Source organism: Electrophorus electricus, unplaced genomic scaffold (assembly GCF_041902795.1).
Source record: "Electrophorus electricus isolate QZ-2024a unplaced genomic scaffold, ASM4190279v1 Scaffold32, whole genome shotgun sequence".
NCBI classification, from domain to species: domain Eukaryota; kingdom Metazoa; phylum Chordata; class Actinopteri; order Gymnotiformes; family Gymnotidae; genus Electrophorus; species Electrophorus electricus.
The window spans coordinates 2,372,671-2,444,759 of record NW_027658605.1 but is presented as its reverse complement, the minus strand read 5'-3'; the positions used below and the strand labels follow the sequence as shown (position 1 = coordinate 2,444,759).

The following is a 72,089-nucleotide window of genomic DNA, read 5'->3' as shown; positions in this document are numbered from 1 at the left end:
TGCATATATAAATTTACTACTGACATTGCCATTTATATCTGGCCATTTACAGTGCACTCTTGCTCAATGCAGCACTTGAAGCTGATTTTCCATTGTGTAGTTATTATGTTCAAGGGATGTTTGACCCGGTCAGGTTGACACACTTTAGTGAGGGCAGAAGTATCCTAGAGGACACTACAGACAGTGACGAAGACATCTCAGAGCGCGAGGTGAGAGGTTGAGTTTTTTGTTACTCTTTCTACGACATACTTTTCATGCCAGGTACTATTGTCCAGTTCAGCCAAATTTAATTTACTGCCTTGTATTATCATATATAAATTGCTGAACATCTTATCACTCAGTTTCAAACATCCCCTCAGCTGTTTTAAGCCATTTCGGTTATTCAGAAGTACTGCTAAATGGATGTGGTGGGAAAATGAGAGCACATCAAACACAGACAGCTTTATGCATTGAGTAATAAAGAGTAAAAGTTTATTGAGTTCTGTCCCCTGTATAACAGAGTAAGAGGACTGACCCGCAGTACGGTCCCCCTCCCCTTATACACAGAACAGAAGAAAGAGAAAAAAAGAAAAACGACTCCTACAGAGTATCTGCTAATTCATGTTTTGGTTAGCCTGAGCGCTGAAGGCTTCTTCTATCTCTATGGTTAGAACGGTATGTGAGCAGCTGGAGTCCCTGACTCACACGCTTATCTGCAGACTGTTATGCTGTGACTATAGAAACATAAAGCAAAGTAAAATAAAGCAAAGTAAATTTCCACAAAATGAAGCAAAGTAAATTTCCACAACATTTCCCCCTTTTATTCTATATCACACATTATCACACATTTATTCAGCAAATAGCACTACGATGTCTTCATGTGGATCACCGGCACCGCCCATCTTGGGGAGCGGAATGTCTTCACAGAGCTGGGGTTGGTCATTGGCATGACTGCTGAGCGCTGGCATGGTGAACACACTAGAAAGACGTCTGACACGCAATGACAAAAAAGGAGGTAAACACAGAAGAAGAAGAAGAATGGGTAGCAGAATGGGCAACGCTACAGCTGCTAGGTTCGCTGCCCAACTGCCCAACCAGGCCGTCAGCCAGTCCCAGAATCCACCTGGAACTGTAGGCTGCGGAGTGAAGGCAGATAACACATGATTCATATAATCAGCAATATTAGCGCTGAGATCTGGAATGTAAAAACAGCAGGAAGTGTTAATCATTTTGCACACTCCTCCTTCCTTCATGGTTAGGAGATCTAATACCAATCTATGTTGAAGCACTGCTGCCCTTATCACTTGTTGTTCTATCTTTAAGGCACCTATTGCTGCTAAGGTGTCATTAACTACTTGCAGTAACTGATAAGCTAAGCCATTGATCTTTTGCAGGGCTGCTACTGTGCCACCGCCCAGGAAAAGGGACCAACCAATGGTTTCACCCGGAGTGGTCCATGGGTCCCTCAGAATTCTACCACAATAGTCTGTGCTGGTTATGTCTCTCCTCACCCTGTGCTGCTTGGCATGGGGAAGTGTATACACCTGTGTCCTTGGGCGCACTACAGCTGGATAACAACAACCAATCCGGTTCTGTGGCAATTCACCATAGGCCACCGAACCACAGACCCACATTACATTCCAATACCCCTGCAGGGTTGTCATGGAACAATTCCAGAGGGAACTGCTATTGGAGTCACTGCAAGTGCCGTTGCTGTGCACCTGCACATAGTCGACGCATCTGGACCAGGCTTCCGGCACCTGCTGCTTCATCTGCTATACAAATATCTCACCCTTACTAGCTGCCACATGCAGCATCATTTTCGGTGGTGCAGGGTTAGTGGGACTGGGACAGTTTGAGGTCTGGTTAATAACCTGGCACATAGAGATTGTCATATTCACTTCTCCTACGTCTGCGTTTTTCAGAGGGATTACAGTCCATGGAACACTGGTATGCTGGCACACCAGGCACTCTTGCTCGATATGTTGGGCATGCACAATGACTGACATACACGCTGTATTTTGCTGGCATTTAGCTGCTAATCGTTCTGCCTCAGTGGCGTTGGGACCCTGAAATGGTAACAAGTCTTCTGATAAGTGGTGGGATTCTTCATCCATGTTAATATGCAGTCTATGTTCTGACTGTGTTAGCTGTGTCTGATTTTCTCTATGTGTCAGTGCTACATGTGTCAGTGGCACACAAATGTCAGCCCCCACCCTTTCTATACAGCACAGATAGCTACCATTGGGATTGTTCCAGTTTCCTCGTAACTTTACCTGAATGGCATTTCCATCCCCGGGCGCACTGGCAATAGTAAGATTGACTGTTTAACTTCACTATCAGTTCTGATGTCCCATACATATTTTCTGTTTGCAGAATAATCATAAGAACCAGACGGAACCCTAATGATTTGACTCTGCTTTGTGGTGTTTTCTCTTAGGTGACCTGTAATTGTCTGCTGCACTGGCTTATTGAAGGCTTGATACCATGGGATTTGTTCCTTGTTAGAGGTGCTAAAATAGCCGTTGTTTAACCTGGTCCAATAAGCGGAGGAGGAGGTATCCCAGGTTATACGTTCGGATGTACTCAAGTGGACACTATGCCAGACCCCAAGTATCACAAGCACCAACACACCCATCTTATGGGTTTCTTGACGGTTCCGAGTGTCGAAAGGGTAGGCCTTGCCTTTAACACCCTACTCAACACAGTTCCAACTCAACCAGTACTTTAATATGCTGTCCACGATTCCCCCTTTGCTCACATGGCTACGCCCATGAGCAATTCTGATTAGGCCCTGCACGTATGATTTGGGTAGGCAAGGTTTGCCCGTAGGTGTGTGTGTCCAAGCACCATTGTACACTGTGCAGTCTAGTTATCTCCACCTGGTGCGCTCGGTGGCGGTAGCCCCTGACTGAATCTCCCGTAATGTGGCCTGCGGGGTAGCAGCGGTTTCCTGTATTGCTTGCACAGCGGTTTTAGTTGCAGCTGCCTTTGCTACTCTATCTGCAAAATTATTCCCCTTGCTGATTTGGTCTTCTGTAGTCTTGTGAGCTGCACACTTAACAACTGCAATTGTCTTTGGCAGCAAAATGGCTTCTAGCAAGATGGCGATGTCTAATATATTTACCCGAGCTTGTCAGGAATTGCCTATGTTTCCATATGGCTCCAAAATCATTAACAGTTTTGTCTGCAGCTAGTTTGCATGCTTCCGTCAGTGCTATTAGTTCAGCAGCCTGCGCTGAATAGGAGGATGGTAATACTTCTGTTTTAAGTATTTCATGATCTGTTACTACCGCGTATGCTTCCCTATTGACCCCTGTGTCGTCCCTGCTGGCTGACCCATCCACATAGAGGCATAGGTCTGGGTTACTTATGGCTTCTTCAAAGAGATCAACCCGCGGTATATATACTTCAGCTAAGATTGCTGTGCAGTCTTGTGGATCTCCATCCTCCTCCGTAGGAAGGAGTGTAGCTGGGTTCAGTGTTATACACCTTTTGACAGTTATATTAGGCATATCTAAGAGGGTGGTGTGGTATCTCAGCTACCACTGGGCTGAGAAGTGTGACAATCTTTGGTCCTGCAGTATTCGGTGTACTGCGTGTGGGACTAAAACCTAATGGTTTAGGTAGCGAAATTATGGCTTGTGGTCGGTTTTGAGACAGCTTGTGTGTATTTCCCTTAATGATATGCCCCAAGAACGTCACTTCCTCCTTAAAATTCTGTAATTTTGCTCTACTAGGTCAGTTACATGTATGTTACATCTGAAATATTTCCATGAGCTTTTACGCAACATACTAAACAAAGGTTAGGAACAGGCTAAATCAAATCAGGCTAACTCTCAGCAGGTCAAAAGTACTTCAGACTGCAAACTATGATCTTGTATTTTATCAAATTTTATCATAATTGTAACGCAGGGAGGATTGGCAGGATACAAAAGAGGAGCCATGATGCATACAACGATGTTTATTTAGAGACATGGAAGACAACGTAGCAATAAGGCTATCGTGGGATCAAACACTGACAACGTTAACGTTTACACAAAGGACTTATATACGCAAACAATAACAACATAACGAAGGGCAGGCGTGAAACACAAGGGAGCGTGGCCACACGGATGAACACACACACACACACACACAAGCAAACGCACACGGGGAGACTTTTGGGGGGAGGGGCCGTACCGTGACAAGAATATGTTCACACATGCTCTCTCTCTCTCTCTCTCTCTCTCTCTCTCTCTCTCTCTCTCTCTCTCTCTCTCTGTCTCTCTCTCTCTCTCTCTCTCTCTCTCTCTCTCTCTCTCTCTCTCTCTCTCTCTCTCTCTCTCTCTCTCCCCATCCTTTCAGCCTTTGGGTTTCAATAATACCCCCAGGGCAGACAGAGCCACTATTCAAGCAATGTAATATTCTGCTCTGGCTCCTCCTACCTCTGCAATGACATCCTCAGCTTTTATTTCAGTGGGTGTTGCATAGCCACTCATAAATATAAGTATGCCCCTGCCTGAGCTCCTGAAATTACTACAGCCTATTAAAAAAAAAACCTAATGAGTAAGCTTTTACGTAACATACTAAACAAAGGTTAAGAACAAGCTAAATCAAATCAGGCTAACTCTCAGCAGGTCAGAAGTGCTTCAGACTGCAAACCATGACCTAGTATTTTGTCAAACATGTTTGTTATTACATTATCAGTGACTTAGCCTTGTTAAAGTAGATGAGGGCTTGTGGTCGTGAGAGAGTGACAATAAGCAGCAGCATAACCTTGTAGAGCAGCACCTGCTCCGAGTTACGCATACGCACCAACGGGTCCGTGCATCTCTGACTACAGGTGAACAAACCGGTACAGTGCGCTGGCGTAAGTGCCATTAACCACTCTAAACTGGAGTTTTCAGTGTATATACGTGGAGGAAGGACAAGTAGTTAAAGAGCATTTCGTCTCCACATGTGTTGTGGTTGCTGGCGGTACTGGTCAGCGCAGGGCGCGTGTGTCAAAGCTGGACATACTCCTGTCCATTGATCTGGCAATGCAAAACAGAGAGACTGAGCTGCAACAGAGTTCCAGAGTTTTAACAAGAATTTTGACTTATTGACAACTCGCATATAAGAACAAAGTGAAAGATTTAAGATCATGCTTTTATGCTTTCAGAAGATTAACTCACCTGCCTTTCAGAGACGTGCAGAGCGGAACTTTCAAAAAGCTTATCAACGTGACGAGAATGCGAGGTTTAGGTTCATCTATAGTGTTACAGTAACAATGTGAAATATGGATATTGAGGTCAGCATCACTTAAGAGTGTATGTGTGAAACATCCTTGTCACCATAAATGTTGTGTTGTTACAAAATTAAGCAGTCCATCCAGTTTCATTTACCTGATTTATTAGCAGCCTGTGCCCACGGTCTGACTCAAGTATTTTTATTTTAATTTCCTCCATGTTGTTTATAATAGGCCTACAGTAAGAAATCCTTTTAAAGGTGATCGCCATTTCTCCCATTGTATACTGTTGAAGCATACGAGTTTTTATTCACTGAGAGATATGTCATTTATGGGGATTAGGTACAGCGCGTTTTATTCAGGACATTCACGACGATATATGGGCTAAATGGGATTGTAAAATAACTAGCTAGCTAGCCATGTATTTAAACAGAACCTGAATTGTGTTACATGGGGATTTTTATCCCATGTTTTTAAGGCTGCGTTATGTACAGCCTAGCATAAATAAATATGCAAGAATGCAGAGCACAAATAGTCCATAGTTTATTTTCCCTTCTATATAAGCCCGCAGGTTCATAGGTGACTAGCTTTTATAATTTCATTTGTAATTTGAGCATAATGGTGGAAACTTCAAAGAACAATATGGAAAAAAAGGAGGGTTGTTTACATAATTGCCCTTGAAAAAGTTTATAAGAATTAAACTCTTGTGTACCCCTCCGACATTCTCCGGAGGGTCCCTCAAAAGCATGTTTATATTTAAGTTGCAATAAAGGACGGGACCAGAAATTCTCTTCAACTAATTCTGATATCAAGTGGAAACAAGTTGTCAGGTTCTGGTCCGCACCGAACCAGGAACGCAGACACAGACACGTACACACATATCCGCACAAATCACCCACGACGACCACTGCTCGGTTCACAATCACACACTTATCAACCATCACGATCACCTGCTTCTAATTAACTCTCTCCCTATTTAAACCCCTCATGTACCATCCTCCAGTGTTTCCCATTTAGCATACTGTGGACTAAAGCTGAGCCTGTCTTCATGAGCTTCCACACATCTGTTTTTAAAACTTTTTGGCAGTGCTTTGTGTGACTAATATCCTGCCTTTTTATCCCTCACTCATGTCTTGCTCAGGTGTCAATATGTCACATAACTAAATTAGTGTTCTATTATTTTCTTAGTTTGTACAAGAAGTACAAATATGTAGCTATCTAACATTTATAATGTGTATTGTTTCTTATTTTGTTAACATTAAAATGTAAAACCAAGTGAAAACATTTAAATGTAAAAACAGGTTTGACACTGCTTTGGATCTAGTGAAAATACTAGAAGCTGTCAACACCATGACCTGAGCAGTCTGCATTTAACACAGAGAGAGCCAGAGACGATGTACGACAACAACCAAAGGTATTCAGATCTTAAGGGAATCCTTTTACTTAGTCTTCAATTATGCACTCCATAGATGTCATGAGGGACAGCCTCACAAGAAAGGAGGCCTGGTGCATGGCATGCAGTGGTGCCTATCATGCGAACACAGAGAGAGACAGAGACAAGGTAGCAGACAACAACCAATGGTGTTCAACTGCTGTCAGGTCTTTCTCAGTAAACTTCAGAGAATGAAGTACAGGGCAAGCACTTGAACATGCACATGTTCTTCCCTGGATACAGACACTTTGCCTCAAAGACAGTTGCCTCACAGGTTTGTTCCAAAATGACTTCCCTTGTCACTTATTCCCTTATGCAACAGGAATCGAAAAGAAAGGTGTGAGCAAGTACACCCTCCACTGACAAGCTCCTGTTGTTTAAGTGTAAATGGATTTTGTGACTTGAACAAGTCTGCTCCTTCTCTCATCCAATATAGAAATTGCTCACCGAACTACAATGAGTGAACAAGGTCTAATGAACTTGCTGTGAGAATGATCTCAGTAATTAACTCAAAAAGGATAGGCTCAGAAGTGATGACTTTTTTTTAAAGTAGGAAGGATTTTGATATTTCAAGCTTGCCAGCAGAACTAGCTAGCCTAACCTGGGATGACAGCCAATGCACAGCATCACAGCTGGGGGAAACGGATGTGAAATGTCAGTTTAATCGGCAAGGCTCAAGGCAACAGGGTCCTGTCCCTTGACTTAGGTTGATCTAGAGGTATTTCAAGAAACTTCTCAAGCGCACTTTAGTGGCAAAGAACAATATTTTCACTTGAACAGGGACCACAGATTAAAAGTCTGATGCTGTACTGACTGAGCTATTCAGGAGAGAAGCAATATCAGAAACATTACAAGTGCAATGTACATGTATGCAAAGAAAATTGAGTTCATGTGTATCGCATTAAGATGTCAATCTGCCTATGGAACATAACACCTCTTACGAGGCTCGATTTTTGCTCTCAAGCTGCTATGGTTTTGTCATGTTGTCTAAGAGAAGAGGCTTTGGTTGGTGGAGTGAGTCTTTGATAACTAAGATTGTAACTAAGATTGAAACTGCTCACCGCACTACATCGAGTACACAAGGTGTAATGAACTTGCTATGAGAATGATCTCAGTAAATAACTCCAAAAGGATAGGCTCATCATGATGCATTAGCTAACAGTCGGCACTCATACACAAGTGTGAATGTTCAACATTCATTCAAGCATCTCGAGGTCACAGTCTGTAGTGTGTACAAAAGGAATCTAAAGAAAAGGCTCATATTATTTTGCCCCCACTTACGCAGAACTTGATTGTTGGAAGAATAGAACAGGGGAACTTTCAGTTGTACTTCACATGACTGACACTGTGTAGACTTTAACTAATGTACAGTTGTGTAGCTTTAGAGTTGTGTACAATTAGAGCAAGTGACCTAAGCAACATGTATTGCATACACAGTTTGCCTTAACAAATCTATCACTTCATCATGGTCAGAATATTTGTTATAGATACATGTAATGCTTCAGCATTGCTACTAGTTCTAATACACTCAAACTAGTGCACCAGAGTGGGTGATGGTAATGGTACTGTTAGAAGCAAACCTATATGACTGCGGTTGGGCTTCCACACACTGTCCCTTTCTCCCAATTCACAGAGCGGAAACGACTCGTTTTCAGCCTGTCATTTTTTTTTTTTACAGAACCAATTTCCAACCTCTGTATATATATATCGCTTGGAATTCAACAGGCACCTGTTGCTACTGCACCTTTAAGACGGATGTAAGATAAATGAGCTCCTTTATGATTGGCTGCCCTGTATTGTGCTTCATTCAAAAGGTACTCAGAGCTGAAATGCCTGAGAAAGGCAATTTAAGTGGGTGTGCTAAACCTCTATAGGCTGAATAGGCAGAGATAGGTAAATAAAGTGTTCTTGTGAAATTAGAAATACAAATTTCAAAAGAGGCATTTTTGGCAGCTTAACTGACATAGTTAAGAATTTTAACATTTAAAATATATATATTAAAAGGAGAATGTTACTTATTTCACTCTGACTGTAAAACAGTGCATATTGTGTTAAATGGGATTTCCATCCCATGTTTTTAAGGCTGCCTTATGTATAAATAAATATGCAAGAATGCAGAGCATGAATAGGTCGGTCTTCCATTCTGTATCACATACCTACCCTTGATAACACCGTGGTAACTGGAAAAAAAACCAACCCTTTTTACTCAGTTGTCACTACTTCCAATAGACTTCACGCTAATCTCATAGAAGTCCACCCCTTTCCGTGTCCTCCGGAAACAGCACTTCCGTTGTGTTGTGACAGGATTTGTTCCTGAAGTTGTATGCGTTTTCTAAATTTGCACCGCATTTCTAAAGTGTGTTACCACTTTGATGAATATGCTTTGTGTATTTGCAGCACGATGGGTTTTCCAGGACACCGTAATTTATGCATGTTTAATTCCATCTTTTATTCACGTACTAAGCCCAACTCTATAGGCTAATATTTATAAAACCGAGATAACCATAGAAACGTCTTCATCTGTGCTTGATACTTTCACGGAAAAACGGAACTGCTGCTTGTCAAGCTTGTTTCATCAGGTTTTATATCATCGTCATGACGTGTTTGAATTGATCCCAGGCATATGCAGTCCTCATCAAAATCCATTCAAGTCCTAGGCTGTGAGTAAGGTAGCTAGCTATGTTCTCTCTCTGGTCACAGTTGGCAAATAAATTGTGCATATAGATTGTGGGGAAAACACTTTAGCACGTGTTCTCCAAAGAAGTGTCTTAATATGAGCTATCTAGGTAGTTCCAATGTCAACTGTAATCATAACACTGGGTTTCTCTCTGTGCTCAGGTGTCTTATTCGCAGTAACATGTTAGCGATATTGCAGTAGTGTGAATTTATATGTTGCCCGTGATGAAAGGTGACAGCGAATAAATATCCAAACATTTTTTTTGTTCAGGTCTTTTTAACGGTCATAACCGACACATATTTATCTAACAAAAAAATCAGGTTCCTCTAAATGTGTGGAAGAACTACTGTGTATATTTTTGTTTCCAGTGGCCTGAGTACCTAAAATATGTCACCATTTTAGGAAGCAGGAAAGCAGGGCTGCTTACAAACATGACATTAGTAAATTATTTTTGGGATATTTTCATTTATGATTTTCCCCTTTTTGTTGTTTGTTTGCTTTTTTACTTTCATTTTTTGTAGGGACTGTGATATATATTTTGTTATTTGAATGCATAATATAGCTTTGGGGCTCCCACAGACACTTGTGTATATAAACATATTAGGGGAGATTTTTTCATTGATTTGTATATGTTTGTGAAGGAATGCACATAGTTCTCATGTTTGACCCACTTTAAAGATATTTTTTGACTTGTATCAGAAAGGAATACAAGCATTTATTCATATCAACATTTTCCTTGCAGAGTCATTTCAAAGATGATGCAACAGAATAGTTTTGCTTATCTATTCTGTACTTTGTTTATTGACAGGTAATTCCACCCTCAACTTTTTAGGGTGCCTCCCTATAATTGCTCAGCTCTTCTGTGTAATAAAAGCAGGATTGGTTTGTATATCACATTGGTGTAGGTTGTTTTCACCTGTTATATAAAGAACATTCTAATGGCTTTGGGCGAGACGAACCAAATGAGTCCTTTATAATTGTAATTATATATTACTTTGCTTCATTAGAAGTTTGTGATTATTCCTGTTATTCATCAAGTTAGGTACCGTGATTTACTGGGGTAGGTCAAATTAAAAGATAATTGCCTGCTTATATTAGGTAAGCAAAGTTTTTTATGTCATAGTTTTCACTTACTATGATTGGCACAATACATATTTTACATGAGGATGGATTTTATCAAAGCTTATATGGATCTGTATGCCATGCATAGGACGCTTATGCTTTATTTAGTTCACTAAATACAAGCAGTTCATTTTTGTTTTAAATGTTGATGTTCCACTTGCTCCATCAGACCCTCTGCTTTGACACTATGTCCACCTGGTGTACATCAGTAAGCACAGCCTATAACAAGGTATGTCTTAGCCACTTGTAATCTTCTAAGCATTAACTTTCACAACATTTTTATGACAATGTTAGTCTTTATAGTTTCCATAACTAGGTGCTTAACTGAAATCAGCTCCAGTGTTTCATGTTGATGTCTTTCATTTTTCATACATATTTATGTATATATTTGTGACATGCTACATTTGTTACTGTTTTCACTTGAACAAGGAAAATCATACTCAAAACAGATATATAAGTGGACAGTCAGGGTGAAATAAGTAACATTCTCCTTTTAATGTTACATTTTAAAAAAATATTAAAGGTCTTAAGTATGTCAGTGTTTTAGTTAGTCTTTTGGCCAATGTTTTTTTTTAAAAGAGATAAGGAGATACCAGAACAAAATAGAAAAGCAAATAATAGAGGAAGATGGAGGGATGGAGGGATGATAAAAGACAGGGGTAGTAACAGATAATTTATTCTATTCTCTCAGCTATTCTCTTTAACTAATTCTGAAGTCTGTATCTTTATTTTCTATTTGAATGTTAACTTTACGACTAGCTGATTGGGGATTTAGGAACGACACTAGCGTTGATTTTGATTCTAGCCACAGTTCTAGTAATAAGCAGTGTTACAACTCTACATGCAAAGTCACTGAACAGTTGACTGTTAATTCTGTAGTAAGCATAATGCAAAAAATACAACAACATATTTTGTTGTGATTGAAAAAATTACGTCCTAAATACATGCGTTGTAAATACATTGACATTAGTATTTTTAATTAATTTCTAACATTCAGAGACATTCAGAGGTGTTTCTATTAGGCCCAGAGTCAGCTAGGTCTCCACTCTCTAATTACTCAATGAACCTCAATGGTTTCCCAATCACATCTTCTCTAACAGTTAAAGATCTTGGAGTTATGGATCCCAGTCTCTCGTTCGAAGCTCATGTAAATAAATAATGTTTCTAGGACCCCCTTTCTCCACCTTAGAAACGTTTCAAAGATTAGGAACATGCTCTCCACACATAATGCAGAAAAGGTAGTCCATGCATTTATTACTTCAATATTGGACTACTGTAATCCCTTACTATCTAGCTGTGCTATTAAGTGCCTAAAGTGCCTAGCGAGTTCAAAATGCAGCAGCCATAGTTCTTAATAGAGCTAGAAAATTTGATCACATCAATCATATCTTAGCTACTTTACTTTGGCTCCCAGTAAAATTTCGTATTGATTATAAACTACTTTTAATAATTCCAAATGTGCATTAGACTTTACAGTAACCTAAGACAACCCTTTTGCATGAAGGGAACTGGTAACTATGCTCACACTCCATAATGTGCAAAAGATATTTAAAGTGTAGGACAGTCGAAGCATTATGTGTGCGTGATGTTATTAACGTGACAGTAAAAGCTTACCATTTTTAAATGGGGGCTGATCGACTTTCCACTTATACAAGACTTATGTCAAGAGTACATGTCAAAAATTAGAGACGAAATGAGGTGCTAAATGCCGCAATTAGGCATACAGCAGTCAAAGGCAATTTGGAAACACACTTAGAAAACAAAGATCATGATCTTTGATCATGATCAAACTTTCAAAAAGCTTCTCAACGTGACGAGAATGTGAGGTTTAGGTTCATCTATAGTGTTACAGTATCAATGTGAAATATGGATATCGAGGTCAGCATCACGTAAGAATGTATATGTCTGAAACATCTTCGTCGCCATAAATGTTGTGTTGTTACATAATTAAGCAGTCCATCCAGTTTCATTTACTTGATTTATTAGCAACCTGTGTCCACTGTCTAACTCAAGTATTTTTATTTTTATTTCCTCCATGTTGTTTATAATAGGCCTACTGTTTTCACTTGAACAAGGAAAATCATACTCAAAACAGATATATAAGTGGACAGTCAGGGTGAAATAAGTAACATTCTCCTTTTAATGTTATATTTAAAAAAAATATTAAAGGTCTTAAGTATGTCAGTGTTTTAGTTAGTCTTTTGGCCAATGTTTTTTTTTAAAAAGAGATAAGCAGATACCAGAACAAAATAGAAAAGCAAATAATAGAGGGAGATGGCATGGGATGGAGGGATGATAAAAGACAGGGGTAGTAACGGATAATTTATTCTATTCTCTCAGCTATTCTCTTTAACTAATTCTGAAGTCTGCATCTTTATTTTCTATTTGAATGTTAACTTTACGACTAGCTGATTGGGGTTTAGGAACGACACTAGCGTTGATTTTGATTCTCGCCACAGTTCTAGTAATAAGCAGTGTTACAACTCTACATGCAAAGTCACTGAACAGTTGACTGTTAATTCTGTAGTAAGCATAATGCAAAAAATACAACAACATATTTTGTTGTGATTGAAAAAATTACGTCCTAAATACATGCGTTGTAAATACATTGACATTAGTATTTTTAATTAATTTCTAACATTCAGAGACATTCAGAGGTGTTTCTATTAGGCCCAGAGTCAGCTAGGTCTCCACTCTCTAATTACTCAATGAACCTCAATGGTTTCCCAATCACATCTTCTCTAACAGTTAAAGATCTTGGAGTTATGGATCCCAGTCTCTCGTTCGAAGCTCACGTAAATAAATAATGTTTCTAGGACCCCCTTTCTCCACCTTAGAAACATTTCAAAGATTAGGAACATGCTCTCCACACATAATGCAGAAAAGGTAGTCCATGCATTTATTACTTCAATATTGGACTACTGTAATCCCTTACTATCTAGCTGTGCTATTAAGTGCCTAAAGTGCCTAGCGAGTTCAAAATGCAGCAGCCATAGTTCTTAATAGAGCTAGAAAATTTGATCACATCAATCATATCTTAGCTACTTTACTTTGGCTCCCAGTAAAATTTCGTATTGATTATAAACTACTTTTAATAATTCCAAATGTGCATTAGACTTTACAGTAACCTAAGACAACCCTTTTGCATGAAGGGAACTGGTAACTATGCTCACACTCCATAATGTGCAAAAGATATTTAAAGTGTAGGACAGTCGAAGCATTATGTGTGCGTGATGTTATTAACGTGACAGTAAAAGCTTACCATTTTTAAATGGGGGCTGATCGACTTTCCACTTATACAAGACTTATGTCAAGAGTACATGTCAAAAATTAGAGACGAAATGAGGTGCTAAATGCCGCAATTAGGCATACAGCAGTCAAAGGCAATTTGGAAACACACTTAGAAAACAAAGATCATGATCTTTGATCATGATCAAACTTTCAAAAAGCTTCTCAACGTGACGAGAATGTGAGGTTTAGGTTCATCTATAGTGTTACAGTATCAATGTGAAATATGGATATCGAGGTCAGCATCACGTAAGAATGTATATGTCTGAAACATCTTCGTCGCCATAAATGTTGTGTTGTTACATAATTAAGCAGTCCATCCAGTTTCATTTACTTGATTTATTAGCAACCTGTGTCCACTGTCTAACTCAAGTATTTTTATTTTTATTTCCTCCATGTTGTTTATAATAGGCCTACTGTTTTCACTTGAACAAGGAAAATCATACTCAAAACAAATATATAAGTGGACAGTCAGGGTGAAATAAGTAACATTCTCCTTTTAATGTTATATTTAAAAAAAATATTAAAGGTCTTAAGTATGTCAGTGTTTTAGTTAGTCTTTTGGCCAATGTTTTTTTTAAAAAGAGATAAGGAGATACCAGAACAAAATAGGAAAGCAAATAATAGAGGGAGATGGCATGGGATGGAGGGATGATAAAAGACAGGGGTAGTAACGGATAATTTATTCTATTCTCTCAGCTATTCTCTTTAACTAATTCTGAAGTCTGCATCTTTATTTTCTATTTGAATGTTAACTTTACGACTAGCTGATTGGGGTTTAGGAACGACACTAGCGTTGATTTTGATTCTCGCCACAGTTCTAGTAATAAGCAGTGTTACAACTCTACATGCAAAGTCACTGAACAGTTGACTGTTAATTCTGTAGTAAGCATAATGCAAAAAATACAACAACATATTTTGTTGTGATTGAAAAAATTACGTCCTAAATACATGCGTTGTAAATACATTGACATTAGTATTTTTAATTAATTTCTAACATTCAGAGACATTCAGAGGTGTTTCTATTAGGCCCAGAGTCAGCTAGGTCTCCACTCTCTAATTACTCAATGAACCTCAATGGTTTCCCAATCACATCTTCTCTAACAGTTAAAGATCTTGGAGTTATGGATCCCAGTCTCTCGTTCGAAGCTCACGTAAATAAATAATGTTTCTAGGACCCCCTTTCTCCACCTTAGAAACATTTCAAAGATTAGGAACATGCTCTCCACACATAATGCAGAAAAGGTAGTCCATGCATTTATTACTTCAATATTGGACTACTGTAATCCCTTACTATCTAGCTGTGCTATTAAGTGCCTAAAGTGCCTAGCGAGTTCAAAATGCAGCAGCCATAGTTCTTAATAGAGCTAGAAAATTTGATCACATCAATCATATCTTAGCTACTTTACTTTGGCTCCCAGTAAAATTTCGTATTGATTATAAACTACTTTTAATAATTCCAAATGTGCATTAGACTTTACAGTAACCTAAGACAACCCTTTTGCATGAAGGGAACTGGTAACTATGCTCACACTCCATAATGTGCAAAAGATATTTAAAGTGTAGGACAGTCGAAGCATTATGTGTGCGTGTGCGTGATGTTATTAACGTGACAGTAAAAGCTTACCATTTTTAAATGGGGGCTGATCGACTTTCCACTTATGCAAGACTTATGTCAAGAGTACATGTCAAAAATTAGAGACGAAATGAGGTGCTAAATGCCGCAATTAGGCATACAGCAGTCAAAGGCAATTTGGAAACACACTTAGAAAACAAAGATCATGATCTTTGATCATGATCAAACTTTCAAAAAGCTTCTCAACGTGACGAGAATGTGAGGTTTAGGTTCATCTATAGTGTTACAGTATCAATGTGAAATATGGATATCGAGGTCAGCATCACGTAAGAATGTATATGTCTGAAACATCTTCGTCGCCATAAATGTTGTGTTGTTACATAATTAAGCAGTCCATCCAGTTTCATTTACTTGATTTATTAGCAACCTGTGTCCACTGTCTAACTCAAGTATTTTTATTTTTATTTCCTCCATGTTGTTTATAATAGGCCTACTGTTTTCACTTGAACAAGGAAAATCATACTCAAAACAGATATATAAGTGGACAGTCAGGGTGAAATAAGTAACATTCTCCTTTTAATGTTATATTTAAAAAAAATATTAAAGGTCTTAAGTATGTCAGTGTTTTAGTTAGTCTTTTGGCCAATGTTTTTTTTTAAAAAGAGATAAGCAGATACCAGAACAAAATAGAAAAGCAAATAATAGAGGGAGATGGCATGGGATGGAGGGATGATAAAAGACAGGGGTAGTAACGGATAATTTATTCTATTCTCTCAGCTATTCTCTTTAACTAATTCTGAAGTCTGCATCTTTATTTTCTATTTGAATGTTAACTTTACGACTAGCTGATTGGGGTTTAGGAACGACACTAGCGTTGATTTTGATTCTCGCCACAGTTCTAGTAATAAGCAGTGTTACAACTCTACATGCAAAGTCACTGAACAGTTGACTGTTAATTCTGTAGTAAGCATAATGCAAAAAATACAACAACATATTTTGTTGTGATTGAAAAAATTACGTCCTAAATACATGCGTTGTAAATACATTGACATTAGTATTTTTAATTAATTTCTAACATTCAGAGACATTCAGAGGTGTTTCTATTAGGCCCAGAGTCAGCTAGGTCTCCACTCTCTAATTACTCAATGAACCTCAATGGTTTCCCAATCACATCTTCTCTAACAGTTAAAGATCTTGGAGTTATGGATCCCAGTCTCTCGTTCGAAGCTCACGTAAATAAATAATGTTTCTAGGACCCCCTTTCTCCACCTTAGAAACATTTCAAAGATTAGGAACATGCTCTCCACACATAATGCAGAAAAGGTAGTCCATGCATTTATTACTTCAATATTGGACTACTGTAATCCCTTACTATCTAGCTGTGCTATTAAGTGCCTAAAGTGCCTAGCGAGTTCAAAATGCAGCAGCCATAGTTCTTAATAGAGCTAGAAAATTTGATCACATCAATCATATCTTAGCTACTTTACTTTGGCTCCCAGTAAAATTTCGTATTGATTATAAACTACTTTTAATAATTCCAAATGTGCATTAGACTTTACAGTAACCTAAGACAACCCTTTTGCATGAAGGGAACTGGTAACTATGCTCACACTCCATAATGTGCAAAAGATATTTAAAGTGTAGGACAGTCGAAGCATTATGTGTGCGTGTGCGTGATGTTATTAACGTGACAGTAAAAGCTTACCATTTTTAAATGGGGGCTGATCGACTTTCCACTTATGCAAGACTTATGTCAAGAGTACATGTCAAAAATTAGAGACGAAATGAGGTGCTAAATGCCGCAATTAGGCATACAGCAGTCAAAGGCAATTTGGAAACACACTTAGAAAACAAAGATCATGATCTTTGATCATGATCAAACTTTCAAAAAGCTTCTCAACGTGACGAGAATGTGAGGTTTAGGTTCATCTATAGTGTTACAGTATCAATGTGAAATATGGATATCGAGGTCAGCATCACGTAAGAATGTATATGTCTGAAACATCTTCGTCGCCATAAATGTTGTGTTGTTACATAATTAAGCAGTCCATCCAGTTTCATTTACTTGATTTATTAGCAACCTGTGTCCACTGTCTAACTCAAGTATTTTTATTTTTATTTCCTCCATGTTGTTTATAATAGGCCTACTGTTTTCACTTGAACAAGGAAAATCATACTCAAAACAGATATATAAGTGGACAGTCAGGGTGAAATAAGTAACATTCTCCTTTTAATGTTATATTTAAAAAAAATATTAAAGGTCTTAAGTATGTCAGTGTTTTAGTTAGTCTTTTGGCCAATGTTTTTTTTTAAAAAGAGATAAGCAGATACCAGAACAAAATAGAAAAGCAAATAATAGAGGGAGATGGCATGGGATGGAGGGATGATAAAAGACAGGGGTAGTAACGGATAATTTATTCTATTCTCTCAGCTATTCTCTTTAACTAATTCTGAAGTCTGCATCTTTATTTTCTATTTGAATGTTAACTTTACGACTAGCTGATTGGGGTTTAGGAACGACACTAGCGTTGATTTTGATTCTCGCCACAGTTCTAGTAATAAGCAGTGTTACAACTCTACATGCAAAGTCACTGAACAGTTGACTGTTAATTCTGTAGTAAGCATAATGCAAAAAATACAACAACATATTTTGTTGTGATTGAAAAAATTACGTCCTAAATACATGCGTTGTAAATACATTGACATTAGTATTTTTAATTAATTTCTAACATTCAGAGACATTCAGAGGTGTTTCTATTAGGCCCAGAGTCAGCTAGGTCTCCACTCTCTAATTACTCAATGAACCTCAATGGTTTCCCAATCACATCTTCTCTAACAGTTAAAGATCTTGGAGTTATGGATCCCAGTCTCTCGTTCGAAGCTCACGTAAATAAATAATGTTTCTAGGACCCCCTTTCTCCACCTTAGAAACATTTCAAAGATTAGGAACATGCTCTCCACACATAATGCAGAAAAGGTAGTCCATGCATTTATTACTTCAATATTGGACTACTGTAATCCCTTACTATCTAGCTGTGCTATTAAGTGCCTAAAGTGCCTAGCGAGTTCAAAATGCAGCAGCCATAGTTCTTAATAGAGCTAGAAAATTTGATCACATCAATCATATCTTAGCTACTTTACTTTGGCTCCCAGTAAAATTTCGTATTGATTATAAACTACTTTTAATAATTCCAAATGTGCATTAGACTTTACAGTAACCTAAGACAACCCTTTTGCATGAAGGGAACTGGTAACTATGCTCACACTCCATAATGTGCAAAAGATATTTAAAGTGTAGGACAGTCGAAGCATTATGTGTGCGTGTGCGTGATGTTATTAACGTGACAGTAAAAGCTTACCATTTTTAAATGGGGGCTGATCGACTTTCCACTTATGCAAGACTTATGTCAAGAGTACATGTCAAAAATTAGAGACGAAATGAGGTGCTAAATGCCGCAATTAGGCATACAGCAGTCAAAGGCAATTTGGAAACACACTTAGAAAACAAAGATCATGATCTTTGATCATGATCAAACTTTCAAAAAGCTTATCAACGTGACGAGAATGTGAGGTTTAGGTTCATCTATAGTGTTACAGTATCAATGTGAAATATGGATATCGAGGTCAGCATCACGTAAGAATGTATATGTCTGAAACATCTTCGTCGCCATAAATGTTGTGTTGTTACATAATTAAGCAGTCCATCCAGTTTCATTTACTTGATTTATTAGCAACCTGTGTCCACTGTCTAACTCAAGTATTTTTATTTTTATTTCCTCCATGTTGTTTATAATAGGCCTACTGTTTTCACTTGAACAAGGAAAATCATACTCAAAACAGATATATAAGTGGACAGTCAGGGTGAAATAAGTAACATTCTCCTTTTAATGTTATATTTAAAAAAAATATTAAAGGTCTTAAGTATGTCAGTGTTTTAGTTAGTCTTTTGGCCAATGTTTTTTTTAAAAAGAGATAAGAAGATACCAGAACAAAATAGAAAAGCAAATAATAGAGGGAGATGGCATGGGATAGAGGGATGGAGGGATGATAAAAGACAGGGGTAGTAACGGATAATTTATTCTATTCTCTCAGCTATTCTCTTTAACTAATTCTGAAGTCTGCATCTTTATTTTCTATTTGAATGTTAACTTTACGACTAGCTGATTGGGGTTTAGGAACGACACTAGCGTTGATTTTGATTCTCGCCACAGTTCTAGTAATAAGCAGTGTTACAACTCTACATGCAAAGTCACTGAACAGTTGACTGTTAATTCTGTAGTAAGCATAATGCAAAAAATACAACAACATATTTTGTTGTGATTGAAAAAATTACGTCCTAAATACATGCGTTGTAAATACATTGACATTAGTATTTTTAATTAATTTCTAACATTCAGAGACATTCAGAGGTGTTTCTATTAGGCCCAGAGTCAGCTAGGTCTCCACTCTCTAATTACTCAATGAACCTCAATGGTTTCCCAATCACATCTTCTCTAACAGTTAAAGATCTTGGAGTTATGGATCCCAGTCTCTCGTTCGAAGCTCACGTAAATAAATAATGTTTCTAGGACCCCCTTTCTCCACCTTAGAAACATTTCAAAGATTAGGAACATGCTCTCCACACATAATGCAGAAAAGGTAGTCCATGCATTTATTACTTCAATATTGGACTACTGTAATCCCTTACTATCTAGCTGTGCTATTAAGTGCCTAAAGTGCCTAGCGAGTTCAAAATGCAGCAGCCATAGTTCTTAATAGAGCTAGAAAATTTGATCACATCAATCATATCTTAGCTACTTTACTTTGGCTCCCAGTAAAATTTCGTATTGATTATAAACTACTTTTAATAATTCCAAATGTGCATTAGACTTTACAGTAACCTAAGACAACCCTTTTGCATGAAGGGAACTGGTAACTATGCTCACACTCCATAATGTGCAAAAGATATTTAAAGTGTAGGACAGTCGAAGCATTATGTGTGCGTGTGCGTGATGTTATTAACGTGACAGTAAAAGCTTACCATTTTTAAATGGGGGCTGATCGACTTTCCACTTATGCAAGACTTATGTCAAGAGTACATGTCAAAAATTAGAGACGAAATGAGGTGCTAAATGCCGCAATTAGGCATACAGCAGTCAAAGGCAATTTGGAAACACACTTAGAAAACAAAGATCATGATCTTTGATCATGATCAAACTTTCAAAAAGCTTATCAACGTGACGAGAATGTGAGGTTTAGGTTCATCTATAGTGTTACAGTATCAATGTGAAATATGGATATCGAGGTCAGCATCACGTAAGAATGTATATGTCTGAAACATCTTCGTCGCCATAAATGTTGTGTTGTTACATAATTAAGCAGTCCATCCAGTTTCATTTACTTGATTTATTAGCAACCTGTGTCCACTGTCTAACTCAAGTATTTTTATTTTTATTTCCTCCATGTTGTTTATAATAGGCCTACTGTTTTCACTTGAACAAGGAAAATCATACTCAAAACAGATATATAAGTGGACAGTCAGGGTGAAATAAGTAACATTCTCCTTTTAATGTTATATTTAAAAAAAATATTAAAGGTCTTAAGTATGTCAGTGTTTTAGTTAGTCTTTTGGCCAATGTTTTTTTTAAAAAGAGATAAGAAGATACCAGAACAAAATAGAAAAGCAAATAATAGAGGGAGATGGCATGGGATAGAGGGATGGAGGGATGATAAAAGACAGGGGTAGTAACGGATAATTTATTCTATTCTCTCAGCTATTCTCTTTAACTAATTCTGAAGTCTGCATCTTTATTTTCTATTTGAATGTTAACTTTACGACTAGCTGATTGGGGTTTAGGAACGACACTAGCGTTGATTTTGATTCTCGCCACAGTTCTAGTAATAAGCAGTGTTACAACTCTACATGCAAAGTCACTGAACAGTTGACTGTTAATTCTGTAGTAAGCATAATGCAAAAAATACCTAGCATAAATAAATACGCAAGAATGCAGAGCACGAATAGTCGTTGCTTACAATCACTAGACAATCACTAGCAACTACATTTGCTAATCATTTTCTCTTTAAGGTTGGTATAAATTGAAAACTATTGCAGAGGTGACGTGTGATGTCATAATGCAGCCGCATCAATTATGCAATTATGATGTAGTCAAAGAACAGATTTTTCAAATGAACAATTTCTGTGAACCATTTTTAGTCTACAGATCACAGATAACGGTTACACTTGGATTTTCAAAACTAAATTTATTATGGGTCAGTCCGGTAGTTACGACTGCAATCCAAGACGCAAGGAACCTGTTCTTTCTGACAAGTATGAAAAGGAAAAGCACGGGATATTTGGTAAATATAGGAAAAAGAAGAACGAAAAGACACGAGCCCAGATCCCTGCCAGAATATTCACGCAGCTTGTGCTATTGTTCACTTGCTGTTGTCGGAAGGGTGTTAAGAGAAGGAACACTACCTCAGTGGATGACTTCTTTAAGGGTAAGTTCTGACCACAGCCACCACTTGGATGAACTGTGTGTGTGTGTGTGTGTGTGTGTCTGAGAGAGAGAGATCTACGTAGAAGTGTTCTAAGTATCTATACAACGCTAATAAGACATTTTCTGTTACTTTTTAAACAGATACTAGACCAAAGTATTTATTGAAGAATGACTTGCCTACTGAGAGAACTGAATCAGCCATGGTAAGTAAAGTAGAACCAAGACAAATGATTTAAAGCCATACTGAGGCAAGGGATAAAAGCCACAAAAAATGGAAAAATAGCTATGGTGAAGAAGTGATGCTAATTTAATGCTTGTACTTAAGTACACTGAAATGTATTTGAATATAAATTACAAATGCATTTCAACAAATGTTGGAGAAATTAATTAAAAACACTAATGTCAATTTATTTAGATGATATTTAGGACACATACATTTAGCATATGCAATCTTTGTCAATTACAGGAAAAAAAAAATTGTTGGTGGGTTTTTTGTTTGTTTGTTTTACATTCTCCTTAATATAGAATTAACAGTCGACTGTTCGGTGACTTTGCATGCTGAGTTGTAACACTGATTATTAGTATAATTGTCGCTAGAATCAAAATCAACACTAGCTAAAATGACTGAATGCATTGGAATTTATTATTCCAATAGCACAATTTGAATGGGTCTACGGTACCTTAGTGTGTCAGGTCCTGTTATTTCTGTTGAACATTTGATATTTGGGGGCACATTTTTACATCATTAGGCCTGCAGGCTATGTGATAACGGCTATGCGATAAAAATTGTATTTGTTTCCTTTCCAGTCCAATACAAACTATAAATTCCAAATGCATCAAAATGTAATTAAAGTCATATTTCAATTCAATGTATTTAAATACTGTTCAACAATATTTCTACTTATATCTACAGGTGGAACTGAAGTCTTTCAAAAAGATAGAACCTCCAGATATGAATTTCAAGATGATGCTTCCTGAAAAGACTCCTTTGAATCAGATTTACGATCACAATGACTGGGATGAATGTATTGAGGACCCGGAAGCCATGTTTGCTAGAGTGAGAAAGTCTGCAGTGGAGCAGAGCAATCCTAACACTTGTTTTCCATAAATTCTCACAATGCTATGAACTATACATTTCAAGTAGATGTAATTAAATATTGCTTAACACTGTTTCTCTTCATAGCTGGAACTGAAACTGAATTCTTTCATAAAGATGCAATATGATTTCTGTGAACATGATATGGACCAACTGATTGAGGAGATGGAATCCACAGTTGTTAGAGTGAGAAAGTTTGCAATGCAGCAGAGCAATCCTAACACTTGTTTTCCATGAATACTAACAATGCAATTAAATATGCATTTCAAGTAGATGTAATTAAATATTGCTCAACACGGTTTTTGTGTCTGCAGGTATTAGACGCCGTACTTGCTAGGGAGGATATGGCTGCATAACCTCTGACGACAGCAATAAACAGCATTAAAAATACTCTGACATTTTTCAGTCTAATCTCTGCCTATGTTGTCTGCAACACAGTCAATTAAACCATGGATAGTAATTATATCTTTTTTTTTTTTGTCTCACAAACATTCTGAATGTAACATTTCCTAGAGCTTTTAAGATACAATCACCATACTTGGCACCCACACTATTTTTTCCCTTGATGTCCACTTACATCTATGTGGCTTAATAATCACAATTCATTTTTACACAACCAATTTCCAACCTCTATAGATATCGCTGGGAATTCAACAGACACCTGTTGCTACTGCACCTTTAAGACGGATGTAAGATAAATGAGCTCCTTTATGATTGGCTGCCCTGTATTGTGCTTCATTCAAAAGGTACTCAGAGCTGAAATGCCTGAGAAAGGCAATTTAAGTGGGTGTGCTAAACCTCTATAGGCTGACTAGGCAGAGATAGGTCAATAAAGTGTTCTTGTGACATTAGAAATACAAATTTCAATATGGGGGCATTTTTGCAGCTAACTAAAACACTGACCTAGTTAAGAATTTTAACATTTAAAATAAATAAATATATAATATATATTAAAAGGTGAATGTTACTTATTTCACTCTGAATGTAAAACAGTCCATATTGTGTTAAATGGGATTTCCATCCCATGTTTTTAAGGCTGCCTTATGTATAAATAAATAAGCAAGAATGCAGAGCATGAATAGGTCAGTCTTCCATTCTGTATCACATACCTACCTTTGATAACACCGTGGTAACTGGAAAAAAAACAACCCTTTTTACTCAGTTGTCACTACTTCCAATAGACTTCACGCTAATCTCATAGAAGTCCACCCCTTTCCGTGTCCTCCGGAAACAGCAATTCCGTTGTGTTGTGACAGGATTTGTTCCTGAAGTTGTATGCGTTTTCTAAATTTGCACCGCATTTCTAAAGTGTGTTACCACTTTGATGAATATGCTTTGTGTATTTGCAGCACGATGGGTTTTCCAGGACACCGTAATTTATGCATGTTTAATTCCATCTTTTATTCACGTACTAAGCCCAACTCTATAGGCTAATATTTATAAAACCGAGATAACCATAGAAACGTCTTCATCTGTGCTTGATACTTTCACGGAAAAACGGAACTGCTGCTTGTCAAGCTTGTTTCATCAGGTTTTATATCATCGTCATGACGTGTTTGAATTGATCCCAGACATATGCAGTCCTCATCAAAATCCATTCATGTCCTAGGCTGTGAGTAAGCTATGTTCTCTCTCTGGTCACAGTTGGCAAATAAATTGTGCATATAGATTGTGGGGAAAACACTTTAGCACGTGTTCTCCAAAGAAGTGTCTTAATATGAGCTATCTAGCTAGTTCCAATGTCAACTGTAATCATAACACTGGGTTTCTCTCTGTGCTCAGGTGTCTTATTCGCATGCCAGTAACATGTTAGCGATATTGCAGTAGTGTGAATTTTTATGTTGCCCGTGATGAAAGGTGACAGCGAATAAAAATCCAAACATTTTTTTTGTTCAGGTCTTTTTAACGGTCATAACCCACACATATTTATCTAACAAAAAAATCAGGTTCCCTAAACTATCCCACATGTCATACTGAAGAAAAAAAAAATCACTTGTTGCTAAGAGATAGTAGAAGCACAGTAATCCGCTACCTGTAAAAATAATTGAACGTTACAACTCTGGCTTTGAATACATTCTTATGGATTCTATTTACAGTGTGGTTATACAATAAAATAAGTTGTACATTAAAATAATTGTAATTATTTACAGGTGCACACGTTTGCCAGAGCGCAAGACTAATTGCGTTTTAAAGTAACAATGCTTATAGATGTATGTCTAGAGAAATTAGGGCGCAAATGTAACTTTGTAGCCAGTTATCTATGATAAAACGTAACCTGTCATATTTGGAACATTTCTCCTTACCACAGGGCGAGACAGTGAGGATTTTAGGAAAAACATTACGCTACCTGAATTTACCAAACTATACTGCGGAAGTTAAAGAATCTTAACGTTTGAAACGCATACACACACACACACACACACACACACACACACGTAAATAATATTTATTTTCAAGAGGGTGACAACGTATGAGAACTGAGAACTTGCATCAGTAATGACGAAATAATACATATTCAGAACATCTAAGAGTCAAAACTCCGTTTTAAAACAAAACAATGAGGTGCGCTGTATCGCGAATATCAGTTAAAGGACCTGTAAAAACCATATTTGATATTTTACTTAATTCTCTAATCGAGTAGATCACAGATTCGAACAGGATGGGCTGTGTTTGCTCGTGTATGAAGGTATGTATGTTTTTTCCTACACTTTGGGAACGATTTTAAATACGATAATCTGAAAAGGATTAAGATTTATTGTGCATGTCACGGAACGCTTCCACTGGTCACGTGGTATGGCCCGCCGCGTGCACTGGGAGTTCTTCGTTGACTGTCTCGTGCGTAACCTTGCCTATGTTGTTCAGCACACACCTGCATCGGTTTACTCTTGTCATGTTTGTATGTATTTAAACCCTTGTTAGTGTGTGCCTTATTGTCAGTCGTTGATCATGTTCACGGTCACAGTTTGTGTTATACGTGAGTGCCGGTGTCTGTATCGTATGTTAATAATCGTTAATAAACGTCTCCGTGGAGCGAGTCTGTACGTCCTGTTCCTTGAGCAGCGGCACTCGGGCCGTTACAGTGCGTAACTAATTAGCATTTTCCTGTAAAAAAAATAGCGCAAATGCAGATGATTAAAAAGTTTTGTTTTGTTTTTTTTTAAATCAAAATGAGATTCTTGTAAGAATACCGAGATATCGCTAAGTCGCGATAATACTGCATATACAAATCAATACGTTTCTACAATGCTTTTCTACAGAAAAAGAAGAAGGAGAAAACGAATAGAAGTTGGTGGAGACCCATAATCTCATCCTCCAAAGTGTCTGACTCCTGCGTGGCATTAGACGGTCACGCCGCGAATGTGACCACCTCCACTTCTTGCCCCTCTTCCTCTGAGGGGTCCCTGATCTTCAGTACTGCTTCTTCCTTTTCACCTGTGGACATATCCCACAATGCCTCTTCTACCCAGTCGTGCCTTCCTGGTCAAGCCTCCTCCTCCTCCTCATATGAGTCGCTCAGGACTACAGCAGTGATTGTTCCTGGTTAGAGCTCAGCAGATTTGATCATGTTGTTCAAATGCATAGTCTGTTTTTGGTTAAGGACATTTACTCCAAGTTTCTGTTCTCTATACAGAGGCTGCAGATAAAGATGTGGACTCCGTGCGCATTGAGAGGTGGGTACATTATCAAAATTCATCTTCGTGGCAGAGAAAAGTGTGGCATGGTGGTTACCCAATGGCACTGCCATTGTAACTTCCTTGGGGCATAAAACGAGAAAAAACATCATTGTCTTTTTCATTCTTCACACCTTTATCTGTCTAAGGGTTGTTATGTGAACATTTTGTGCATAACTGGCCACTGTGTATTCATCTCTCCCTTCTTTTCTGTCTCTCAGGTTTCCGGCTGTTCTGATGCAAGCAGACACTCGTGTTCAGCCGCAGAATTTATTGCGACAGCTGCTGCACGTCCTCAGGAGTAAAAGGAGGCGTCAGATTGGTCAGGGTGAGGGCCAAGGCCACACCCCCATCCATTCCGCTGTCGAACACCTCAACATTCGGCAGCTCGGGTAAAGACGAGAATACACACCGCGTTTTACTACACAGCCTATTAAGAGTAGATGATTTTACAGTTTACACAGGTGAAGCTCAGTCTTTTTCTCCTATACAAATACAAACATATTGTAATTAAATGAGCAGTAAGTCATTTAGCAGTTCTTCTTCACATTATGAAACAGCCATTATACTGACATGTAGTGGCCTGGATGTTTCAGAGCTTGTGCACTAAATCTATTTTTAACATGGATGACCTGTTAGGTTTCCCAACATTGGGAACAGCTGCTATATGAACGCCACTCTGCAGTGCCTACTGAGTATCTCCTGCTTCTGGAGACCCATCAGAGCTCAGTCATCCTGCTTGATGGATCTTTCTAGTTGCCAGATGCTCAGGTACCCGTTCAGAACCAGAGGCTTCACTTGGGTCTAAATGAACTGTTTAATCATGAGTGCTTAAGGAGGTGCTGTGATGCTCAGAGATATAAACCACTTGGTCTCCCTGTTGCTGTGTGTAGATGTTTTTCAGATCTGCAGCAGGCCCGGCTCACCACTCGCAGCACAAAGCAGAAGGTGCAGCTCCTGGGAGCCCTGCTTGAGTGTGTTTCAGCCCACTGCCCTGCATTCGAAGAGGACTATGAACAGGTCCAGCTAAATGGCCCCCTCAGCCATTCAGAACACATCAGAACCTCACGCAGTACCCTGCAGGAACTGCACACGGCCACCTTTGTTTTCTCACCGTGCTGCTGTTGAAGTCCAGGAGCAAATCCTCCTCTGATGTTCTCCTGTGCTGTCCTCCACAGGATGCTCATGAGTTCCTGATGCTCTGCTTACTGCAGCTGAAAGAGGAGGGAGAGAGACTCAGGGCCTCTTTCTTCTCTTACATCTGCCCTGTGGCAAACTTTGAGTTTCATATCAAGTCTGTGCTCACATGTACCAGGTAATTAGGTATCACTGTTGCATATCTCCTTTGTGTTAATGGACTGGTCTTAACCAGTCTTAACGTGTTTGTTTAAAGTACATTTTCTCACCGAGAGTAGGCGCTTTCTCCGGACATCTCTGTTTAAAGTATTCATGAAAGTTTCATAACATACATAACTTAAATATGAACATGTAAAATGCTCACAAGTTCAGCTTGTATTCATCACATAGCTTTCAAATCTCAGAGAGTGTGTGAGTTTGGGAAAACATAACAGACATGGACTGAGCATTCTAAATGTTTTCTGCTCTGATGCTTCACATTAGATAAGATGTTATCTACTTGTAAAACTGAGCAAATTAGCATGTGATAACTCACACACTGTATAAGGGATGCAGGAGATTATTTCTGTGCAAATGTTGTAACATTTCTGTTCTCCATTTTGTGAAAGCTGTGGAAAGCAGAGCTGCAGAGTGGATGTCTACAACCACCTCTCTGTAAATCTGAGCCCTGCTACGACCGACAGCCTACACACTTACTTTAAGGTTGGTCACCTCACACACCCTCTTTGGATAAGGCTTCATTACTGTGTTGTAAAGGAGAGAATACAGATATGACATGCTACCATTTTGATTTTATCACTCTCAATGAAAGGGTCTCTTTCTTTTTTCAGCCAACACTACTGGAGCGTTTTTGTGAGTGTGAAGCAGGCTGCGAGGCAACTGAAGAGGTGGAGTTTTTCACACTGCCACGGTGAGTCTCGTCTGACGTAGATGACCTTAAAGAATGAGTTTTAAACCAGTCCAACACACACACCCTCCTCCACTCACACACACTTCCAGTCCTTAAGTCACTTTTCCTCTTGGAACAGTATTTTCGTCCTCCACCTTAAGCGGTTTGACATGCTGGGCCAAAAGCTCTCAGACGTGATGGACGTCCCGTCCGAGCTGGATCTCTCTGCCCTTCCTGGGGTGGCTTCTCTCAGGCAGCAGTCGAGGTGAGCTCGTACCATCAACCCGTGCCCACATACTTCTCTGTCCACCCATTCCCATTTAGCTACAAAATGCCGACTGAATGGCTTTGTGGTTTGTCCTCAGTGGAGCAGCGGGAACCCAGGACAAACCGCAAGAAATGCAAAATGATAAACTGGGGGAAAACTCCAGTCCCCAGCCAGGTAGAGTTGTGCCATTTTCTTACAGTGGAGTGATAATACGGCTGTGTATAAGTATCTGCCATAATGACTAAGTTCTTTTAACCCATCAGTAGTAAATGAGAGAGGAGAAGGACAGGGAGCTAGAGGACAGCAAGTAAGCCTACCGGTGAGGAGAGAGAGAGACCAAAAAGAAGAGAGATACAGGCTGAGAGAGACACAGAGACAGAATGAGAGAGAATGAAAGAGGCCTGTTAATACAGAGATGGCGTTCGATCCGTGATGCGTTTTCAGTTAATCGTATGAAAAAAAAGATGTATTTGTTTGTTGCAGGAATGTGCACCCACTGGCACCTACAGACTCCAGGCGGTGGTTTCTCATTTAGGTGACAGCATGGACCATGGTGAGTAATCTGACATTATTTATACACGTGCAGTAGAAACTATTAAATGACTAAGGACCACCGACTACTCCGACAGGCCACTATATCAGTGACACAGCTGAGGGAGAAGGACAGAGCTGGTTGTCATTCAGTGACTTAAAAGTATCAAGAAGCACTGAGCCAGCCATCCTGAAGAGCAGGACAAAAACAGCCTACCTGATTTTCTACGTGCACAGGTAGAATCTCACCTTTCAGACTTGGGAATGTAGGTACCTCAGTCTAGGAGCACTCTAACAGAAACAAGTTTTACAAGCTTATATATGTAGGGAGTAAATTAGCCTTTACTGTGCCCTGGGACTGCAGGTCTCTTGTGCATGACAGGTGAGTGAGGCCTACTCCCAGCACCGGTTGGCAGGTGCTAACCTTCTTTCTCAGTCCTTTCACCCTTCCCTCTCTGCAAAAGAATTTAAAAAATTTTAACACATTAAAATGAGCCATTTTTTATTCTCCACAAAATAGTAAATGCCCCCTCTGGCGTTCTTGTTAAAACACTTTTTCCATATTTTTAACCCATAGATGTATAACATGAATAATACTATACTTGTCAAGTCAACATATTTAGATGAGGTGTCCTAGTGTCAGTTATTGTCTTCTAATCGCTATTGGAGATGTACAAGTCCCCTTTCTTTATCCCCAACATTGTTCATACTAAAAGATTAATTTCTTTTCCAAGTAGCACATGGCAGGGATTAAACACCTATTTACATGGACGTCACTTCCATCGCCACATATGAGAACACTACCAGGGTGCTTCACTGACGGAGGAAGAGCTTCAGTCCTTTTTGAGGAATAACCAACTTGTATTTTAATTTGCAGATGTTAGGAGTGAACCAGCATCTGTCTATAGTTCTTTTAATTGTGAGCACACATATTTAAACCCTTGTTTTGTTGTTGTTTGTCAGTGTTTGACCCCATGTATGCTGCTTTGTTGTGTTTTAAGACTGCCTGTTATGTTCTAAGTAGTGTTAATGCTTAATGTTCTTCGTGTTTGGTTTTGTCTTGTTCTGTATGATAATAAACGTCTGTGGCATCTGAACCGCAGCTCATCTTTGCATCCGGCTTCACGTCACAGGAACACCGACCGTTGAAGGTTGCCTCGAGCCAAGGGAAAGAAGAAAAAGGGGAAGAAGCAGTGTAGCTGCTTCTACCCAACCCATGCAGGAGAATCCTCCATACTTGTGGGAACACTCCCTGTCATCACATCGGGGGAGAGTATCTCTGGAGGATTTTGGGGGGGCCCTGGTGGTGGTCCAGGATCAGATGCTGCAGAGTCCTGCCTACCTTCACTGGATTACCGGGACCCGTACGATTACGACTACCAATATCCAGGGTCAGACTCTGCAGGGTCCTACTATCCCCCCACGGACTACCAGGAGGATTACAGCAGGAGTGAGGAGTATGTTGACGTCGGCCTCAGGTCAGACACCGAATCCGACCGCTCTGAGGATCCATCAGTGGAGGTGGAGGAGGCCCGCCATGAGGATCCTTCCTGTGGTTTATAGACCGGGTCAGAGGACTCTGAAAGCGACAAGCCTCCGATGTTAGTGCTTAATGTTCTTCGTGTTTGGTTTCATTTTGTTTTGTGTGTTAATAAACATCTGTCTCATGTGAACCACGGCTCGTCTTTGCATCCTGCCTTGTCTCCCACGTCACAGAACAGCAATTCATCTACACTTCTCACAGATAAAACTATCGCTAACGGCGAAGAATAAACATGTTGCAAAAAAGCAGTAAGAGCTAGTATGCAGAAACAGTGGTGTTAGCGCGAAACAGTTTCAAAAACAGGAGTCTCCTTATGAAGGAAGGAGGTCCTTATGAACCTCTGTATTTTGACAGCAAGTATTGACCATGTGCCATTAAAACCATGCCAGGTATGGTATTAATCCACAAAATAGCACATCAAATCTAATTATTTGGCTAGTACAGGGTTATGCAATATTCCCTCAACTCAGCAAAATGCAACAGCTTGAATTACTTAACTGATTAATAATAATAAAAAATCTTTCCGGACTATAAAAACATAGCTGACCCATTCGAAAGCTTAAACATCCAGTGAGTGTGTATCCTGGCATGTTAATGTAAAAGGCATCTCCGACTGGAATACATTTAAGCGGTTTCGGGCGCCATCTGGTGGCGACTTGGAGTCCTTATCACGCTCTCATTTCTTTTGTATGGCGGGACAAATGTTTTGTTATCCTACCTATCGAGCAGTCCTACCTAGATTTAATGCACTTATGTACATTAGCATTAGTCCAGGCTTCTGGTGTTTATTTTGGATGCATATATTATAATTAGGCTACTGTGGACATTTGTATTTTGTATAGCTACAGCACCTGTACTTCACACACGTGTAGTAATCGGATCTAGAAAGTTGCCAGCCCTATTAAAATATTAGGTTTATAGTATAATAGTTTCATTAAACAGACAAAGCATTAATCACAATAATTTGCATGATGATTAATCTTGAACCAAAAATCTCGCCGGGAGCTGTAGTTCTCTTTCCAGACACACACCCAATAAAACTGTGCTTGATCATTTCTTATTGATAGCCACTGACTATAGGATCAATAGAATAGTACAACCAAATAACCTTTAATGTTTTGCTTTACTGTAATACAATTTAGAATTGCGATGTTACCCTTTTAAGAAGAACTGAACACATTATGACAAGAGCAACTGGATGAAGCTTTATTGACATGCTGGTCAAGGACTCACATCCAATATGTTTAAAATACATTAATTGAGGCCAAGTGCAGCATAAAAAAATATTTTAACTTCACACAGAACCAAAACCATCAACATCAAAATATAAAAGTATAAAAATATGGGTATTGTTAAAAAAAATGTTAAAAATGGGGCCTCCCACAGAAAGGCATGGCACAGTCAGCGACTTCAATTCAAAGTTTTTTATTCAAAGTAAAAAACAAAAAAAAACAAAAAAACACTTGGGCAGGTTGGTGGCGCTCTACACGAACTTGGGCAGACACTTGGGGCTGAGCGGGATGTATGTGGACATGTCGGAGTGCTGCGCCGTCACGCAGCTCATGACGTTCGCCCGCCGCAGCTGGGAGTTGGGGCCAAGGAAGGGAAGGAAGGGTTAAACAACAAGATGAGTGACAGCAAGGAAAGTGTTAGGAAGGATTTCATAATGGCTTTAAAAAGACGAGGCGAGGGCACCTGGTGGGCTGGACTTTGGTGTCATCTTCGTCCTCCGAGTCGCTGGAGATGATGATGACGCTCATAGCTGGGCTGGGCGTGTCAGAGATGATAATGGGCTCCGTTGCGTCGCCCATGCCATGCACGGGGGAGGACACAGGTCTGGCACAGGGTCAGAGGAGCACGTCAACACTCTCAACACACACTGCACACTCGAGTGAACACACACAACCTATCACCAAAGTGTGATGGCACAGAGCCATCCAGCACTTGTTACAACAGTTGTACCCACTATGCAGACCCACACACTAGACCAGTAGGTCTCGAGTCCTGTTCTAGGGTTCCCTTGCACTGAATTAGTGTGGAGTTTTAGCGCTAATGCCAACCATTAAAAAGTGCAATAAGAAGCAGGGAGTACCTAGCCCGGCTCTCTGCTTGGCGATCTTTTGACCTCTTGAACCCGCCCTGCTGTGCCGGTTGTCCCACCTGGCTGTGCTGGGCGAGCCAGCTGCTGAAGGTGTCATTGAGGTTGGCAGCTGTGCTGGCCCCGCCCCCCGCCCCACCCCCACTGCCAAACAGGCTCTTGCTGCCATCACACCCTGTGCACTGCCGATTGCAGATCTCCATTTTCTGGAAGCAAGATTTCACACTGCAGCGAGAGAGAGAGAGAGAGAGAGAGAGAGAGAGAGAGAGAGAGAGACACGGGCGGGGGGCAAGTTACAGTACTACCATTTGGATTTGTAAATTAAGATGGTGTTCCTTAATTTTTTTTAAAAACTGTGACATGTAGATTGGAAGGCCTGGAACAACTCACTGGGCACTTTGAGGGAACTGGAGGAGGTGGCTCATGGTGACAAACGGGTGCTTCAGGGCCTTCATCGGCGTGATCCGTTTGTCAGCGTCCAGCGTGAGCATCTTGTTCAGCAGGTCGATGAACTCCCGCCGGTCTGCCTTCTCCGCCGAGACGTCTGCGCCTTCCAGACTGGTCGTATTGACCTGCGCGAGAGACCCAGGGGTGAGTCATATTAAACACCAGCAGAGGGCACCGATCCCCCTAAGACGCAGCAAGTTCTGCAGCAAGTTACTATGCATTGCTCTGCCTTTCATAGACGCCGTTCTCCAGAGCGATTCATGTGCGTTCCTCATTATAACGGCACGAACGCTCGACCTTTGAGCTAGCACCTTGCTCAACCTGCTCTACAACGTGAGCCGTGGAAGCTGTTTCTCACGTTCTCACAAAAGCCAAAATAACCTGCATCATGTCGTCAAGACAGGTGAAAATGTACTTCCGTGTCTCTTTGGACTTGATGCCATGCTCTGCCTCATGCTCTGAAGGCGTCTAGAAAAAGGAAAGAAAAAAATCAACCATTCAGCTCCACCATAAAGTTACATGACATCATTAAGTTACATCCCTTATGAAACAAACACATGGTATTTGGCATTTAAAGACTGGCAAACCTTGAGTCTCCACAGGGGGCTGCTGGAGTCAGGGCTCCTGTGGAAATAATAGTTGCTCTTGGTCCCTGCGCTCAGCAGGTACTCTGCTGGTAGGCCCTGCGTCTGGGAGATGTAACGGATCTGCAGAGACACCACACAGCAAGAGGATTACGACTTTATTTTGTGTTCATCCTTCCATTTTCAAAATGCATGTATGAAAAAAAGAAAAAGAAAAGAAAAACAGGCCATAGAAACTCTTATTATTTATATTATTCCTAAAAATAAGCTAGCCAAAGCAGTAGCTAAAAGCTCAAACCATACATTCACTCTCTTCCTTGCTAGCCATTATGGACTCCCTAACAAACTGCATAGTTAGAAGAACGGCCATTTCCATTAGCAACACTACGCCACTCTTTTCACAAACAAGATTTACGTCTTCATCACACAGTGAGAAAAGTGTGAAAAGAAAGTGAAAGAACCGACCCCAAATCAGCGAAATTCTACAGAGCTCCGTGAATCCAAGCCCAAGATGCGTGAAAAAGACTAGGCACAGCTCAAAGGCCCGTGTGCTTACCTGATCATATTCAGAGGCTCCCGGATACAGGGGGGAGCCCAGAAACAGCTCGGCGATGACACAGCCCAGCGACCACATATCCACGGCCTCGCAGAAAGGGAGACCCAGGATGATCTCAGGTGACCTAGACCAAAAACACAGATATCGCCATCATGAAATCAGTCTCGGCTGATTCCGTAGTTTGTGGTGATTCGGCGGCAATTGCTTTAACACAAACGGTGCTGAATTCATTCATGAAAATGTAAAAGGTTTAAATAGTATTTTGTTGATGAGTCCAGGTTTTTTTTCCCCCCTACACACCACTTTACATTACACACCCACTATTCTAACATGGAACTATATGCAAAAATGCACTGACACTACAATGATGTTCTGTTTTCCATTAAGTAAATACAGAGTATCAGTGCAGTTAAACACTGTTACTCAGTAAACAACACGGTTAATTAACGGTATAGCTACAATGCAACAGCAGTTTTGTACAGACACGACCAATACTAATATTACCAAAGCCTGCAACTCGGAGCATCCTAACTAATCTCAGACATTGAAGAGGGTTCATCAGGTATTTTGCTAAATAACAGCACTCACATGAATCACTAAAATTAAACCACTTATAAATCAAATATGAATCAGTCGTGCTCCAGTTAACTGTAATGCTTATCACGATTTTAATGTGTAGCAGGGTCATCGCAACTGCCAAAATGTGCAGCTCTACTCTAAAGCACACTCGAGTGCAACAAGTGCACACTTATTTCTAACACGCCTCAGCACGTGTCCCTCACCGGTAGTATCTGGTCTGCAGGTAGCTGGAGCACACGGCCTCGGAGACGTGGCTAGCCGAGCCGAAGTCGATGACTTTGACCCTGTACGGCTGCCTGACGGGGTCCACCAGCATGATGTTTTCGGGCTTGAGGTCGGTGTGGATCAGGCCCAGGCTCTTCAGCTTCATGAGCGCCGTGGCGACCTGCTGCAGCACGGGCCGGACGCACTTCAACAGAAGCGGGCTGAACATGCTGCCCTTCAGGAAGTCGTAGAGGCTCTGCCCCAGCATCTCGAACACCAGGCACATGTGCTTCTTGTGCTGGAAGCACTCATACGCACGCACGAAGTTGAACTCGTCTGCGTTCTCCCTGCTCAGCCGTCTCAGGATGCTCACCTGAGGAGGAGCAAATGAGGAAAGACAGATTTTATTTTTCTGCACTTTTTTTTTTAATACACATCCAAACAGGTATGGCTTATGCAATTGTAGCTAAGCCTTCTTTTTATAGTAAGCTTCAAGCTGTCCATGTGTTATCTGAACTAGTTCCTACTGATGCTTTGAAAATTAGAACTAGTGTGCTGATACCAAACACAAGTGTTTTTGTGCTACCCTGGCTGTATACAGATTCCACAGTGTGAGTTAGCACATCTGATACCAACAAACAGAATCGGGGCTACAGCTGATTCCATATCAAAAGCTCCAAAAAAGCAGGCAAAACTTTCCCACCTCGATCTGACCCTGTCGAACAAAGAATGGATGGTTTTTCAGTATCTTGATGGCAACCATTTCATTGGTGTCCTTCTTGGAGCATTTGGCCACCTGGCCAAAACTTCCACAACCAAGGTAGTGCAGAACCTCGTAGCTGTTGGAGGCAGAGCAGAGGATTTCATTCTGCACCAGCTGGTATTCGCAATCACTTATCGATTTGCTGCTATCTGCGGTACAACCGGAGTACGCAATGGACTGGGTGGAAGAGGTGGTTGTTCCGCTCCTGGCCACGCGCTTGGACAACGAAGGGGTGTAGAGATCCTCCAGGATCTGTACGCTGTCGCTGCTGTGTTCCCCTTCTCTCTTCCTCTTCAGGCTGCACCGCTTCTGACAGGCGTCTTCTCCCCGCTGGCTGGACGACGACGCAGCCTTGTCTGAGGCTCCAGAGGGGGAAAAGACAAGGGCAGGTAAGCCATCGGTTGAACTGAACCCTGGATCCGAGGGCCAGGGCGTCCCCGGCCGAATCCGAGGACCAGGACTCCGCAGGTAGTAATTGCTCTCGAATTTTACTTTCTTGGCGATCCCACTGGAGGAATCTGAAGGGGAAGAGAATATACCTTTAGGGAAAGATGAAAACAGGGCCACTAACCAAAGGAATGCTATGCAGATCAAGTTAGGGGCTATATTCAAAATTAAAACTAAAACAGCAGATTAAAAAACAACAGCAATAACAAAACCACGATCTATGATTTAGCTAACGCTAGCTAGCTAACGCTAACCGCTAGTTAACTTCATAACTTACCCTCAGTGTTGATTATTTTCCCACCTTTAACCTTACGGAAAGAAGGCTCAAGAAAACCGAACGGATATAATTCATGATCATCCATGTTGTTCTGTGGTTCTTAATTTAAAGAATTGAAATTATTAGCATGCTATATCGACCGGAGTGAGAAGATTTCCACCAAATATCAATTCGCTACTCTACGGACTCTTCGTTCCATGGCAACAAGGTGACATGGACAGGTGTAACGTCATAAAATGGAATTTCAAGTGCACTATTGAACCTCGCCAGTAGACAAGATAAAAGCTCACATTTATTTTACTCTTTGTCCAGACATAATCAAAACTAGTGTCTGCTTGTCTGCCTGCTGCACCTACAGGCCCAAACTGGCAGACTCATATAAATCACTTGATAGCATCGAATATTAAATACTACATTTATCAACATAACATTTCTTAGGACTAATACATGTACCTGCTTACCGATTTCAGCCGTCTACATGCATCCGTTCTCCAGAATCCCACGCTAAATATTTTGTGCTTTTCTGGTAAATTTCCACAACAATCGTGCCTGTCATTTTAAATGGCATTTTAAAACATGCTTCCAGTATAAGATAACTTCAGATTTTGTCAAAGAAAATTCAATTACATAAAAAGTGGGGTGGGTGACTATTATTTACTTCATATGTTTCCTGGGCAAGTGGCGTGATTGGCAGGTGTTTCAACAAATGGAGGAGGTTTAGATGAAAACGTAGACCCTTCACTTGTCTTATTTAGTTCTCCTTTTAACCGTTTAAAGGTCCGCGTGCTGTCAATCAGCTTCCCATTTATTTGACGCTGTTTGGCGAAACTCATGCAGCCATAAGAATGATTTGAACGCCAATACTTTTGGACATCATGGAAAGGAAGAGGCTTATTTGAGCTGAAGTTTATGTGGAGTTGTTTGGGAGCTTCTAGCATGGACTAGCTACAATGTATAAAGTATACTATTTCTTTACAGTATTATGGTATAGATTCTGTGGATTCCATATATACATTAAATGTAAAATGTTGCCCAGTTATGTCAAAAATAGCAAACAAAAACCACAGGCTCCAAGTTACTGAAAGAGAAGTATTAAATGAGGTCCTGGTAGAGCATACGTGCAGGTTTGTCAGACATGTTCATGAGGAGTTTAACTGAAGCAAAATCCTCATCACACACCCAAGGAGTCAAAGCCTGCAAAATCCCCAAATAGCAAGACTGCATCCAGGTAGCACTTGCTGATGGAAAGCAAAAAATAGTGCTGTATCCTGCTCTGTGCCTCATCCACTGTACCAGTCTCTTAGTATTGGACTTAGTGTGGTTAATCAATCTTTGACTGTGCTGATTACATTTATGTCATTTAGCTGACACTTTTATTCAAAGCGACAATTATGACTGAGTACGATTTGAGCAATTGAGGGTTAAGGGTTTTGCGCGGGGGCCCAACAGTGGCAACGTGGCAGTGAACCAGCAATCTTCCGAGAACAAGTCAAGTACCTTAACCGTTGAACTACCACTGCCTGTGTTTATATATTGTACTATTTAAAGATTTTGCAGTTACTTGGATTTTGTCAATATAGCAACATGCCCTCAGTCCAGCAGAACAGGAAATCTGAAACCTGATAAATTACCTGTTTCAATTTTTGTTTTCTATTTTAAACACACACAATCCCAAAAAGATTTCTCTGTAGTAATACAGTTCACTACTATAGTTATAGAATTAGCTCCAATTACCCCACAATATCCCTTTAAATTAAGCCAAAATTCAAAGTCTGAGGTGAAGATCCTATAAAGGTTACATAAGAGCTTGATGTTACATGTGTTTTGAACAAATACTGCCACTAAGTGCCAAAGAACTATTTTTTATAGTTACACCTCCCATGGAATTCAAAATACAACAATCAACTTGTTAAACACATTAATCACACATTGCATTTGAGATACATTTAATACAGTTTGTTAGTCTGTTTGTAAAAAACACTATTTTTTTTAAAAAATGAAGGCATTAAAACAAACAATAAGCCCAGAAACTACAATAATCAAGTTCAATAATCGAGCTGATGTTCAATGTCCGAATCCCTCATGTCTCTCCGTGTTCCTCTTCCTCTCACAGGTAAGGATACAGGCTTTCCTCTGGCCGAGCGAGTAGGCCACGGGCCAATGGTAGGGCTGGTCAGGGAGCTGGTGACGAAGGGAGCTGCTTCCTGATCTATCGTGGGATGACATCACAGACTGCTGGACCTGTAGGAGGAGCCAAAAAAAAAAAAGGGCACCAAGATATCGATAGGTATGTCAATATTCCCAGGCCCCAGCTAAACTACTGCCCAACATTGGAAACCTATTATAGCGTGTAATTATTATGAACCTATTATAGCGTCTAGATTCCACTATTACTGCCTCGTAGTAGCAGGGCTCTGCTGTACTATAAATGTGTTTCTGTCTTCTACTAAAAGTCTCTTTTGGCAGTGTAATTTATTTTGGTCAAATGGCTGCATGACCGTTTTCAAAACAAATTTATAGAGGTGTTGGTGAGGTGATCCTTCCTGAGTTCCCCGGCCAGCAGAGCATGAATGACCTGAGTGGGCGAGCAGCTCTGCACCATGGCACCGAGCGCAAGGTCCTTGTCCTCCCTGATGAAGAGGTTGCTTTCGCCCGCCTTGTGCGGCAGCATGCAGGCAACCAACTCCGCCTTGGCGTCCATGGCCCTCCACAGGTCGGTGGACATGTGCGCCAGTGTTGTCATGGAAGCACGCGACACCATGGAGCTCAGATTCTTCAACTGAGACAGTGGACATGGGGCTCAGGTGTTCAGGCACTCCATGGGGATGTGCCTGTTTAAACACGCCGATCGGACTCATCCGATATGTGGCAGATTTACTTGGTGTGTCAGAGAAGGAAAAGCATCAGTTTGTACTACCTACCATGTTTAAGGACAAGATATTCCTCGCTAGAACATTCCAAATTGACTCTTCATCAGGTTAGAACCATTTTGGTCACAAAACAGAGCAATTCCAGCTCGGACAGCAAAATGCGAAGATCCTTTTTGGGCCATTGTTTATATGATTTGATTAGAGAATCTTTTGTCCCTGAGAGGGCCCCTCTGGACCACAGTCAGGCACACATCGTGGAGCTTGGGAAGCAGGATGTCGGTGTGGTTCTGGGCCAGAGACTGCACCAGAGTCAAGCTCCCCTTCTTCTTCTCCCTAAAACAGCGTTAGAACACGGTGTACATACCTGGTGTTATGATATCGGTAATGCTAAACAGGTTTCATTAATAAAATCAACTTTTAAAAACACAGAAACAAATGTATTCGCTGTCAGGGTGACCCTCACTAATTTTTATATTTATTTTTCCAAAGCATGCCATTTGTGTATTTTTAGGTATGCTCTGTAATTATAGCTCTTTGCCACCTGCCTGAAGTGGGGCCGCTCTTCTCTGACAGCAGCCTGTGGGCCGCGGATCCTTCACTCTCTCTGGGGCTCATCCAGTGGTGGGAAATGGCTCACAGAGGAAGCATCTGCCTCAGAGTGGGAGCTACTCTGGCTTTTCCTCAGGGGATCAAATCAAAAATCAAAATCAAAAGTTATTTATATAGCGCTTTTTAGAACAGATGTCACAAAGCACCTTTACAAATGTCCAAGTCCAAGCCACCAGTGAGCAAGCCAAGGCTGACATTGGCAAGAAAAAACCCCACTAGAGCATGAGGAAGAAACCTTGAGAGGAACTAAAACTAAACGGTGGGCCCATCCTCCTCTGGCCGACAACAGTCACCACAATAATAACAATTACCGAGAAAAATATAATTCTAAAATGAAAAAACAAGTAAAGTGTCTTGGTACAGGTAAAGAACCTGCACCTTTCGATCTAAGCAGACATGGTGGTTTATAATGAACTAAGAGTTCTCTAAGGAACTGTGGGGCAAGACCATTCAATGCTTTGTAGGTAATTAGAAGTATTTTATAATCAATATGAAATTTTATTGGGAGCCAATGTAAAGTATCTTAGATAGCCGTGATGGATTCAGATTTTGTCGTTCTAGTGAGCACTCTGCCTGCTGCATTTTGAACTAGCTGGAGCTTGTTTAACCACTTAGTAGTACAGCCTAATAGTAGGGCATTACAATAGTCCAATCTTGAAGTAATAAATGCATGGACTATCTTTTCTGCATCATGTGAGGAGAGCATGTTTCTAATCTTAGAAATGTTCCTAAGGTGGAGAAAGGCCTTCCTAGAAATATTATTTACATGAGCTTCGAACGAGAGACTAGGATCCATGATACCTCCAAGATCTTTATCTGTTAGGGAAGATGTGACTGTGATTTCACTGAGGTTCATTGAGTAATTAGAGGATCTAGCTGTCTCTGTGTCTAATAGAAGCACCTCTGTTTTGTCAGGATTAAGTGAGAGAAAGTTTCTCAACATCCTTTATGCATTCGGTTCTGATTCAGATATGCGCTTAGCTGCTGAACTACAGCTTTTTCTAGGATCTTGGAAATAAATGGTAGGTTTGAGATCGGTCTGTAGTTTGACAGCTGACATGGGTTGAGGTTAGATTTTTTGAGAAGTGGTCTGATTACTTCAAATTTGAATGATTTAGTAACGTAGCCAATATTTAAGGATTAGTTTATTAAATTTAGTAAAGGTTCAATTACTTCAGGTAGAATTTCTTTAAGAAAGTGTGTGGGCAGTGAATCTAGTAAACACTGGAGGACTTTGAGCATGACATCAGATATGCAATTTCTGGCTCTTGGATAGGTGTAAAGGATTCAAAAGTCATTTTTGGCTTGGTTGTTCTTGGTTGTACCTAAGTAGTTGCCCGATGTCATATTAATGCTCTTAACGTTATCTCTAATGTGCTTTATTTTCTCATTGTAGAAATTCATGAACTCCTTACTACTATGGTGGTGATGTAATCTGAGCATTGGTGTCAATCTTATTCTTAGTTAGATGGGCAATTGTACTAAAAAGAAATCTAGGATTATTTTTTTCTTTTTCTATTAGGTTTGAGAGATAAGCTGTTCGAGCGGTAATAAGTGCTTTTCTAAACTTGAGAAGGTTCTCCTTCCATGCAAGCCGGAAGACTACAAGCTGTGTGGCGCCATTTACGTTCAATTTTTTATTTAAAATGTGAAAGTGTTTTGATTTAAATTGCAAATGTGGTCATTATACCAAGGTACCAATTTTTTGTCCCTAATTTTTTTATTCTTAAGTGGGGCAACATCATTAAGTGTGCAGCAGAATACTGATTCTAAGCATTCAGTTATTTGATGAAGTTCTGTGGCGTTTGAGGGCATCCTAGTTACAAATAATATGTCTGGGAGACTGCCAATGTCATGTTATGGCCCCACCCCCTCCTCAAACGTCTTGGTTTGTGTGTGTTCATCCGTGTTGCCATGTCCTCTCGTGTTGTCCACCTGTTCTGCATTATGTGTAATCGTCTTTAATGTATATACATCTCCTGTGTCGTAGTGTGTTTGTTGATGTTTAAGGTGTACAGAGCATGTGGGTTGTTTTATGTATCATTCGTGTGTGTAATAAACGTCTGGTTAATCGTGCCTCTTCCCCGCATCCTGTTTACCTCGAGACGTTACAGAAACACCAACCGAAGAAGGATGCCTGGGAAGGGTAGGAAGAAGGGGAGGAAGGGGAGTAGACACACTTCCCCAGCTCGTGCATGCAATTCCCCCGTGTTCTTGGCTACCCTGCTGACTCCCACAATACGGGAATGTGGTCCTGGGACGGAAGTGGAGGAGTCACAAGGGACTGCGTCCGACTACCATGACTGGTATAATGATTTCCAGTCCTCGGAGTTGTGTGCAGCAGAATACTGATTCTAAGCATTCAGTTATTTGACCAAGTTCTGTAGGGTCTGAGGGCATCCTAGTCGCAAATGATATGTCTGGTAGATTGCCAATAAAACCAGGTGCAGTGGCTGATGTGATTGTGCGTACATAGTTCAAATGAAATTAAGGAATGGTCTGAGATGGAGTAGTATAACTACATCTACACCATACCTCAGTACTAAGTCAGGCATATGTCCACCAGAGTGTATGGGTTCTGTTATACATTGGGTAAAACGAACTGATTCTAATATAGAACTAAAGGCCCATCAGAGGGTCTTGGCCACTATCAAAGTGAATATTGTTGAAATCACCAACAAAAGTGTAAAGGGAAATCTGCAAATTCCTTAATAAATTCTGAGTAGCGTCCTGGTGGCCTGTAGATGCCAATTACTGGAAGAGGCTGGGTGGGCTTTTTATCACTGGCTACATGATTTATGCTAGTAAAAATCATTTCAAAGGCTTTCTGGTTTATGCTTAATGTATCAATAGAAATAACTGCAATGTCACCTCCACGGCTAGTTAGACGAGGGTGGTGTACATAGCTGTAGCCAGAAGGACACGCTGCATTTAAAGCTATGTACTCGTTTGGCTTGATCCAGGTTTCTGTTAGGAAAAGTACATTACATCTATGATCTGTTAGTATTTCAGTTATCATGAGCATTTTAGACGCTGATGATCTAACATTTAGTAAACCCAGCTTTAGATAAAAGGAGTTTTCTGTGAATCAGTTACTTTAATACTAATTATGTTATTAAGCGCATACTACAGCATCGGACATCGCCTTCGCTAATTGACACACCTCTTCAATATTATTTTCAGTAATCTCTGACTGACGAAGGCGTATATCGTTAGCTCCTACGTGAATAACTATCTTAGAAAACCCATGCTTGCCTAAAACCTTAACACTACCTGCAACATCCGGCGCCCTGGCACCTGCTATACAGCTAACTGTTGCTGCTGGTCTCCCTAAAGGCCTGCTAATTTCACGTGTCGCAAAATAAAGTCCCCTATAACCAGAGCACTTCTAGCGCTTGAGTCTTCTCCGTCAGACTAGCAATTCAACTACACTTCTCACAGATAAAACAATCGCTAAAGACGAAGAATAAACATGTTGCAAAAAGCAAAATGTTAACGTTACTTACGTTTCTGGTAGTTCCTTAGATGTAGTTTGTGATGATAAAGTAGTTTTCGATGGAAGTTGCCACCATACCTGGTATGGTATTAATCCACAAAATAGCACATCAAATCTAATTATTTGGCCAGTACAGGGTTATGCAATATTCCCTCACCTCAGAAAAACGCAACAGCTTGAATTCCTTAACTGATTAATAGTTTAAAAAAAAATCTTTCCTAACTATAAAAATATAGCTTACCCATTAGAAAGATTAAACATCCAGTGTGTGTACCCTGGCAGTTTAATGTAAAAGGCAGCTCCGACTGGAATACGTTTAAGCGGTCTCGGGCGCCATCTGGTGGCGACTTGGAGTCCTTATCACGCTCTCATTTCTTTTATATGGTGGGACAAGTGTTTTGTTATCCTACCTATCGAGCAGTCCTACCTAGATTTAATGCACTTATGTACATTAGTATTCGTCCAGGCTTCTGGTGTTTATTTTGGATGTATATATTATAATTAGGCTACTGTGGACATTTTCTATTTTGTAAAGCTACAGCACCTGTACTTCACACACGTGTAATAATCAGATCTAGAACGTTGCCAGCCCTATTAAAATATTAGGTTTATAGTATAATAGTTTAATTAAACAGACAAAGCGTTAATCACAATAATTTGCATGATGATTAATCTTGAACCAAAAATCTCACCGGGAGCTGTAGTTCTCTTTACAGACACACACCCAATAAAACTATGCTTTATCATTTCTTGTTGATAGCCACTGACTATAGGATCAATAGAATAGTACAACCAAATAATCTTTAATGTTTTGCTTTACTGTAATACAATTTAGAATTGCGATGTTACCCTTTTAAGAAGAACTGAACACACTGTGATAAGAGCAACTGGATGTAGCTTTATTGACATGCTGGTCAAGGACTCACATCTAATATGTTTAAAATACATTAATTGAGGCCAAATGCAGCATAAAAACTTTTTTAATTTATACAGAACCAAAACAATCAACATTAAAATATATAAAATATATAATGAATAAAAATATGTGTATTGTTAAAAAAAAATTGAAAAAAAAAAAAAAAACTAATCCTAACCCTAAACCAGTAGCACAGACGTGTGTCCCAATTTGTCTGGGACAGCAAGAGAGAGGGAGATAGATAGATAGATAGATAGATAGATAGATAGATAGATAGATAGATAGATAGATAGATAGATAGATAGATAGATAGATAGATAGATAGATAGATAGATAGATAGAGAGAGAGAGAGAGAGAGAGAGAGAGAGAGAGAGAGAGAGAGCTACTTGAAAAGAAATGTGAGCTATGTCCTATTTTCTTTTCTTTACTGCAACACTGTCATGGGACCCAATGTTAATGCCTTTCTTTTGTTCCACTTTCCCACTGTTCACTTTACTATGTTATGAGATGCTATGAAAGGAAAAATAAAACATGCCACAACTACTGTACGCATAATAAAGCACAAATAGAACATGAAAGTCCAAGCTATTGTGATCTTTGGCGTCCAAGAGCTCGTCTGCGACTGCCTCTTGCCGTAGTTGTGACAAGTCACCACAAGAGGTCTCTGTTAAAGCAAACATACAAAAAAGACAGGTCTTCTGTGACCTACGGCATTAATTCTGCTTACTCCAGATACAAAAACAAGTATACAATTTTGCAAAAGGTGCAGTCTTGTATGTGAGATTTGTTTATAGATCTGGGAAATGTCAAAGTATATGTATCCATACCCTGCCTGTTCAGACACAGAACAAATGTGTAAATATAATAGATAAATGCATTTATTATAATAATTTTAACAGAATTCAATACATATATTTTGCATAATTGATGAGAGAAACATTATCAAATAAAACCAAGACAAACAGCTGGAAAAGAATCGCGAGGATCCCTTTTTTAAGTGCACACTGTTCAAGTTCAAGTTTGGTTTATTCGTCACATACATAGTCATACACAGTATAACTGTTTGCACAGACAGCAGTGCAAGCCACTGCTAACCAGACTGGATCTGCTTCTCCAGAAAGTTGGTTATTTCAGTGATCAGTAACATATAATTTTCTAATTTAAGGCATATGTTTTGAACAGTTTGCATACTTTTAGGGCACGCACACTGGCTTTGAAAATTACGTGAACTGACTTTGATGTGGTATGAATGAACAAACAGAAATAAAATGGATCATTAACAATGCATTGGTCAAGGAATGTGCAGTCATGCAACCCGCAGTCCCTCGCTCGCCCTTGGCCAAAACTAGTCGAGGAATAGCAAACCCATTCCTGGTTCGGTAGGCTTGGACAAAACTCCAGTTGTTTCTGCACAGTCCGAGTTCGCTACGTCTCAGCGCCACCGAACCAGAGACAGTAAATCCCCTGGCACTGCAGGTACACGGGCATCTCGTTGTTCACGGAAAAAGCAGGATGTGGTTACTTTACAAGTTTTATCACACTAGGTTCTTGTCCGTTATCACACTTTGGGCCCTTAACACTTTTCAGTGCATTCCACATCTGAGAGTGGTGTTGGGGAGGGGTGGATTGTAATTTACAGCTTTTATCTGAAAACCATTTCCTTTTTTCCCACCTACACTTCTTTCTTAAAGCCGTGTTTTACGGTACTTCACTCCTTTAGTTCACAGTCGTAATTGTAAGCGATACATCTAAAAACTTTTGTCAGGACCTCTGAACGAACATGGACATGGCTCATCCGTTTTGAACAGGTAAGCAATTCAGTAATGCTTAACTAATTCATGCTATACTTTATATTAGTATAAGTTACTAAAAAGGCTGACGTGTATCTAGCTATTTATTTATTTAGCTAATGGTTGAAATACTTTATCATGCGTTATATGATTTAACTCGGTAGAGCTTAGCGTCATAATTAATTTTTAGGTCTAGATAAAACATACATCTTAACAAACGATAATTACATATTATGTACATTATGTACGTATCTATTCTTTTTGCGAGCTAGGAAAGGATATTATCTTTATTCTGATTATTTTTGATCAATATCAAATATGACCATTGTGTTTTAGAGTACGTGAAACATTTTGATTGACTGAAACTCGATGGCTATTCTTATTCTCATGGCTAGCTATACAGAAAAACTTGAACTTCGAAGTAGGTAATTCTATTTACTTAAATGAATCATTAAATGATGTGACATCTATTTGTTCTGGTAAAGAAGATACCATCATGATGATCTTTTTATGCTCACGGTTTATAATTCTATTTTATGTATCTCCGTAGGTTCACACAATCACGAGTTCCTTGTTCCTGATAACATTGTATGGTGTTATACATGTTGGCAACCTCTGTATGATGAGCTGATGAACAAAATAAACCCGAGTTACAATTTTTTTCAGTTTTAAAGGCCACTAAAGTCTTTTGCAGCTCCTCTTCATAAAAGATCTCATCTATATTTTCCCCATCAAAATCCCGTAATTTGTATACAGGAGGGTCTCTCCTTAGACATTCAGAAACGGTAAAATATTCATCCATAAAGTGATTCATCCTGCTCGTACCCTTTCTCAAAATGTCTTTTTAATCGTGACATTCTGATGGTATCACCGACTCTAAACTTCAATCTTAGTTTTTCCACCTTTTTCGGTTGAAACAACCCATACAAGGTTTTAAACACTGTGAAGGAATTTCCTTCGTTCACTTCAACGGGTTTCATTTGAATGCTTCTGTGAAAGCTGTTGTTATAAGCATGAACCAAGTCTTGTACCACATCGATGTATTTTCTCGTATTGATGGCTGTGAAGTATCTCCACATTCTGGTTTTCAACATCCTGTTGAACCGTTCACACACTGATGCTTTTTGTCCCGTCCCAGTAGCAAATTGATTGACGTTGTTTTTTTCATTAATGTTTTGAAACTTTTATTAAAAAATTCTTTCCCTTCATCAGTCTGAAGTTTTTTAGGAACTCTGCCTTCTTTTAGAATTGAAACAAAGGCTTTGGTAACCTCAGCACCTGTCTTGTTTTTCATCATGCATACCCAAGCATACTTGGAAAGTATATCTATACACGTTAGCATAAATTTCATGGTCCCATTATGTTGGTCTTGTCCACCAAATCGGCCTGCCATTGTTCATCTGTGTTTTTTTACAATGACTCTGTTTCTTTTAAATTTCACAGAGATTGGTTTATGTAGCATGTATGCATCCTGAGCTGCTAACCAGTTTTTGATTTCCTTATCATCAACCCGTTTACCGATTTCATCCACCACGGACCTTTGCAGACTCTTGACCCCTCCATAGGATCCTGGGTTTGAAGGAGTGTAGTAAATATTTTTCAGCAGACGTTCAGTCATGGCGAAATGATTGAAACACAATGAAAAGAGTGCTAGATTGGATTATGGTTTTATTAGCATCTTTTCAGCAAAAGAGGTTATGTTTATGTTACATTCAATTAAAAATGAAAGCATGCAATCAAAGGTTTTATATACATCAACCTTTTCATCGTTACTTAGTTTCAAAACACATACATCTATTACATATGTGAATATATATATAATATATGCCCGTTTTTACATTCATCGGGTTTTCAAACATATGTGAAATAACATGACATATATATATATATATATATATATATACATATACATATGTGTAAAGGATAACATGTATTATTGGCTGGGTGGACTACATTATGCTAGTAAAAATAATTTCAAAGGACTCGAAAATCATAACCAGCTTTCTGGTTTTCCTTAGTCACTTAATGGTTTCTACTGCACATGTATGAATAATATCAGATTACTCTCCATGGTCAAGGCTGTCACCTAAATGAGAAACCACAGCCAGGAGTCTGTGGGTGCCGGTGGGTGCACATTCCTGCAACCAACAACTACATCTGTTTTTTTCATACGATTAACTGAAAATGCATCATGGATCGTTGAAACCCCATCTCTGTATTAACAGGCCTCTTTCATTGTCTCTCATTCTGTCTCTGTGTCTCTCTCAGCCTGTATCTCTCTTCTTTTTGGTCTCTCTCTCTCCTCACCGGTGGGCTTACGTGCTGTCCTCTAGCTCCCTGTCCTTCTCCTCTCTCATTTACTACTGATGGGTTAAAAGAACTTAGTCATTATGGCAGATACTTATACACAGCTGTATTATCACTCCACTGAAAGAAAATGGCACAACTCTACCTGGCTGGGGACTGGAGTTTTCCCCCAGTTTATCGTTTTGCTTTTCTTTTCATTCAGTCAGCATTTTGTAGCTAAAGGGGAATGGGTGGACAGAGAAGTATGTGGGCACGGGTTGATGGTACGAGCTCACCTCGACTGCTGCCTGAGAGAAGCCACCCCAGGAAGGGCAGAGAGATCCAGCTCGGACGGGACGTCCATCACGTCTGAGAGCTTTTGGCCCAGCATGTCAAACCGCTTAATGTGGAGGATGAGAATACTGTTCCAAGAGGAAAAGTGACTTAAGGACTGGAAGTGTGTGTGAGTGGAGGAGGGTGTGTGTGTTGGACTGGTTTAAAACTCATTCTTTAAGGTCATCTACGTCAGCCGAGACTCACCGTGGCAGTGTGAAAAACTTCACCTCTTCAGTTGCCTTGCAGCCTACTTCACACTCACAAAAACGCTCCAGTAGTGTTGGCTGAAAAAAGAAAGAGACCCTTTCATTGAGAGTGATAAAATCAAAATGGCAGCATGTCATAACTGTATTCTCTCCTTTACAACACAGTAATGAAGCGTTATCCAAAGAGGGTGTGTGACGTGACAGACCTTAAAGTAAGTGTGTAGACTGTCGGTCATAGTAGGGCTCAGATTAACAGAGAGGTAGTTGTAGACATCCACTCTGCAGCTCTGCTGTCCACAGCTTTCACAAAATGGAGAACAGAAATATTAAAACATTTGCACAGAAATAACTTGCTGCATCCCTTATACAGTGTGTGAGTTATCACATGCTAATATGCTTGTGTATGTTTTACTAGTAGATAACAGCTTATCTAATGTGGAGCATCAAAACAGTAAACATGTACACTAATGCAAAGCCAGCAGAGCACGTAGAATGCTCAGTCCATGTCAGTTATGTTTTCCCAAACTCACACACTCTGGGATTTGAAAGTTATGTGATGAATAGAAGCTGAACTGGTGAGCATTTTAAATGTTCACATTTAAGTTATGTATGTTATGAAACTTTCATGAACACTTTAAACAGATGTCCGGAGAAAGCGCCTGCTCTCGGTGAGAAAATGTACACTTTAAACAAACACGTTAAGACTGGTTAAGACCAGTCCATTAACACAAATGAGATATGGAACAGTGATACATAATTACCTGGTGCATATGAGCACAGACTTGATATGAAACTCAAAAGTTTTCCACAGGGCAGATGTAAGAGAAGAAAGAGGCCCCAAGCCTCTCTTCCTCCTCTTTCAGCTGCAGTAACTCAGGAACTCATGGGCATCCTTTGGAGGACAGCACAGGAGAACATCAGAGGGGGCGTTGCTCCTGGACTTCAACAGCAGTGAAAAAACAAAGGTGCCTGTGTTCAGTTCCTGCAGGGTACTGCGTGGGGTTCTGAGGTGTTCTGAATGGCTGAGGGGGCCGTTTAACTGAACCTGATCATAGTCTTCTTCAAATGCAGGGCAGCGGGCTGAAACACACTCAAGCAGGGCTCCCAGGAGCTGAACCTTCTGCTTTGTGCTCCGACTGGTGAGGCGGGCCTGCTGCAGATCTGCAAAACATCTACAGCCAGCAACAGGGAGACCAAGTGGTTTATATCTCTGAGCTTCACAGCACCTCCTTAAGCACTCATGATTAAACTGTTCATTTAGACCCATGTGAAGCCTCTGGTTCTGAACGGACATGTCTGCTGGTGTGTGTAGACATGCCTGGAAGAGCAGGATGTTCAAATATATGGCACAGAAATCCAACCGGAGGGAAGAATGTGGTTGGACCAAATCCATATAAGAGTCTGAAAGTGTGTGAGTAAAGCGCACTCTTGCGGCAATGAAAGTGTGTAAGGCTCACTCTAGCAATGATGAAAGTGTGTAAAGTGCACTCTAGTGACGATGGTGCGCATAGCTTTAGCAGGCCCGTCCAGAGCGCTCTGTATTTGTCCATGACGTCTGCAGTGTGGATCAGTGCTCAAGGAGCAGCTCATATCACATCTAACCTCAGCAGAAAACACCAGACTCCACATGCTGATTGCCTTGCGAAAGCACAGACTGCCTGCATGATCCCAGCAATGTTCCTCTTTAGGACTTTGGGAGCAAGTCCCTCCTTTCACACAGTAAGTCCAGTGCTCCCAAATTATATAATCATTTCTGCATTAACCTTTGAGTTTTAATTGGGTTTTTCAGCAAAACATATTTACTGAGCTTTTGCTGAAATTTAGGATATTCTATTAGTCATATAATGCTAATGTTCTTGTTGCTGTCCTGGTTGCCGTGCTGGTTGCCATGCTGGTTGCTATTCTTCTTGCTGTTCCTGTTGCCGTGCTGGTTGCCGTTGTTGTTGCTGTCCTGGTTGGAGTGCTGGTTGCCGTGCTGGTACCATAGAAACAATCCACCAGCCATGAGGATCAAGCCATACGTCTACATTTTCTCTTTCATGAGCATCATTTCTTTCTCTGTTTATAAACAGTATAATTACAGGAGGTAAAAGCAGATACAGTACTCCATTTACATGTACACCAGGTTTGCAGGAGCAATGAAATTCCATTTCAAAGATGCTCTGGAGGATGTAGAAACTATGAAGATGAGAAAAGCGTTGGCAGCCGTTGAGAGGAGGCTGAATAGTTTCTGTGGTACATGAGGTTACTTCACTCAATTCACTCAGTTCAACTTCAGATGAAGAAAAATTGTGAGAAAAAGTTGATGTCCAGCTGCCCAAAAGCCCTGCATCCCATCTTTAACTTGTGTGATCGCTTTAGAGGTGTCAGCAGTCCAAACAGAGTCTGATTCCAAAGGCGAATCCCTCGGAATGCTTCAATTATGGTTATGGTATGTATCATGAGGAGGACATTGGGTATCCACAGGTTCCTCTTGGAAATATTTCCAACCACATCAGCAAGTTTCAGTATAAGTAACTTATGTTAAGAGACTTATTGTTAATTTCATATTGATGTGTAAAATTTCTTTTTGTTTTCAGTACCTATGAAAGATTTTGTCTGTTTTCTTGCTTTTTTTTTACCAAGTTTATTTTTCTGTATGTGATGTTGTTATTAATTCCATTCTTTTCTAGGCTTATTTACATTTCCATTCACGATATTTAGCAGATGTTTTTATCCAGAGTGACTTACAAAAGTGCTTTATCATTTACTCAAGGAATGAATACATCCTAGCCAGTGCAGTAAGTTAGAGTCCAAGATACCATTGAACTAGAATACTGTTGAAATACAGGGATCAGTGCTGATGCCTAGAAGTGCAAAATACTCTATAACAGATATCGATAAGATCGGAAAACAATACTCTATAATAAGTACCAAAGGTTCAGTTACTCAACATAGGTGTAGGATCAGTGCTCATTTAAATATTCCACAAATAGATGGGTCTTCAGTCTGCGTTTGAAGACCATAAGGGACTCTGCTGTCCAGACAGTAAGCAGACATTTGTTCCACCATCTAGGATCCAAGATAGAGAATACGCTCGATACTTGTCTTCCATGAGACTTCAAGCATGGTGTTTCAAGCCAAGCCATACTTGAGGTTTGACGTACTCAAGGTACAGATCGGGCTTTTACCATTGACATCAAATATTGAGGGACATTTTTGGCTTTGTAGGCAAACATTCAGGTTTTAATCTGATGTGTGCAGCTATTGGAAGCCAATAAAGGGAGACCAGTCGAGACCAGTCTTGCTGATGTGTTTTGGACAAATTGTAGAGGTCTGACGTCTCGGAGGAAGACCAGCAAGTAGCGAGTTGCATTAGTCTAGCCTTGAGATTACAAGAGACTGCACAAGCACCTGGGTAGCTTCCTGTGAGAGAACGGGCCGAATCCTTCGTATGTTACAAAGGAGAAATCTGCAAGACCGTGTTAGATTAGAGAAGAATGTCAAAGGCTGCTGAAAGGACTAGAAGAATCAAAACACATGACAGTTTGGCAGCTTTAGCAGCAAGTTTTTGCGTCACATGCTATGAGGGCCGTTTCTCTAGAATGTGCCGGTTTGTAGCCAGACCGATTGATCACTTTATGCAAGTGCATGTACAACCAATGTTTCAGGAACTGCTTAAATATTAGGTTTCATACCTCAAATGTTAATCAAAATGAAGATTTTGAGGAAAATAAGTTTAATATGTAACTTTTCTCTGAAATATACCACCACTTTACTGGATAATATTGTTACTGACTTGTTCACAAACAGTAAATGTCATTCTTTGCAGTACAAATCTTTGTAAACTTTGCAGATAATTAATTTATAATGATTATTCTTTATGTCTTTGGTTTGGCCTCTTTTGGGGCAAATATTGTTTGAAACTGGATGTTTGACAAATCACATTATTTTTTGTTACACACAAAAGGGTCTCTATACGAAAAAAAAGTTGAAAGTCATATAAGGGTTCTTTTGAAGAAAGATGTACCCATCTACCAGTACCCATCTATCAGCTACTTACTCGGCTGCTGCTAAAAATAGGGATTTCAAATATTTTTTGAACTATTGACTTATTTTCCCAATAACCAAAATGTCAGTGCAGCATTCTAGAAATGTCACAATGCATATGACATCACAACAGCTTTGACGTCACTACAAGTATATAAAGGTGAGCGCAAGCATTTATATGTCATTTCACTTGACAGATTTCAGCAGTTATAAAGTTGGAAGACAATAGAGTGAATTAAACCTAATCGTAGGTCAACTTTCCAGAACAAGGTACGGTTGAATAAGTCAATTTTGTAATTACAGAAGGCTATTTTCCATCTAATTGTATGTGTATGTATCTGTCTGTCTGTCTAAATGTCCGCTTAGCTACTATAGCTAGAGCTTTTCTAATTTTATGATGAACGGTCTGTCTGCTGTAGTTTTATATAGTTATGGAATGCATTGACGTTCCACCTGTTTTCTCACACAAGGCTTTATGTCAAGCATAAGCGACTGCTTTTTATACTATTTAGATTTTGCTGTTTTAAAGGTACAAGACAAGTAATATAAGTGATTAAACCAAATTTCATCACCATACCCGCCCTTTCTCGTCTGCCCACAATTGGTGACGTATTTCGATGTGGTACGTCCACGCTGCAGGTGCGTATAACGTTCCTAAGTGCGGGCAGTTTGAGACGAACAGCTCTACTTAGCAGAGAAGAGTCGATCCACAGTAGCGCCCCTCTCTCTGCGTCTACCTCTGTTCACTCACTAGAGAGAATGTGCTAAATATAAACAATTTAATTTGATAATTTTGACCATTAACACTTTGTGCGCTGTGTGAGCAAAAACAATGTATGTATTCGGTGCTTTCTAACTTTCACAGCAGTTGTCGGTTATGTGTTGATTCTGTCAGATGCCCTCATGGTTATAAAATCATTTTAGCGGTGCCGAGCCACAGGTTGAATATTTGGAAGTGACTGTTGGTTAACACGTAAGTTAGTGTTAATGGGTGCGTTTCAGTCGCTGTCATACTCGTCCCGTTGTCTGAAACGGAAAAAAAAATATATGCAATAGAATTATCAAAAAAAAAAGGACTTATTGCTTGAATCAGTGAAGCGAAAACGGGTTTTATGTTATGAGCAAACATAAATGGAGAGTTCCATTTGAGAGTTCCAAAGTCTAGAGTTTAAAAGTACCTTGTTAATGGCTATAAATGAACAGTTTAAATGCGTAAAAAGAGCAGCTGACCTGTTGCTTGCCATATGGGCTAGTTAGCTCACCTTCATATGTACTGCTAACCTGACTGGTTACTTATCTTAGTTTGCCTTCTCCAACAGTCACCATTACGTGGGGTCAGATATTTGTTAGCTAATAAGTTACTTCCATATACCCACCAACGCATTCTACAGGTCAACACATTCCTGCTGCCCCCATGACTGTTTACTTAATGATGTTTAAGTTGTTTGTGACCTAATTATTAACCACTAATAAAATCAGTTTAAACCATTCATAAACTTTTTGTATTCAATGCAGTAAGATTTAGCCTTTGGAACTAATGGTTTAGGGATATGCATACCCAGCTGCTTGCCTGTTGAAATTTGCCTGTAAAGGTGTGCTGCCATTCTGATTGCTTTCTTGCCTGTTTTCTGTCCTCCATGAGTGTTGGTCTGCATACTGACAGTCTTTCTGAACTGACTGCCATTCACATGTATAACTGTCTGCCTTCTGATCCTCAAGCCTGCCTGCTTACATGTTAGATTGCTGTCTGTCCACCAAACTGTAAAAATGATTTATGCTTTTGACTTCATATCGCCTTTTCAGAACAAAGTATTCCAGGAGAGTCCTAAGAAAACTTGGACCAGGACAAATGGAGAAACAGAAGCGTCTTTTTGGCAGGAAGATGTAAGGCCTTTGCACTACAATGTTAAAAAATCTTAGAATAACAATATTAATTTTAAATGATTCTTATTTATACAGCATATTCCTTATAGAACCCAAAATCTCAAGGTGCTTTACACTGCAATGAACGAACAGTATTCAGTAATAAAACATTGATCAAATAAAACAGTTAATAGTCACAAAATATAAATGTAGAAAATGAAATTAATTGAAACAGAATTTAAATTAAACTGGCTAAACAAGCTGAACAATTAGACCAAGCTAAACAAGCCACTCTTTAATCTGTATTAAACACCAATAGAGCTTGCACTCTAAATACTTTCTGGACTATTCCAAAGTATCGGAACGATGAAACATGAAACAGATGAAACATGTTTCATCAGCCTTGTTATTTTAAAAGATTAGGAAGTAATGTTAAAGGAATTAGTCTTATTTTCCTTATAATGTGCTAAAGTAGAATAAAATAATTTTGATTGTATTGTGCAATTAACAAAATACAATATGGACCTGAGCTCTATGAGTGATTCATCCATTAAATAGAGAATAAGAATAACAATCTATAAACTTAGACACAAGCTCTCTCAAAATAATTTGATCATGGATTTTAGTTCAGGCTGTTGATGTTTGAAGAATGACAAACGAACAACATTTCCTTATATATTTTTGTTGTTTCCATAGTAAAATTCCTTCACCTCCAAAAGTGGCATGGGCTTCTTCAGTATTTAAAAAGGTGAGTTTAAAATGGCCAAATTTGTTATTCATCAGAAAATCGAATTGTTGCTAATAAGTGAGATGTCAGCACAGTTGTTATGTTATCCTGATATTTAATTTCTTTTTATTCAACCTCTTCTATGGTTCTCAAAACAAGAGCAAGTCAAAAAGCATAAGACAAGACGAGAATAAACCTGTGAGGAATGACAGCAAAATGCTCCTTGATAGAGCCAAAAAAATCATCCCAGACTTGGAGAAGCTCGATATTGCACCAATCTTGACCCATTTTGTGATGGATCTGACTCATGAGTATGCCATTTTTAAAACTTTTCTTCTTCTTTTTCTTCTTCTTCTTCTTCTTCTTCTTCTTCTTCTTCTTCTGCTTTTTCAATTTATCATTTTAATTTTTGGTATACTTTTGAATGTATGATATTTTTAGAATAAATATTAATTATAGTTCTAAAGAATGCTTTTATTCACATTCTTTTAGGCAGTGGACATCTATCCGGAAAGCAATCCCTAGTCCAGTAAGTCATACTACATTGCTTACACATCAACATATTTTAAATGGGATTCATATTAATTCTAAACCAAACAACCAAAACCATTTTGGAGCAATTTTCAATGTTCGCCTTTCTATGTTATCTCTTCTTTCTTTCACAGGAGACAAAGGTCATGATCTCTCATATGGGTTCATTCATTGCCGACATTGTCAGTGAAGTAACTGTGATGGGTCTTCTTTCATCTCTGGAAGAAATGTTAGATGTTGATCTAAGATCAGTGTTGCTTTCAAATTCCAAGAAGGAAACTGCAGATTTGCTGAATGCTTTCCGTACCAGATCTTGTGAGATAAATCATTCAGCTTCAGTCCACGTGAAGGAGGGGACAGCTCATATAGACTCTCTAAGCAGAGATGTTAGGACTGCAGTTATTGATACACATCGCAGTTGCCTGGATGACCATGAGAGAGACCAAATTGTGATGAAATTCCACTCGACTATGGAAGATACAAATTCAGAAGCAATGAGTGAGCTTCTGATAGGAGATACTGAGAGTTTGACATCGTTATCCTCAGATGTCCATGACGATGGTACATCTAGACCTATAAGTACCATTCCTATAGCTGGCTCTCCGGTTTCGGATATGCTTCAGCGCTTTGATGATGAGATGGAGGAATTTGCTGAACTGTCGCAAGACATCAATCCCCACATAAAAGGAAGGACACATTTTTTGTCCCGTCATTTAATAAATCCTGACCTTGAAGGGGTCTCATCTTGTGAGCTCTGTGGTATGGTCATGCCAATCTACCTAGAGCAGGATGACTTGAAATCATCACAGGCATCATCAGAGCTATGCACAGATAGTATGAACACCTCCTCCGACGTCATGGCAAGCCAAGTTATGGAGTTGGTTGTCCCACCCTCTGTGAAGAAGGCTCAAGAGTCCCCCAGTGTACACAATGACTGGTCTTCCCTGTTCAGCATCGATATACATAGCTCTCCATCACTACAGTCTGAGATGTCTGCTAGGTCACCATGTACTGAGCCTGTTCTGGACAATCAGAGCAAAACCATGAAAGCCCAGAAGGGGAGATTGCATTTCCTATTCCCCTTCAGTAAGGTCTCAAAGGACTTAAAGGTAAAACATTTGACTTATTTCTTATTTAGATTTTGTTACATTATTAATTTTTAAAGTAGTGCATATTTGAATTTCATTTCACACTGAATGTGTATATATCACTTTGCATAAATGACATAATTTGTTCTAAATTATATTCTGTTGCATTATTACTGGTTTGTATCTGTACTTTTAGTTATAAATTTACTTATGCTCTGATATTTTTCTACTAAATCATTGTTTTGTTTTTGTTAGAAACTCAAAAAGAAAAGCAAGGAGCACCCTAACACTGTAGCTGCTGCTGCAACTACAGGTAAGAACATATTGCTAGAAACACATATGACAATTTAGTTGTTAGACAGAATATCACAGTTATATCCATTTTTTAAAAATCAATAACTTTTTTGTCTTATGATAGGTAGTGAAGATGTTTCCCCCATCTCGTCACGTTTCACGAGGATGTTATCGTTCTTTACAAGGCAACGCTCAAATCATCAATAAAGCCTGAAACATCAATTTGCTGAAAATGTGCAAAAATGGCTGGTTTTTGATTACATTTACATTTACATTTACAGCATTTAGCAGATGCTCTTATCCAGAGCGTCTTACAAAAGTGCTTTGTCCTTTACTCATAGAATATATCCTAGTACAGTACAGTAGGTTAGAGTCCAACATACCAGTGAACTAGAATACTGTAGAATACAGGGATCAATGCTGATACCTAGAAGTACAAAACACATAAGGTCTGTCTTAAACAATGATAAGTGCAATAAACAATAAGTGATAGAGATGTAATGTGGCCATAATTATCATATTTTTACATTTGATATTGTTTTGCAATACAGCAGAAGTTCAAATTTGGTTATGCTGCTGTGTTGGTTACAGATCATCACAGACTGGTCCCAAACAACAAACAACAAATTAGGGCATAGTTCACAACATAATCTACAAATAGTTTTAACGAAAATAAAGCATCTGCAAGTCCTAAAATGTGTTTTATATTTCTGTTGAAACATGAATCATTAATTGCCAGCCCTTTTAAAGTTTCATATATTTTTTTTCCTATTTTAAACACACAGAATCCCAAAACGATTTCTCTGTAGTAATACAGTTCACTACTGTAGTTGTAGATTTAGCTCCATTTAGCCCACAGTATCCCTTTAAATGAAACAAAGATTCAAAGTCAGAAGTTAAAAATCTATAGGAGTTAAATAAGAGCTTGATGTTGGATGTGAGATGTGTTCTGAACACATACTGCCAGTAAGTGCCAAAGAACCATTTTTAAATACAGTTACACCTCCCATTGAATTCAAAATACGACAGCCATCTTGTTAAACCCAACACTCACACATTGTATTTCAGATACATTTAATAGAGTTTCTCTGCCCAGAAACTACAATAATCAACTTCAATAATCCATCTGATGTTCAATGCAGGAATCCCTCCTGTCTGTCGCTGTTCCTCTTCCTCTCACAGGTAAGGGTACCAGTTGACTTTCCTCCGGCCGAGCGAGTAGGCTGCGGGCCGGTGGTGAAGAACGGAGCCGCTTCCTGACCTATCGTAGGATGACATCACAGACTGCTGGAACTGTGGCAGGAGCCAAGGCAAAAAAAAAATGGCAACAAGATATCGATAGGCATGTCAATATTCCCAGCACCCAGGTGAACTACTGCCTACCATGGGACTGTTGGAAACCTATTAAGATAGTATTGAGATTTTTATTTTAATTTTTTTACAAATCTATAAACTAAAAACAACATTATCTACTGACATACAACAATGTACAAAACAAGACACAACATATAAGAATTTGAATTTTAAAACATGTAATACATATCGATCTTCTTTCAGCCCTACAAAAGGCTTCTTGATGAATCAGAAAAGAAGATCGACGGCCGTGGCCCGACGACGGAGGTGGTCGTAGCAGTGGTGTTGGTTCGGGCGGGCTGAGGACTCACACAGTGGCATGCCCTTGAGGTAATAAGGAGTGTTTACAGGCAAAAGAGACCGAACAATGCATTAGACATATTAATAACATAAAACATAAGGGAGTATAAAGATTCTGTGTCCTTTCAGATTGATTTGCGTACAGGGCAGAGGCATCTGCAGGCTTAAGCAAAGGATCCTAGGTAGGCTTTGGTGGACCTCAGGGTAAGATATATGACCTCTCCACCAGGCTCAAGACCATATAGAAAAACAATCTTCTTTAGGATAAGGTCAAGAGAAGCCTTCTCTTGGAATGTGTTGGAACATATTGATTAATGTATGGTTTGTATATAATAGTGCCGAATGCAAATAACAATATGTAAAAGTAGATTTGGTGAATACATTGTAACATTGGTAGTGGGATGGACAATTCTTTGTGCAAGAATGATGTTATTGGTTCATTTTTCTGCGGTTGCATTTAATATCACTATCCTTATGTATTTATATATCGCTTTTTACTGCAGATGTTGTCACAAAGCAGTTTTACAAATGTCCAAGTCCAAGCCCCCAGTGAGCAAGCCAAGGGCGACAATGGCGAGGAAGAACTCCCTAGAGCATGAGGAAGAAACCTTGAGAGCAACCAAGACCCAAAGGGGAAGCCCATCCTCCTTTGCCTGGCAACGCTCACCACAATAATATCAATTTTAAGAGAGAAATAAATAAAAAAATGAAAAAATAAGCAGTTAATGTCCAGTCCAATTTGCTAGAGGCCCTAGTCTTGACGCGATGGTTTGCATGTGTCCAAAGCCCATCCCACAAGAGAGCATCCATTAAGGGCAAGGGAGAAGCAGTTGGCTAGGGTGGAGCTGTGGTGGCCTACAGCAGGGCACATCAGGGGGTGGTGGGAAGAGCCATGGCAGCTGAGACGGGTTGAGGCTCAGTAACATCATGACATCAGGAGTAGGTGTACCTCGGCAGAAAGAGAGACTAGATTATTAGGCATGTCCAGGTACAAGGGTGTGTAAATTAGGGAACTATAATGTGCAAAGATGGGCTCCGGCAGAACTAGCTATGGCAGCACAGCTAAAAGGAAAGAGCCAGAAGGAAACACAGGCACGAGGGCACCCTGGAACATCAGCACTCCGCCGCTCTCAGTCAACACACTCGAGTGACAAAAGAGAGGTGAAGTGACAGCATCATAACATCCCAGTTTATCATAACTCTCAAAACCCATGGACCCCCAAGATGGGAAGTAGTTAATAAAATACCTGACTGTACAGATACTAAAAAGAAATCTAGGATTATTTTTGTTATTTTCTATTGGGCTCAAGAGATAAGATGTTCGAGCAGTAATAAGTGTTTTTCTATAGGTGAGTAGGCTCTCCTTCCATGCAAGCTGGAAGACTACGGGCTTAGTGCGGTGCCATTTATGTTCTATTCTTTGAGTGTTTTGTTTTAAATTGCGAATGAGATCATTATACCAAGGTACTACATTTTTGTAGCTAATTTTTTTATTCTTAAATGGAGCAACATCATTAGGTGCACAGCAGAATACTGATTCTAAGCATTCAGTAATTTGATCAAGTTCCGTTGGGTTTGAGGGAATCCTAGGCGCAAATTATTAGTCTGGGAGATTCCCAATAAATCCAGGTGCAGTGGACGATGTGATCGTGTGTCTGGTATGATAGCGAGGCGAGGTTACTATAGTGTGGCTCATGCATAGTTTAAATGAAATTAGGGAATGGCCTGAGATGGCACCTGACTGGGGTAGTATAACTACCTTCTCCATGTCTACACCGTATGGCAGTACTAAGTCAAGCGTATGTTTACATTTACATTTACAGCATTTAGCAGTACGCTGTTATCCAGAGCGACTTACAAAAGTGCTTTGTCATTTACTCATAGAATATATCCTAGTACAGTACAGTAGGTTAGAGTCCAACATACCAGTGAACTAGAATACTGTAGAATACTGGGATCAATGCTGATACCTAGAAGTACAAAACACATAAGGTCTATCTTAAACAATGATAAGTGCAATAAACAATAAGTGATAGAGTTTGTTAATCAACATCATTGTAATAAACAATACCCTACAATAAGTACTAATTTAGTCAGTCAATATGAGAGCAGGGTAAGTATGTCCACCAGAGTGTGTGGGTTCTCTTTGTACATTGAAACCAATTGATTCTAATATAGAACTAAAGGCCAAGTTCAGAGGGTGTTGGGCACTATCAAAGTGAATATTGAAATCACCAACAATAATGGCACTTTCTACTAGAGCAGATCCCTCTCAGTATCTACAGCTAGACAAAACGCACCTGCCACCTTGTGGTCAGTTGAAGTATTTGCTAGTGATTCTAGACAGGTTTTCCAAGTGGACTGAGGCGTTTCCTTGTTCTAAGGAAGATGCCCGCGCTGTGGTTAAAATCCTAGCCAAGGAGATAATACCGAGGTACGGTGCGCCTCGGGTAATAGATTCAGATCAGGGACCCTGTTTCATTTCTATGGTAACTCAGAAACTATGCACCTACCTAACTATTGACTGGAAGTTTCACATCCCTTACCATCCTCAGTCATCTGGCATTGTTGACAAAATGAATTATACATTGAAACAAAGGCCATGATGGAAAACAGGAAATAAATGGATAGATCTTGTCCTTCCTAGGTCTTCCTAAGTTCAAGACTGTTAACTCAATACACACTTTAAAACACTCAATACACAATTTAATTTTTTAATAATACTTGTTCAGGTTCCACTATTGTTCTCCAAACCATACATTATTCAATGTATGCATATTAATATTCAATACTTACACCAACCGGTTCTTGGTACCATTATGTTCAACCTGAGCTACTTGCATTTTATTTAAAAGGCGATCCTCTTCCATATCACCGGATGCCCATATTGCTTTTATTACCTCAATCTACTGCCAGCAGTGTTGTGTGAGATCAGAATGATGCCCAGTGCCACCACCAAATTGTCACTATTTGAGGTCGTTTTTGGTAGACCATTTACCACCCCATGGGTCAGAGGTAACCCAGGTGTTTCTCAGTCAGGTGACACAGCCATAGCTGATGACTGACAGACAAATCCTCTAAGACTTGGCTTGCGTTGCTTTGGTGTTACAGGAAAGGTTTGAAGCCCTTGTTTTTGTCTGTCTGGCATTCAGATTTCCTAAGCAGCCATGTTGTGGTTCCTAATTAGGAACATGTTCCAGCCTACTCCATGCAAGCTGGAGCACTGGATCCACTCTTTAAATGTGCCTTTTTAAGGTGACGGCTTATAAAAGTCATCTCTGATTATTTTTTTTGTTGTTAGCTTTTTAATCTGTCAAGTCTGTAATTTTCCAGATTTATATCCATTAAAAAAACAGATGCTCTAAAGGGAGGGGGTGGACTCCTTCAGTGGTACAGCAGAAGTTGATAACTTCAAAATCATTTACAGCAGCTTCAACCTTGTACTAACAGAACAAATACGGACACAGCATTAACTAAACTATGGCCTGAGTGATTTAAGTAATTAGTGAAACTGGCACAGCACCACCAACCGTTTATTAAAGAAAACGTGTATGACACATGATTATCTTAATTCTTTTAATTAAAATAGTCCCTTGCAAGGCATATTATTCAATTATGTTCAAAGAGGTACATAGAGCATGCTGGCAAAACTGAACCGTTGAAGATACTACAGGAAATAAGAAATTTCCATAATGTGAATGAAACATTTATTTAAATGTATTGAATGTTGCACATCTCAGAGCCTCCAGAGGTGGAAAAGACCAGGCCAGGTGAGCCATAGGTTGAATTGGACCCCGAATCCGAGGGCCAGGGTGTCCCCACCCGAATCCGAGGGCCAGGGCTCCCGCCAGACGCATGACGCTCGAATTTGATCTTCTTGAAGCAATTAACTAGAGTTAATTGAAAGCGGAAGAGGATGCCTGGAGCTGCGATGCCATACCTTTAGGGAAAGATGAAAAAAGGAACACGAATCAAATAAATGAGACTGTTTGTTCTTCGAGGCTGAATGGGATGTGCCATAATAACCTTCAATTACTATATTGGTGTCCAAGCTGAAATTCAACTTGATTACAACAGCCGCAAGCCATGCAGATCTAGTTATGGGCTTTATTCAAAATTAAAACTAAAACAGAAGTAGATTTTAAAAAACACAACCACAATTCTGTGATTTATCTAATGCCAGCTAGTTAACTTCATAACTTATTCTCTGTTGATTTTCCCACCCTTAATCTTGCAGAAAGAAGGCTCAAGAAAATCAAGCGGATGTAAATCACAATCATCCATGTTGTTTTGCCTCCACATCACCCTGAAAGCGCTTTATTTAAATAATCTAGCTGTGCTGTATCGACAGGTATGAGAAGATTCCCACAGAATATCAATTTACTACTCTATGGATTCTTCATGACTTGGCAGTAAGGTAATAATAACAGGCAGGTGTAGCATCTAAAAGTGGAAAGTCCAAGTGCACGTGTTATTAGCTAGCCAGTAGACAAGATCAAATACAAGGTCACAAATTTTAACCTGCCCTTTATATGGAAAATCTGCAATATTTTATATTTGCCACATCGTTAGTGGATAGGTAGCTAGCTATAGTAATTAACCTGCAAAATGTGTTCTTAATCTGTTGATTGCAACTGTCAAACATTTTTTAAAAATGTGTTGAATATTACCCACTCACAGCCTACAGAGGTGGAAAAGACCAGGCCAGGTGAACCATAGAACAAGTTGAACCCTGAATCCGAGGGCCAGGGCGACCCCGCCCGAACCCGAGGGCCAGGGCTCCTGCCAGACGCATGACGCTCGAATTTCACCCTCTTGAAGCAGACGAGCCCACTAGAGGTAACTGAAGCGGAAGAGGATGCCTGGAGCTGCGATGCCATACCTTTCGGGAAAGATGAAAAAAGGAACACGAATCAAATAAATGAGACTGTTTGTTTTTCGAGGCTGAATGGGATGTGCCATAATAACCTTCAATTACTATACTGGTGTCCAAGCTGAAATTCAACTTGATTACAACAGCCCCAAGCCATGCAGATCTAGTTATGGGCTTTATTCAAAATTAAAACTAAAACAGAAGTAGATTTTAAAAAACACAACCACAATTCTGTGATTTATCTAATGCCAGCTAGTTAAATTCATCACTTACTCTCTGTTGATTTTCCCACCCTTAATCTTGCAGAAAGAAGGCTCAAGAAAATCAAGCGGATGTAAATCACAATCTTCCATGTTGTTTTGCTTCCACATCACCCTGAAAGCGCTTTATTTAAATAATTTAGCTCTGCTCAATTTCAGCTTGATTACAATAGCCGCAAGCCATGCAGATCTAGTTATGGGCTTTATTCAAAATTAAAGCTAAAATAGAAGTAGATTTTAAAAAACACAACCACTATAGTAATTAACCTGCAAAATGTGTTCTTAATCTGTTGATTGCAACTGTCAAACATTTTTAAAAATGTGTTGAATATTACCCAAGTCACAGCCTACAGAGGTGGAAAAGACCAGGCCAGGTGAACCATAGAACAAGTTGAACCCTGAATCCGAGGGCCAGGGTGACCCCGCCCGAACCCGAGGGCCAGGGCTCCCGCCGGACGCGTGATTCTCAAATTTGACCTTCTTGGAGAGGGAGATCCCACTGGAAGAAACTGAAGGGGAAGAGAATATAACTTTAGCAAAAGATGAAAACTGACCACTAACCAAACGAATGAGAGAGATTGTTCTTTGAGGCTGAATGTGATGTGTCATAATAACCATCAATTACTATAAAGGTGTCCAAGCTGAAATTCAACTTAATTACAATAGCTAGCCAGCAGCCAAGATAAAAGGTCACATGTCACACAATTTTAAGCTTCCCTTTATACGAAAGAACTGCAGTATTTTAAATTTGCCACATCGTTGGCGGACAGGTACCTAGCCATAGTAGCTAATTATCCTAGCTAGTTCACACTTCATTCTCCCCCAAATGATCCCATTATCGACAGGTATCCGTGCTTAGACATGAAGACAGTTCAGCGACCGAGGACTGACATGCAGCTGTCACAGCTCTTTTAGAGCAATCCGATCGTTAGCGAGCCAATGCTAGATAATAACGTTAATTGCAGCTACAGCAAATAGTTGGCAGTTAATCTGCAAGTTAACTAACGTGCTCCATCGCCATGAAAATTAGAATCTGTTGCCGCAAGAGATGTGCATAAGTAATGTGTGAACTAGCTAAGTTAACCATCTCAAATAGACAGCTTGTCTGTTAGCTAACCTAGCTAGAGAGCCCAATGTTACCTGAGTCGTTGAATTCAAGTCCGACTTGACACTTTAGCCTTTCCCGTTAGGCCTCATCGTCTTTTTAAACAAAATTAACATACTATTCATAAAATCCATATAGAGCAAGTTTTATGGATGATCTGCTCAGTGAAGCTGCATTATTTCTGTTATAATACGGACACGGCAGCATTTTCACGGCATGTTTTCTTAATCTGTTTATTGCAACTGTCAACACATACGAATGATTAATAATTAATGTAAACTGTTATGCAGCGAATTAAAGATACTATATTTTCCTGTTTCCCTAGAAATAATCCAAACTGCAGTGTCTGCTTATTTATGCTGAAGCACACTTAAGTGGGTATATTTTTTGTGGATTCCACATATACATTAAAAGGAAAATGTTGCCCAATCATGTCAGAAATAGCAAAACAAAAAAACACAGGCTCCGAGTTACTGAAAGAGAAGTACGCGATGAGGTCCTGGTAGAGCATAGGCACAGGTTGGTCATACGTGTTTATGAGGAGTTTAATTTAAGCAAAATCCTCATCACACACCCAAGAAGTCAAAGCCTGCAAAATCCCCAAGCAGCAAGACTGCATCAAGTTAGCACTGGCTGAAGCAAAAATAGTGCTGTGTCCTGCTGTGTGGCTCATCCACTCTACCAGTCTCTTAGTATTGGGCTTAGTGTGCTTAATTCATCTTGATGTCCTAACTGACATTCAAAAAGAAATGGATGTGAGAAGACAGTGTAGGAGTTCAAATTTGAATTGGCTTGAAATGTAGGCTGAAGTGCTCTTCTGCAGCTGAGCAGCTCATTTTCTGCTGAGCATCTTCACAGCCCTTACAAGGAGAGCATGAAAATGATGGAGGGGACAAGAAAAATCAGAATAATGCTTTAAGGACTGGACACATTTACAGCTTCTCACACTAAACAAAGTACTCCAAGGTAAAAAGTTCATCAAAGTAAAACATGTTTCATCCATCTTTCTGTGAACTGATATTTTAATGACTGACAGACAAATCCTCCAAGACTTGGCTTGGGATGCTTTGGTGTACAGGAGAGGTTTGAACCCCTTTCATTAAAGAAAACGTGTATGACTCAGGTGCTAGGGTATTATCAGAATGTAATTTATTCCAAATGTAAACACATGATTCTCTTAATTAGAGATTCCCTTATAAGGCATATTATTCAATAATGTTCATAGAGGTACAAAAAACAAAACAAAACAACAAAACCCTACTGAGTCTGGAAAAGAACATCTTTATCAATAAAAAGTATCAAATGACCTGAACACAGTTGTACCACCATTACAAACTCCTTGCTTGAGTCTGCATGTATACATGTATGATAGTAACATATCAGCCAATGAATGATGGACTCGAGTTTGTACTCGAGGAAAGAAAGAAATTTTCATAATGTCATAAAGAATCAAGTGTTTGGAAAACGTCTAGGAAAAGAAAGAAACATTTATTTAAATGTGCTGAATATTGCACAAGTCGCAACCCTTGAAAAACCAAGAAGAGTTCTCGGTCTGCTTAAGTACTGTGTACTGCAAAAACACAAGTAGAATTGAATTTTCCACAAATACACATACAAGAACCATAGAAGAAAGCATAGTGTTGGTCTTATAGAACGAGAGACACAAAAACCTCAGCTACAATGATCAACAATTACACAATGAAGTTTGGATTCAACGGAATTTCGTTTTGAACTACGGTAGAGGGGCCTCTTTATCGGCTACTCGAATACTAGGCAACAACCTGATTCACCATTTGTGGATCACATTTGAGCAGTAACATGATTTGGTAGAACACTTGCATTTGAAACCATTTTTGTCTTCTTTTATAGGTGGAATCGGAGGCCAGTTTGGTGATGTTTTAAATCTACTTGAAGAATAACAAACAAACAAAAAGCCAACCCTAATGTAACATTTAAAAGAAGCACCAAAGTGGGCATCAGATTTACCATCAAACAGGGTCTTGCTGCTGTCGAAGCCTGTGCACTGCCGCTTGCAGATCTCCATGTTCTGCAAGCAAGATTTCACACTGCAGCGAGAGACACACACACACACACACACACACACACACACACACACACACACACACACACACACACACACACACAGGTGGGGGGGGGGGGGTTACAGTACTAGCAGAGAAACTCTGATGCTATTTGGATTTCTAAATTAACACGGTGTTCCTTAAAATGTTTTTGAAACACTGACATGTAGATTGGAAGGCCTGGAGCAACTCACTGTGCACTCTGAGGGAAGTGGAGGAGGTGGGTCATGGTCAGAAACAGGTGGTTCACGGTCTTCACTGGCGTGATCCTTTTGTGAGCGTCTAGCGTGAGCATCTTCTTTAGTAGGTCGATGAACTCCCGCCGGTCGGCCTTCTCCGCCAAGACGTCGGTGCCTTTCAGACTGGTCATATTGACCTGCGAGAGAGACCCATGGGTGAGTCATATTATTCACCAGCAGAGGGCGGCAATGCACCCAATACGAACGAAGTTCTGCAGCAAATTTCTACGCACTGCTCTGCCCTTCGCAGATGCCGTTCTCCAGAGCGACTTACATGCGCTACTCATTATGACAGCAGAAACGCTCGACCTTTCAGCTAGCACCTTGTTCTACCTGCTCTATAATGTGAGCTGCGGGAGCCCTTTGTCACGTTCTTCAATTTCACATCGCAACACTAAAAGAAATGCGTATAGTTACGCGCACAAAAGCCCAAATAACCTGCATCATGTCGTCAAGGCAGTTTAAAATGTACTTCCGAGTCTCTTTGGACTTGATGCCACGCTCCGCCTCATGCTCCGAAGGTGTCTGGAGAAAGGAAAGAAAAAACAAACCATTCAGCTCCACCATTAAGTTACATGAAGTCATTAAGTTACGTCCCTTATAAAAAACACATGGCATTTGGCATTTGAAGACAGGCAAACCTTGAGTCTCCACAGGGGGTAGCAGTAGAAATAGTAGTGCGTCTTGGTCGCTGCGCTCAACATGCACTCTGCTGGTAGGCCCTGCGTCTCGGAGATGTAACGGATCTGCAGAGACACCATACGGCAAAAGGATTATGACTTTATTTTGAGTTAATCCTTTCATTTTCAAAGTGCATGTCTAAAAAAACAGGCCATAGAAACTCATTTATATTAATCCTAAAAATGAGCGGGCCGACAAAGCAGCTAAAAGGTCAAACTACACACACACAAACACACACACACACACACACACACACACACACACATATCACTACAGCCACAAAACCACTACAGGTCTGCACCACTGATGCTGTACGGGCGTTAAGGCACAGCTCAAAGGACCATGTGCTTACCTGATCATATTCGGAGGCTCCGGGATACAGGGGCCAGCCCAGGAACAGCTCAGCAATGACACAGCCCAGGGACCACATATCGATGGCCTCACAGAATGGGAGACCCAGGATGAGCTCAGGCGATCTGGACCAAAAACACAGAGATCGCCATCATGAAATCAGCCTCGGCTGATAATTCCGTGGGGGGGTGTTTGTGTTCCTAGACATTACACACCCACTATTCTAGTGTAACATGGAACCAACACTACAATGCACCAACACTACAATAATGTTCTGTTTTGCATTAAGTAAATACAGAGTACCAATGCAGTTAAACACCCGTTACTCAGTATATTACACTGTTAATTAACAGTGTAGCTACAATGTAATAGCGGTTTTGTACAGACTCGCTAAATACTGATATTACCAAAGCCTGCAGTTCAGCGCATCCTAACTAATCTCAGACACCGAAGACGGTTCATTAGGTGTTTTTGCTAAATAACAGCACTCACATGACCCAATAAAAATAAACCACTTATAAATCAATCGTGCTCCAGTTAACTGTAATGCTCATCATAGGCTTTTAATGTGTAGCAGGGTTATTACAACTGTCCACAACATGCAGCTCTACTCTAAAGCACACTCGAGTGCAACAAGTGCACACTTATTTCTAACACGCCTCAGCACGTGTCCCTCACCGGTAGTATCTGGACTGCAGGTAGCTGGGGGCCTTGGAGAAGTGGCTAGCTGAGCCGAAGTCGATGACCTTGACGCGGTACGGCTGCCTGATGGGGTCCACCAGCATGATGTTGTCGGGCTTGAGGTCGGTGTGGATCAAGCCCAGGCTCTTCAGTTTCATGAGCGCTTTGGCGACCTGCTGCAGCACGGGCCGGATGCATTTCAGCAGCAGTGGGCTGAACTTGCTGCGCTTGAGGAAGTCGTAGAGGCTCTGCCCCAGCATCTCGAACACCAGGCATATGTGCTTCTTGTGCTGGAAGCACTCGTACGCGCGCACGAAGTTGAACTCGTCGGCGTTCTCCCTGCTCAGCCGGCTCAGGATGCTCACCTGAGGAGGAGCAAAGGAGGGAAGACGGAATACGCGTTAAGCCGAAGCTACGTGGTCACAGCTTCAAAGTTTGATACTGCTGACAAATAGCCTACTTATTTTCAATAGCATCAAGCACTTTGTGTACTTCCCTTCAACCATTTACTTCTACAGGATTTGGGAGATGCAATTATGGAAGTGGTCCCTTGGAAATGAACCCATGAACTTGCTTTTGGTACTCAAACAATGCAGATTAATGCTCTTTCATAACAATAACATTTTTAATGCACATCCAAACAGGTATGGCTTACACAACTGAAGCTAAATCTTCTTTTTAGAGTAAGCTTCAAGCTGTCCGTGTGTTATCCGAACTAGTTCCTACTGAACTAGTGAAAATTAGAACTAGTGTGCCAAACAAGTATTTCTGTGCTACCCTGGCTGTATACAAATTCCACAGTGTGCGTTAGCACATCTGACACCAACAGAACATATGTTGTAAAAACTGAAACAAACAATAACAGAATCAGGGCTACAGCTGATTCTAGGCCATATCAATAGCTCATTTAAAGCAGGCACAACTTTCCCACCTCGTTCTGGCCCTGTCGAGCATAGGACGGATGACTTTTCAGGATCTTGATTGCGACTACTTCACTGGTGCCCCGCTTCCAGCACTTGGCGACCTGGCCAAAGGTTCCACGGCCCAGGGACTCCAAAACCTCGTAGCTGTTGGAGACGGAGCGGAGGATCTCGTTCTGCACCAGTTGGTACTCGCAATCGCTGCCCCTGGCCACACGCTTGGACAACCCAGGGGAGGAGAGCTCCTCCAGGATCTGTACACTGTTGCTGCTGTGTGCCTCCTCTCTCTTCCTCTTGAGGCTGCCCCGCTTCTGATAGCCGTCAGCACGCCGCGAGGTCAATGCCTCGTCTCCGCCCTGCCAGCTGGAAGAGGAGGAAGACGACGACGAAGCCTCGTCCGAGGCTCCAGAGGGGGAAAAGACCATGGCAGGTAAGCCATCGATTGAATTGAACCCCGGATCCGAGGGCCAGGGTGTCCCCGCCCGAATCCGAGGGCCAGGGCTCCCGCCCCGCGCAGGATTCTCAAATTTAACCTTCTTGGAGTGGGAGATCCCACTGAAGGAATCTGAAGGGCAAGAGAATATACCATTATGGAAAGATGAAAACAGGACTACTAACCAAATGAACAAGAGAGATTGTTTGTTCTTTGAGGCTGAATGTGATGTGCCATAATAACCATCAATTAGCTAAATTAGCTAAATCACAGAGCTTTGATTTTTTTTAAAACATCTACTGCTGTTTTAGTTTTAATTTTGAATATTTCTGTCTGAAGCAGAGCAGAGCCCTGATCGATGCCATTGTTTTTTGGGCAGGCTTTAGCAAGTGATTGCTTTCTCTTTACACGCTTCTCAGAAAAGACAAGTTCTTTGTCTTGCGTTACTCAAAGGTGGTTCTGTGTGCTAAAACAACATCTTGACCTTTCAGCGATGCTGCCACACTGAAAAACAGAAGGCCAAGAAAAAAACAGCTTCTATTCTTAGACTCTCTGGCACTCTAAGTGCTTGCTGATACCTTGCTGACTGCAGTATTTCCTACACCTTTCCAACTGAGAGGCTCCTGAACTTGCAGCACCTCTGTCAATTAATCAATTGCATAACAAGAGTTCATCCGCTCTATAATTGAGGGAGATACCCCCTCTAATCATTAATGCTCATCATTACAAAGACCATTAGTGTAAGCTGATGAAAAATGTTTCAATGTATTTAAAAGGTAAAGAACAGAGTAGCAATGTAAAGATACCATTTATAATGCATTACATTTTAGTCTTTGACACAATCTCTTGCCCTGAAACAGTGTTTAGGGCGATTACAATGCTGTTTCAATATGTTTAAAAGGTAAAGAACAGAGTAGC

The 72,089-nt window shown here is 40.0% G+C and overlaps 1 protein-coding gene across 1 annotated transcript; it reads right to left on the bottom strand.

The window, feature by feature from the left end:
• Nucleotides 1–32,380: 32,380 nt before the first annotated feature.
• Nucleotides 32,381–68,866, bottom strand: LOC145655700 (uncharacterized). Its single transcript, XM_081709190.1, has 16 exons — nucleotides 68,747–68,866; nucleotides 68,544–68,630; nucleotides 68,061–68,242; nucleotides 67,772–67,851; nucleotides 65,016–65,189; nucleotides 42,512–42,585; nucleotides 39,460–39,631; nucleotides 36,069–36,541; nucleotides 35,365–35,738; nucleotides 34,583–34,706; nucleotides 34,030–34,149; nucleotides 33,824–33,910; nucleotides 33,386–33,567; nucleotides 32,990–33,220; nucleotides 32,607–32,733; nucleotides 32,381–32,479 (listed from the first exon to the last, which is right to left on the bottom strand). Exons 1-16 carry the CDS (start codon nucleotides 68,864–68,866, stop codon nucleotides 32,381–32,383), a joined length of 2,706 nt encoding a protein of 901 aa, XP_081565316.1.
• Between the last annotated feature and the right edge of the window lie 3,223 nt (nucleotides 68,867–72,089).

What these genes read in the sequence shown, in the direction of transcription:
- LOC145655700 (XM_081709190.1), bottom strand. Translation starts at nt 68,866, where the DNA reads ATGGTGTCTCTGCAGATCCGTTACATCTCCGAGACGCAGGGCCTACCA. An exon ending in CACTTCCCTCAGAGTGCACA is followed by an intron (nt 67,852 to 68,060) that starts GTGAGTTGCTCC and finishes CTCTCGCTGCAG; the next exon opens with TGTGAAATCTTGCTTGCAGA. An exon ending in CAGCAAGACCCTGTTTGATG is followed by an intron (nt 65,190 to 67,771) that starts GTAAATCTGATG and finishes CTTCCCCTTCAG; the next exon opens with TTTCTTCCAGTGGGATCTCC.